The 72089-nt window shown below is 37.7% G+C and overlaps 1 long non-coding RNA gene and 1 pseudogene across 1 annotated transcript; both read right to left on the bottom strand.

The window, feature by feature from the left end:
• Positions 1–8234: 8234 nt before the first annotated feature.
• On the bottom strand, positions 8235–8862 carry LOC145521352 (large ribosomal subunit protein eL19 pseudogene; annotated as a pseudogene).
• Positions 8863–39292: 30430 nt separating this feature from the next.
• Positions 39293–71719, bottom strand: LOC145521345 (uncharacterized). The gene is made up of 7 exons (XR_014065330.1): positions 69412–71719; positions 68030–68122; positions 58360–58429; positions 55756–55888; positions 52594–52708; positions 51808–51959; positions 39293–39591 (listed from the first exon to the last, which is right to left on the bottom strand). It is a non-coding gene; the product is annotated as an uncharacterized LOC145521345 (long non-coding RNA).
• Between the last annotated feature and the right edge of the window lie 370 nt (positions 71720–72089).

Here is a 72089-nt window from a genome sequence, read left to right as displayed (position 1 = left end):
TACAATTCCAAAACAACTCAAATATTTGCACTAAAGAATTATGTTGTTATAATATTACAAACAAATAGAATATTAAAATATTTGTTGATATTAGAAAAAATCCATATTTTGTGGAAAACTTGTGACTTTGAAAATGTATGCTTTCCACACATTTAATGTGACTCTCATGCACTCTTTCTCATTATGGCCATCATTATGTTGAAATGATGGTTATTGGTAACAGAGAAAAAAAGGAATTGCTAAGATAGAATGAACAGTTCTCATACGCCCTGCAGGAAGCTTCCCTTAATGCTGACATCCTATATAACCATAGTAAATCCAGCAAAATAGCATTAATAAAGTATTATTAATAACAGACTTAAAAAAAAGAAAGAATATTTGTGCTTTTCTATTTCTTCCAATATTACATTTTTGGCTGATTTTTTTTTTCATTCTCCTTGCCTTCCAAAACCTGTTAAAATGTGGTATTAAAATTACTGTGTCCCTCAGTTTTCTCAGTTCCTTCTTAGACTGCAATACTTTTTGTAGTTGTTAATAATTTGCTTTTCAGGTTTTTGCAGAGTTAGTGAGGAAAAGGGAATAAAGAAAGCTATCAATTAAAATATTTCACAAAATTAAATTCTATATTTGTAAGTTACATTTCTATTATGCAGCATTTAGGGAGTGTCTACAAATTAACTTACTCCTGATAAGTTTTTTATTTCTTCTCTTTGAATTAAAGCCTGATTCTGAACTCTAGTTCTTTTTTTTTATTAAAATGATCAAGAAAATAATGTGCATTATTTGGAGAAGTATTGTCATACTGTCTACTCCTTATATAAAGTTATATATATCCTATTAACATTTTCACAAATATATGAGGGCTTTCTTTGAGAATGGAATTATTCCTTTATTGTTTTCTTTATGATAGAGTTTTTAAAACATTAGAATTAAATTTCTCAGGCTTTTTTTGAAACCAAATGAAGAAAATTCTTAAAAACATTTCTATCTCAGCATTCTTCTTTAAAGGAAAAAAATAATAAATATTTGAAAGTCCTATGTAACAATCAACTTGAAATATGTAAGTTGTAGCCAATAATACAAGGAAGGCATTTTTCCACAACATTTCCCGAATACATTAAACACAGTCAGGCACAGATGTGTACAGTTTCTCAGAAGAATCTACAATACCAAGACATTATTTAACTAGAGTGAAAAAATACTTCTCACATTCCACACTGTTGAAAGAGTCACCAGTGTTTAAAATTTTTAAAAAAATTATCAAAGATGAATGGAAAGCCTTATCAAGTTAATGTCATGCTATTCCACCATAAATTCCTTTTAGTGCTCTGGGTTTTATACATTATGGTATGCTGTAAAGAACATATTAGAAAATGGTTACACTATTGAACAGTTACTGATGGCCACATTAAACTTAATAAATGGTAGTTGAGAGATTTGCCAGTGTAAATGCAGCTTACTAAACTGTAAGGGAAGTATGATTTAGCTAGTTATATTTGAGATGTTTTTAACCTAACAGAGGAATTAATATAAGATATAACTGATAACTTTGAAAGAATCACAATAAAAAATATATATGCAATGCTTTAATTGATTTTGGAATTGGATTTGGAATTGGAAAAGAGTAACTAGAGAACATCAGTATTAATAGCTAAAACAAATACTGCCAGTTACTTTTCATTTTCTATAAGTAGTGAAACATGCATACTCAAGGAAAAGGTATCTCTGAATATGTACCTTCTTAATTACAAACTCACTTATTGCTCTCTCCTTTCACTTGTGGAGACAAATTGGAGCTAACGATTTTAAAATAAAAGTTTATTGCACTGATAAGTTCAATTTCACACTTTTCTTACAAAATCAAATATTTTATATTAAGTTAAGTTGCAACTTATATTTTGTATAGGCACACCTTCCTTGTCATTCTTTTACTGACATACAGTATAGGTAGACCATATTTAAACCAAATGGCATCATATAAGTATTATATGGATTTTACCTGGTCTATCAGCAAAATCATGTTTTTTTCAGAATGAAAAACAATTGTTTTATTCCAATTCCCATGCTTTTCTTTACATGACAATAACTAATAACTTTTTACAAATACAGAAATTACCCCACTTAAATGCTATAAACTTGAAATTCTCCAGGAGTATGACTGTGTAATGAGAGTCTAGAGCTATGTAGAAGCATACACTGCCTATCCCAGTATACAGCAAATGAACCATTTGCTTTACCATTTCCTAAAATTTTTCTGAAATCAGTTCTTTTTTGACAGAGTGAGAAATACTAAACTTGGACTTCGAGACTTTATTGTGATTTCTTTTGCTCTGAGTTTCTAGTCAAGACCTTAGAAAATACATCTTTCTAGAACATTCTCAGTGTGGCAGTTCTATTGTTGAGGAGGATGGGTGAATCGAGCTTTCAGACAAAGATTCCACTCACTTCAGTGCCAAGCCCAAAAAGCAACCGGGTTCTACATACAAGGAGAGATTATGCTCTTCCACAGACAGTGCTATCTGCTTAGTTTTTCTTGAATATGAAATAATTGATCTTGGAAACTTCTTTATTGTCTTTGTTTATGAAATGAGGCAGAAAATGGAAACCTCTTTTTAACAAAAAGGCCTCATTAAGATTGTTCTTTAAGGAATGCCATTAACCTAGATTTTCCTCACTCTTGGCAGCAGAATTGCTTCCCTATTAGTTAGGGAGGATCCTCCCTGTTCATTTCGCCACCTAAAAACAAAAATGCTTTAATTTTCACTGAACCTACACTCTGAATAAGAATTATATATAATTTACTATCTATGGTTATATATAAAGTTACTATAAAGAATGAACAAAATATAATTCTAATATTAGGATTTATCCACTTCTCACATAGGACCCAGTGCATTTTTAAGCTTTGACCATTCTGCTCTGGTTCCTTTTCTGCTTATCTCTTAATATGGCTATCCCATTCAGCTGGTACTGACAAGTATGTTTCTTATTCTAGATTCCTTAGTCAGACAATTTAATCTGAGCCCTGTGTCTATGGTCTGACTGTGCTCGATATTTTTATTAACACTGGTTCAGCATTCGACAGCCAAACATCTTGGGAAATAGGTGTTAAAATACTTACTGCAAAAGAGAATTTACCCCCAATAGGAATGGAAACTGAAAATAGATGAAATATTAGATTAAAAGTGAACACAAGTGTATTTCTTTTGCTATAGTAAATATCAATAATAGTCCTCACCCAACACCCAGGATAGCATCCAAAAGTTTTAGATTACGAAAGTGAATTACTTCATGTCCAGTTCCATTTGGTTTATGCTGCACTTAGACTCACTAGAAATTACACCTGAGAGCCTTTGTAACTAGAAAATAGGTTCACTTTCTATATTTGTCTCTAGTCTACCTATCTCTTCCACTCTTTCAGGAGCATGGATCTTAGTAATAACCAGTGGATCTCTGTTTACTGGTTTTTCACATATTTAAAGATAGTTTTATGGAATGCATGTAAAAATATTGGACAATGACAAAAGCCCATATAAAACAGAATTATAATGTATATATTACATTGTCATTGTAGTTTAGTCACTAAGTCATGTTCGATTCTTTGGGACCCCATGAATTGCAGCACACCAGGCTTCCCTGTCCTTCACTGTCTCCCAAAGTTTGCTCAAACTCATGTTCATTGAGTCAGTGATGCCATCCAACCATCTCATCCTCTGTCGCCCCTTCTCCTCCTGCCCTCAATCTTTCCCAGCATCAGGTTCTTATTCAATGAGTTAGCTCTTCACATCAGGTGACCAAAGTATTGGAGCTTCAGCTTCAGCCTCAGTCCTTCCAATGAATATTCAAGGTTAATTCCCTTTAGGATCAAATGGTTTGATCTTGAAGTCCAAGGGACTCTCAAGAATCTCCTCCCATACCACAATTTGAAAGCATCAATCCTTCGATGCTCAACCTTCTTTATGGTCCAATTCTCACATCCGTACATGACTACTAGAAAAACCATTGCTTTGACCATATAAATCTTTGTTAGCAAAATTATGTTTTTGCTTTTTAATATGCTGTCTAGGATTGTCATAGTTTTCCTTCCAAGGAGAAAATGTCTTTTAATTTCATGGCTACAGTCACTGTCCACAGTGATTTTGGAGCCCAAGAAAATAAATTCTGGCAGTGTTTCCTCTTTTCCCCATTTATTTGCCATGAAGTGATGGGACCAGATGCCATGATCTTAGTTTTCTGAATGCTTGAGTTTTAAGCCAGCTTTTTCACTGTCCTCTTTCACTCTCATTAAGAGGCTCTTTAGTTTTTCTTCACTTTCTGCCATTAGAGGTATCATCTGCATATCTGAGGTTGTTGATATTTCTCCCTGCAATCTTGCTTCCAGCTTGTGAGTCATCCAGCCCAGCACTTTACACGATGTACTCTGCATAGAAGTTAAATAAGCAGGGTAACGATATACTGCTTTGATGTACTCCTTTTCCAATTTGGAATCAATCCATCACTCCATGTCCAGTTCTAACTGTTGCCTCCTGGCCTGCATACAGGTTTCTCAGGAGACAGGTAAGGTGATCTGGTATTCCCATCTCTTGAAGAATTTTCCAGTTTGCTGTGATCCACACAGTCGAAGGCTTAAGTGTAGTCAATGAAGCAGAAGAAGATGTTTGTCTGGAACTCCCTAGCTTTCTCTGTGATCCAACAAATGTTGGCAATATGATCTCTGTTTCCTCTGTCTTTTCTAAATCCAGCTTGTATATCTGGAATTTCTTGGTTCACGTACTGCTGAAGCCTAGCTTGAGGGAAATGAGCACAATTGTATGATAGTTTGAGCATTGTTTGGCATTGCCATTCTTTGGGATTGGGATGAAAACTGACCGTTTCCAGTCCTGTGGCCACTGCTGAGTTTTCCAAATTTGCTGATATATTGAGTGCAGTACTTTAACGGCATCATATTTTAGAATTTGAAATAGCTTAGCTTGAATTCCATCAGCTCCCCTACCTTTGTTCATAGTAATGTTTCCCAAGGCCCACTCAGCTTCACACTCCAGGACGCCTGGCTCTAGGTGAGTATACATGTGTATTGTTGTTGTTTAGTCAATAAGTGGCATCTGACTCTTTGCAATCCCACAGACTGTAGCCTGCCAGGCTCCTCTGTTCAAGGGATTTCCCAGGCAAGAAAATTAGAGTGGGTTGCTATTTTCTTCTCCTGGGGAATCTTCCCAGACCAGGAATCAAAACCACTTCTCCCTTTTCCCCTGCACTGGCAGGCAGATTCTTTGCTGCTGAGCCACGAGGGCTGTACCACATATATGTAAATATATACATATTTTTTGTCTACTTGACCTGAAAAAGACTCAGAGAAAAAAAACCTCCTACTTTATTTGCCTGTAATTTCTTCCCTTTTACCTTTTTGTACTTTTAATAGTTTTTGCTTCACACATTTTGGAACTATGTTATTTGAAACATGAATGTCTGTGATCACTATATCTTTATTGTAGATTGGACATTTTCAAATATATATAATTCTCTTGAAGTTTTTAATCCCTTTCCTCTGAATTATTATATGTTCTGTTATTATTATTGCTGCCCTTAATTTCTTTCTGCTTTCAATGACTGGGTAATATTTTCAATATTCATTTTAATTTTCTTTTAGGGTGACATTTCATTTTTGTTTCATGACAGCATATCATTGAATTATTGTATAACATTTATCTTAATAAGAATCTATACTCAATCATATTTATTGTAAAACTGTATAAGTTAGCTTACTTGTGATTTTATTTTATATTCCCTCAGCAATTTTTATGCTTCTTTTTATTTTTATCTTCATGTATTATACATGGTTGTTGAACTCATGCTGTTTTTTAATGAGTTAGGTGTTGTAGTTCTTCTTTTTAATTCTATTAATAATAATCTTCATATTTTAAAATGTGAACATGCATTTTTCTAATATTATCAAGAAAGAAGCAATAACTACTCACTCCCTAATTTTGAAATAAAACTTTATTTTATCCCTAGTCACCTCCTTAATATTTCTTTTTTGTTGTTGTTTTCTTGGAGTAATTCAAGAACTTAGCTCAGATTTTATTACTACTTTACACTATTTATCTTTACTTTTATGAACTATTTGACATCTGCACTATTTTAAATATTAAAAACTTTTATACAACAGCTTTAGGTTTCACTGCTCTCATCCCTCATTTCTTTCTACTAAGCACACCCATCCCAATCTTGAGAGCTTTGTTCCCTCAGTTAGCAAATTTTTTCAGGGATTCTCTTTTCGTTTTCCCCAGGGTGACTATGGGAGTGGTGTTCTTTCTCATTTCACAAATTTCTGCAAATATCTTTCAGTTGTCCTCATAAATTAAATATAGGTAATCTTCTTCAAAGATTTTTCCCCTCAAAACTTGAGAGATATTTTTTCCAAGTAATTATATTAGCCTGATACTAATTAACTTTCTTTCTTGCAGAGACAATCACTGTATTGTTTGAGTGATATAAGATTTTTCTCTGTATTCTTTACCATCCATCTCTCGTTTGTTCATATACATGTATTTCCCACACATTTTCTCCCTTTGGTGGCCACATTATTCCACACATCTGAAATGTATTCTTGCCATCGAATCATGACTAGTTTATAAAACAGTTTAAAAGATGCTTCCTCTGATAAGCCTTCTTCTATTGCTTTACCCTGTATTAAAGCTTACCTGTGTTTGAATCACAGCTCTGTTAATTGTTAGTTGTGTGACTTTGGCCACAAGCTTAACCTCTCTGTGCTGCAATTTCCTTATATGTAAAATAGCATTTTGGAAATGTTTGAAAGATTAAATGAGATAAAAGAAGCAAAGTGCCTTATTTAATACCATACGATGAACACAGTGATTATCTTCCTATAAGGGTCAATTGTATGATAATTGTTATTACTAATGCTAGCCATTGTAATGGTAATGTCTAACTATTAAGTGGCAGAGAATTAAGCAAGTCTTGCAAATGCTTGCTTTTTTTAAATAAAATTTATCTTAGTAACATTACCAAGGTAAGATTAATATAGAAGTTCAGTAGGTTGAAGTAATAGTTAACAGACTTAGTGCTTTGTGATGTAATGGTATTTTGTTTTGTTTTGTTTCAAATAGGAGTCTAATGATTGTATATAATAATATACAGTGACAACACATTTAAACCAATGTGAACATGTATACAATGATGTGAACAGCATGGTATTTCAGCTTAAGAGAGGAGGTAATAGCTGTAAGGATGCCTCATCTTCTTGTTCATGAATCATTAGCAGAGACGGATGCTTCATGTTTCCACAATAAAGCATAACATGTCTACATTACTTCTTTTCTGGCAAAATTCCACCAGACAAATCTGTTTGCTATTCCAAAATGATATGGATATTTTCCCAGGACTAATTTCAGAGAAGTGAATTGAGCATATTTTCAGGTTTTAAAGGATCATTTTCTCCAGTTTGTCATGACCAGATTTTAAGAATACTGTTATAAAAGTCTTCAGGGAAAAAAATTCTTCTCTGAGAATCTCAGTTTTAAATTACTTCATCTAAAAGAAATCCCACCAACATATGTTTGCTTGGCCTAGATTTCACTCAATAAGGCTTTGCTCCTCATACACTCTTTAGAGAGAAACAAAATTAACAGTAGTGTAAGTGCCAGCCATTAAACATCTATGGCCTGTGTCAATTTTTAATCAGGTCTTGTCAGCAACATTTAACAGACTCTTGCACTAAACTTAAAAATTGTAGTGAGAGAAATGTGACTAGAATTTACGAGTGCAAGGGATTCTTAGTCCCTGCTTTTCTTTCTGTGAAAATATTGTCTTCTCTCCTTGTATAAATTCAAAGTTCATTTCATGTTCACAGTCAAACTAAGCTTATTTAAAATGCATATGGTGTCCTCATCTTTCTTGTTTTAAAGTTACCTTTGATAATTTGTTTCCTTCTTACATTCTTGAGGAGATTAGACACCGTTGTGAAACTTGAAACTATTTAATAAAATAATATGTGTAACATCATAATTTTCAACTCATAATATGTATTCAACATTGAATAAATGTGAAAAAGAGGGGGCAGAGGGAACATATATAAAACTATGGCAGTGAATGAATGAATTGATGCAAAATGATTACTTCTACTCAAAAACTAAATGATCATGGGGAATTTTTTTTTTTAGGCAGATAAAGCCTTGTTTTTTTATTGAATGAGTGATCTATGCAATTGTTGAGGCCACTATGTACAGAGAAGAGGGGGAGAACTTTATTTCTTGGTCTCTTCCTCGTTGGACAGAATCTTGATGATTTCCTCCTTCTTGGTCTGGAGCCACTCTTCACGGCGCTTGCGGGCTTCCTTGGTCTTAGACCTGCGGGCCTCAGCCTGGTCCTCCAGAAGCTTCTTGCGAGCCTTGTCTGCCTTCAGCATGTGGATATGTTCCATGAGAATCCGCTTGTTTTTGAACAGGTTACCCTTCACCTTCAGGTACAGGCTGTGATACATGTGGCGGTCAGTCTTCTTAGATTCATGGTATCCCCTGAGCAGCCAGCGCAGAATTCTCATCCTCCTCATCCAGGTTACCTTCTTGGGCATTCGAGCACTGGCAGTACCCTTTCGCTTACCTATAACCATACGCCTGCCCTTCCGGCGAGCCAAGGTATTTTTCCGGCATCGAGCCCGGGAGTGGACAGTCACAGGCTTCCGGATGATCAGCCCATCTTTGATCAGCTTCCGGATCTGCTGGCAGGAGCTGGCATTGGCGATTTCATTAGTCTCATTGGGGTCCAACCAGACCTTCTTTTGGCCACAGCGAAGGACACTGGAGGCAAGCCTCTTCTGAAGCCTGAGCATACTCATGGCCATGGCTACAGGAGCGAAAAGTGATGGGGAATTTTTAAGTGTAAAGATTTTTAACAGTAGAGTTGCCATACATAAACTGCTGCTAAGTCGCTTCAGTCGTGTCCGACTCTGTGCGACCCCATAGACGGCAGCCCACCAGGCTCCACCATCCCTGGGATTCTCCAAGCAAGAACACTGGAGTGGGTTGCCATTTCCTTCTCCAGTGCATGAAAGGGAAAAGTGAAAGTGAAGTTGCTCAGTCGTGCCCGACTCTTAGCGACCCCATGGACTGTAGCCTACCAGTCTCCTTTGTCCATGGGATTTTCCAGGCAAGAGGACTGGAGTGGGGTGCCATTGCCTTCTCCGATACATAAACTAATGTAATGTAATTGTTTCAGGTGATTACTATTAAAATGTTTTTAAAAGAACTTTGAAAACTTAAACACTATCAGCATTAAAAATTTTATTTATGGATGAAGGCGGTCAAGACGGCAGAGCAGGACACAGAGCTCATATGCTTCCATGAACATATCAAAAACACATCTACCTGTGGAGCAATTCTCACTGAAAACTGACTGGAGACTGGATGAAAGAGCCTTCTACAACAAAGACTGTATGAAAAATCCAAGGTGAATTGGGTAGGAAGGGAAGAGAAACAAACAGGTCAGGACCCGTGCCTCTGGGAGAGGACACAGAAGAGGGGAGGGATTACAGGACTCAAAGAGTCTACCTAGGGAGTGAATGGTTCCATCCACATGTTGGGTGCCCCAGCTCTAGAGTCCAATACCAGGAGGACATGTCCCCTTAGCTGGTTTGAAAACCAATGGGGCCTATAGAAGGGCTGTAATAAAAACCTAGACTCTGTGTGTGAAGAGCATGCACACACTTGTTTATTCTCAAAACATGGCAGAGAAAACAGACTGAAACTGTCCAGGCTTCTGGCTGGTTTCCTGAAACTTACTGAATGAGAGATTATTTGCAAATAATATGCCCAATATCCAAAATATATCAATTGCTCATACAATCCAATATCAAGAAAACAACAGCTTGATTAGAAAATGGGCAGAGATTGGAGTAGATTTTTTCTAGAGAAAACATATAGATGGTCAATAAGCACATGAAAAATTGCTCTACCTCACTAATCATCAGAGAAATGCAAAGCAAAACCACAATGAGTGTACTAATGTACTAGGGAATCCTAGTACACTGTTAGTAGGAATATAAATTGGTGTAGCCACTGTGGAAGAGAGTATTTGAGAACTACCATATGATCCAGAAATTCCTCTCTTGGATGTAAATCAAAAGAAAATAACACAAATTCAAAAAGATACATGTACCCCAATGTTCACAGCAGCATAATTTACAATAGTCAAAATGTGAAAGCAAGGTGATATGTATCAACATATTAGTGGATAAAGATGTCATATATACATAGAATGGACTGTTAGTCATAAAAAAAAAGAATAAAATTCTATCATTCACAACTACATGGATGCACCTAGAGGGTATTATGCTTAGACAAATAAGTTAGAGAAAGACAAATACTGTATGTTATCATTCATATGTGGAATCGAAAAAAGAAAAGCTAATGACAAGGATATACTGTACAGCATGGGGAATACAACCAATATTTTATAACTATAATTGGAGTATCAGTTCAGTTCAGTTCAGTTGCTCAGTCGTGTCTGACTCTTTGCGACCCCATGAACCGCAGCATGCCAGACCTCCCTGTCCATCACCAACTCCCGGAGTTTACTCAAACTCATGTCCATTGAGTTGGTGATGCCATCCAACCATCTCATCCTCTGTCGTCCCCTTCTCTTCCTGCCCGCAATCTTTCCCAGCATCAGGATCTTTTCAAATGAGTCAGCTCTTCGCGTCAGGTGGCCAAAGTATTGGAGTTTCAGTTTCAACATCAGTCCTTCCAATGAACACCCAGGACTAACTTCCTTTAGGATGGACTGGTTGGATCTCCTTGCAGTCCAAGGGACTCGCAGGAGTCTTCTCCAACACCACAGTTCAAAAGCATCAATTCTTTGGCGCTCAGCTTTCTTTATAGTCCAACTCTCACCTTTAAAAATTACAGATCACTATATTGTACCTGTAACTTATATAATGGATTTCCCAGGTGGCTCAGTGCTAGAGAATCTGCCTGCAATGCAGGAGACCTGGGTTTAATCCCTGGGTCAGGAAGATCCCCTGAAGAAGGAAATGGCAACCCACTCCAGGATTCTTGCCTGGGAAATCCCATGGACAGACAAGCCTGGTGGGCTGCCATCCATGGGAGGGCAAAAGAATTAGACACTACTTAGTAACTAAACAACAACAACTTATATAATATTGTTCAGTAACTATACTCCAACAAAAGAAAAATAAAAATGGAGCTTAGATTTTTTAAGTAAAACAAATGAATGAATATGGCAAAACAGAAACAAACTTACAGGTATTGAGAACAGACTGGTGATTACTATCTGTGGAAGGGGTGGAGAGAGAAGAACAGGGGTAGGGAGTTGAGAGATACAAACTACTCTGTATAAAATGGATAAGCAGGGAGGTGAGGGAGGCTCAAGAGGGAGGAGACATACATAAAATTATGACTGACTTTCACTGATGTATAGCAGAAACCACCACAGAATTGTAAAGCAATTATGCTCTAAAAGAACATTAAAAAATAAAATAAAATTTTAAAAATGGATATGCTACAGCACAGGAAATATAGCCAATATTTTACAATAATTTTAAATGGAGTATAATCTAGAAAAATGTTTAAGTACTGCTATATAACAGTATTAAAAGGCAAAATCATAGGCTAATGAAAGAGGAACTCCCCAGGTCAGTAGGTGCCCAATATGCTACTGGAGATCAGTGGAGAAATAACTCCAGAAAGAATGAAGGGATGGAGCCAAAGCAAAAACAATACCCAGTTGTGGATGTGACTGGTGATAGAAGCAAGGTCCGATGCTGTAAAGAACAATATTGCATAGGAACCTGGAATGTTAGGTCCATGAATCAAGGCAAATTGGAAGTGGTCAAACAGGAGATGGAAAGAGTGAATGTTGACATTGTAGGAATCAGTGATCTAAGATGGACTGGAATGGGTGAATTTAACTCAGATGACCATTATATCTACTACTGTGGGCAGGAATCCCTTAGAAGAAATGGAATAGCCATCATGGTCAACAAAAGAGTCCAAAATGCAGTCTCAAAAACGACAGAATGATCTTTGTTCATTTCCAAGGCAAACCATTGAATAATGGTAATACAAGTCTATGCCCCAACAAATAATGCTGAAGAAGCTGAAGTTGAAAAGTTCTTTGAAGACCTACAAGATCTTCTAGAACTAACACCCAAAAAGATGTCTTTTTCATTACAGGGGACTGGAATGCAAAAGCAGGAAGTCAAGAAACATCTGGAGTAACAGGCAAATTTGGCCTTGGCGTACAGAATGAAGCATGACAAAGGCTAATAGAGTTCTGCCAAAAGAATGCACTGGTCATAGCAAACACCCTCTTCCAACAACACAAGAGAAGACTCTACACGTGGACATCACCAGATGGCCAACACCAAAATCAGATTGATTATACTCTTTGCAGCCAAAGATGGAGAAGCTCTACACAGTTAGCAAAAACCAGACCAAGAGCTAACTGTGGCTCACATCGTGAATTCCTTATTGCCAAATTCAGACTTAAATTGAAGAAAGTAGGGAAAAGCACTAGATCCCTCAGGTATGACCTAAATCAAATCCCTTATGATTATACAGTAGAAGTGAGAAATAGATTTAAGGGACTAGATCTGATAGAGTGCATGATGAACTATGGACGGAGGTTCATGACATCGTACAGGAGACAGGGATCAAGACCATCCCCATAGAAAAGAAATGCAAAAAAGCAAAATGGCTATCTGAGAAGGCCTTACAAATAGCTGTGAAAGGAAGAGAAGTGAAAAACAAAGGAGAAAAGGAAAGATATTCCCATCTGAATGCAGAGTTCCAAAGAATAGCAAGGAGAGATAAGAAAGCCTTCCTCAGTGATCAATGCAAAGAAATAGAGGAAAACAACAGATTGGGAAAGACTAGAGATTTCTTCAAGAAAATTAGAGATACCAAGGGAACATTTCATGCAATGATGGGCTCAATAAAGGACAGAAATGGTATGGACCTAACAGAAGCAGAAGATATTAAGAAGAGGTGGCAAGAATACACAGAAGAACTGTACAAAAAAGATCTTCATGACCCAGACAATCACGATGGTGTGATCACTCACCTAGAGCCAGACATCCTGGAATGGGAAGTCAAGTGGGCCTTAGGAAGCATCACTACGAACAAAGCTAGTGGAGGTGATGGAATTCGAAAGCTATTTCAAATCCTGAAAAATGATGCTGTGAAAGTCCTGCACTCAATATGCCAGCAAATTTGGAAAACTCAACAGTGGACACAGGACTGGAAAAAGTCAGTTTTCATTCAAATCCCAAAGAAAGGGAATGCCAAAGAATGCTCAAACTACTGCACAGTTTGCACTCATCTCACATGCTAGTAAAGTAATGCTCAAAATTCTTCAAACCAGGCTTCAGCAATACGTGAACCGTGAGCTTCCAGATGTTCAAGCAGGTTTTAGAAAAGGCAGAGGAACCAGAGATCAAATTGCCAACATACACTGGATCATCAAAAAAGCAAGAGAGTTCCAGACAAACATCTATTTCTGCTTTATTGACTATGCCAAAGCCTTTGACTGTATGGGTCACAATAAACTGTGGAAAATTCTTCAAGAGATGGGAATACCAGACCACCTAACCTGCCTCTTAAGAAACCTGTATGCAGGTCAGGAAACAACAGTTAGAACTGGTAATGGAACAGCAGACTGGTTCCAAATAGGAAAAGGAGTATGTCAAGACTGTATATTGCCACCCTGCTTATTTAACTAACATGCAGAGTACATCATGAGAAATGCTGGGCTGGAAGAAGCAAAAGCTGGAATCAAGACTGCTGGGGAAAATATCAATAACCTCAGATATGCAGATGACACCACCCTTATGGCAGAAACTGAAGAAGAACTGAAAAGCCTCTTGATGAAAGTGAGAGAGGAAAGTGGAAAAGTTGGCTTAAAGCTCAACATTCAGAAAATGAAGATCATGGCATCTGGTCCCATCACTTCATGGCAAATAGATGGGGAAACAGTGGAAACAGTGTCAGACTTTATTTTTGGGGGCTCCAAAATCACTGCTGATGGTGATTGCAGCCATGAAATTAAAAGACACTTACTCCTTGGAAGGAAAGTTATGACCAACTTAGACAGCATATTAAAAAGCAGAGACATTACTTTGTCAACAAAGGTCCATCTAGTCAAGGCTGTGGTTTTTCCAGTGGTCATGTATGGATATGAGAGTTGGACGGTGAAGAAAGCTGAGCACCGAAGAATTGATGCTTTTGAGCTGTGGTGTTGGAGAAGACTCTTCAGAGCCCACTGGACTGCAAGGAGATCCAACTAGTCCATCCTAAAGGAGGTCAGCCCTGGGTGTTCATTGGAAGGACTGATGTTGAAGCTGAACCTCCAATACTTTGGCCACCTCATGAGAAGAGTTGACTCATTGGAAAAGACCCTGATGCTGCGAAGGACTGGGGGCAGGAGGAGAAGGGGATGACAGAGGATGAGATGGCTGGATGGCATCACCGAATTGATGGACATGAGTTTGGGTAAACTCAGGGAGTTGGTGATGGACAGGGAGGCCTGGTGTGCTGCGATTCATGGGGTTGCAAAGAGTCAACCATGATTGAGCGATTGAACTGACTGATATAACTGAAACTATAATATTGTAATTCAAGTATACTTAAAACTAAAATAAAATTTGAAAAAATATAATAATTAAATATACTTTTTGGAGAAGATGCATACTCATAAAAGAAAAAAAAAGAAAATTATATTTACAATAGTCTAATACAGTTACTACTGGACTGAGGTATATAAATTCTTCTATGTGTTTGCACAGAAGTTTTAGAATAAGAGGCTATATAGCTTGTCGTGGCCATAATGATTGTCACATTAAATTTTATTATTTATCCTAAGTCAAATACTCACTGACAGATTTAGAACTAGAACTCAGGTCTTTTCTCTACTGATCCAAAGCCCTCCTCTATGACCCTGTCAGATCCTACCAACAAAAGATCCTATCAGTGTCTCCAGGGAATATTAAGTTCCCTGCATAATTCTACGGCATGTTCTGCCCTCACTCCTCTGATGTTGAAATTCAAGCATATAAGGTTTCAAGTCAAACACTAATTGTTCCCAATCAACACAGAAAAATGTTCAAGAAGAAATAAATTGAAACTGCAGTAATGAGTCATATTTTAGAACTTTATATTTCAGTGTAATAGTTAAACTAAAAATTATTCAGTACCTTTGCACCAGACTACTTTAAGTGCTTTGCATCAGTGCATGCTTTACCATTCAGGTTGTTGTTGTTCACTCTTTGTGACCCCATGGACTGCAGCACACCAAGTCTCCCTGTGCCTCACTATCTCTCAACGTCGCCCAAGTTCATATCCATTACTGTTCATAGCTAACTATGAAACAGACGCTCTTATGACCCCATTTTACAGATATGAAAACTGGAACAAAGATGATACACTAAGTAGCAGAGTTAGTGTTTTAATGCAAGCAAGTCTACACCAGAGTACACACTCAGTCACTCTTACAAATCTTTAATATGGAGTCCATAATGGTGAATCAATGTATCAAATCAATTTTGGAGTTGGGATCATCATCATATGAAATAATCTCTGAATCTTTCTTCCTCTCTGGAGTACAAGTATGCTCCCTGGCACCTGTTAATGGCTAGGACTCTCTTGGACTTAATTTTCCTTACATGTTCCCAGGCCATTAGTATGGAGAACATTTGCTTCCCCGGTGGCTCAGTGTTGGAGAGTCTGACTGCCAATGCAGGAGACAGGTGCCCGATCCCTGATCTGGGAGGATCCCACATGCCATGGAGCAACTAAGCCTGTGCACCACGACTATTGTGACTGTCCTCTAGAGCCCATAAACCACAACTACTAAATCCATGAGCAGCAACTACTGAAGCCTGTGTGCCCTAGAACCTGGGCTCCATGACAAGAGAAGCCCGTGCACCACAAGAGAGTAGCTGACACAGCAGCGAAGACCCAGCACAGCAAAAATAAATAAATAAAATAAAACAAAACTCTTAAAAAAATATGGAGAACTTTTCAACACAAAATCATCAACTAGAAAATTTTGGCTAACAATGACTAGGTACCATCTTGACAAAACAACAAATCAGCTGCTAAGAGTCAAGATCCTTCTGATTATAAGCTTCCCTTTTATTATTAATAAGGTCAACAGCAGCTTCACTAGGATATTTTTTACATGCTTATAAAGACCTCCATGCTTTTAAATTTTTCTACTTCATTTTTCACCAGAATACTTTTCCCTTATAAAATCAAAAAGTCAGTAATTAGAAGCTGCTATACCTTGATACATTGGCATATCCTACAGACATTCTGAAGTTGTGCAAACAACCCTAGTGCATTTTGGAGTATTTTAAGAAAGTCTCCTGGACAATTTTACAAAACATTCCTAGATTCTTTGAACTCTCTTAACTCAAGAGTCATGTTTCATGTACACTATTTAAAGCTGAGGATTAAACACAGAGTAAAATAACCTGATATTTTGTTAAAGAGAATCTGAAACATACTGTGCTATTTTTACTTTTAAAGAACCCAGGGATCAAAAGCTTACCATTCAACTGGGTTAATTACTGCTAAATCCACCTAAAAGACAAATGTAGGGGGCAAGATTTATTTAACAGTACATACACATACTATACTAATGCCAAAATAGCAATAATTTGCTAGAGATTTTTTTTTTTTTGGCCTCTGTTCTAAACATTCTTAGTTGAAAAGAATCTTCCCATGCTCTTTAACAAGAATTGAGCGGAAAGAAGCCAATTTTTGCCTGCTATCCTCAAAGGAATTCTTTCTAATTGCATTTTTAAATTAACTACTAATGAAATGTGAAAATGAATGCAGAGCCTTGGAAACAGAAGAAAAATAAAAACTGGGAGGATTTGCCTAAAGGAATAGAGAAAATGTGAAAAGTAAATGCACTCTTGAGAATTATATGAATAAAATATTACATAGTACAATATGAAACAAGTTTATGACAAAACTGAGTAATATCCAGTGGAATTTGGACCACCACAAAGAAAAAAATGTATTTTTTACAAAGAATTTTTTTTACACTTTCATTTTTCCTTCATTTATAAAGCAACAAAAAGAAATCATCATAAGCATTGCATAGTGATTCAAGATGACCTGGGGAGCTGTTGAGCTTGTGCGAGATCTGGGACAACAGACAGTTGTTAAGGAAGAGCCACTGAGAGAGTTACAGGGAAAGACAGCAAATAAGATGTATGAAAATGGCTCAAAGACAGCAGGGCAATTTACAGCAAATTACAACTCCCAAAAGTCAAGTATGGAAAAATTAGATGACTTCTGAGGGACTTTTCAAAACATTTCTCCAAAACCTTTTAAGTTTAAAGAAGTTATTTAATAAGGAAGCTGTCAGTGTCTACATTCGGTCTAAATAACTCTTTTATGATATCAACTCTAAAATGCTATTGTACACTGAAAAACTCCCTCTTCCATTATTTAATTGATTATGCTTTTTGTTCAGTATGCTTTACAATAGAACCCTAACAATTACAATTCTTTTCAGACTCTTGGAAAAAAATTTAGTAGTAATATATTAAAGAAAAATATCACATCTAGTTTAAAACAATTCTTATACAAAGATTGGTTTTCTCTATATTTCTGAAAGACTAAAGTAGTGTACATCACCATGAGTAAAGACTGGCGTTTGAGAACAAATTAAAAAAAAATTTATAACACCCTCTCTAAATAAAAGAAAAAATATTTATTGATTCAAGTATAAAAAAACAGAGTTTGTCTTTTCTACCTATATGACACTGTCAGTTTTTTCAGTCAAGGGCTCAGTTGCGTCTGATTCGTTGCAATCCCATGGACTGCAGCATACCAGACTTCGCTGTCCATCACCAACTCCTGGGGCATGCTCAAATTCATGTCCATTGAGTCGGTGATGCCACCCAACAATCTCGTCCTCTGTCATCCCCTTCTCCTCCTGCCTTCAATCTTTCCCAGCATTGAGGTCTTTACCAATGAGTCAGTTCTTCATATCAGATGGCCAAGTATTGGAGCTTCTGCTCCAGCGGCCCCTCCAATGAATATCAGGACTGATCTCCTTTAAGATTGACTGGTTTGATCTCCTTGCAGTCCAAGGGACTCTAAAGAGTCTTCTCCAACACCACAATTCAAAAACATCAATTCTTCAGCATTCAGCTTTCTTCATGGTTCAACTGTCACATCCACACATGACTACTGGAAAAACCATAGCTTTGACTAGATGGACGTTTGTCAGCAAAATAATATCTCTGCTTTTAATATGTTGAGGTTTGACAGAAAACAGTAAAATTCTGTAAAGCAATTATCCTTCAATAAAAAATAAATTAATTTAAAAAAATTACCTCAAAAAAATGTTGGAAAAAAAAACAATGCTGTCTAGGTTGGTCATAGCTTTTCTTCCAAGGGGCAAGCATCTTTTAATTTCATGGCTGCAGTCACCATCTGCAGTGATTTTGGAGCCCAAGAAATTAAAGTTTGTCACTGTTTTCATTGCTTCCCTGTCTATTTGCCATGAAGTGATGGGACCAGCTGACATGATCTTAGTGTTCTGAATGTTGAGTTTTAAGCCAACTTTTTCACTCTCCTCTTTCACTTTCATCAAGAGGCTCTTTAGTTCTTTTTTGATTTCTGTCGTTAAGGGATTGGATACCGTGATCTTAGTCTTTTGAATGTTTAGTTTTAAACCAGCTTTTTCATTCTCCTCTTTCACTTTCATCAAGAGGCTCTTTAGTTCTTCTTCACTTTCTGCCATAAGGGAGGTATCACCTGCATATCAGAGTTATTGATATTTCTCCTGGCATTCTTGATTCTAGCTTGTGCTTCATCCAGCCCAGCATTTCACATAATGTGCTCTGCATATAAGTTAAATAAGCAGGGTGACAGTATACAGCCTTGACGTATTCTTTTCCCAATTTGGAACCAATTCATTGTTCCATATCCGATTTTAACGGTTGCTTCTTGACCTGCACGCAGATTTCTCAGGAGGCAGGTAAGGTGGTCTGGTATTCCCATCTCTTGAAGAATTTTCCATAGTTTGTTGTGATCCACACAGTCAAAGACTTTAGTGTAGCCAATGAAGCAGAAGTAGATGTTTTTCTGGAATTCTCTTGCTTTTTCAATGATCCAACAGATGTTGGCAATTTGATCTCTGGCTCCTCTGCCCTTTCTTAATCCAGCTTGAACATCTAAAGTTTTTGGTTCATGTACTGTTGAAGCCTAATTTGGAGAACTTTGAGCATTACTTTGCTAGCATGTGAGATGACTGCATTTGTGTGGTAGTATGAACATTCTTTGGCATTGGAATGAAAACTTACCTTTTCCAATCTTGTGGCCACTGCTGAGTTTTCCAAATTTGCTGGCATATTGAGTGCAGCACTTTCACAGCATCATCTTTTAAGATTTGAAATAGCTCATCTGGAATTCCATCATCTCCACTAGCTTTGTTTATAGTGATACTTCTTAAGGCCCACTTGACTTCGCATTGCTAGATGGCTGGCTCTAGATGAGTGATCACACCATTGTGGTTATCTGGATCATGAAGATCTTTTTTGTATAGTTCTTCTGTGTATTCTTGCCAGTTCTTCTTATTATCTTCTGCTTCTGTTAGGTCCATACTGTTTCTTTTATTGCGCCCATCTTTGCGTGAAATATTCTCTTGGTATCTCTAATTTTCTTTAAGAGATCTCTAGTCTTTCCCATTCTATTATTTTCCTCTATTTATTTTCACTGATCATTTAGGAAGGCTTTCTTATCTCTCCTTGTTATTCTTTGGAATTCTGCTTTCAGGCGGATATATCTTTCCTTTTCTCCTTTGCCTTTTGCTTCTCTTCTTTTCTCAGCTATTTGTAAGACCTCCTTGGACAATCATTTTGCCTTTTTGCATTTCTTTTTCTTGTGGATGGTTTTGATCATAGCCCCCTCTACAACGTCACAAACTTCCATCTATAGTTCTTCAGGCACTCTATCAGATTTAATGCCTTGTGTTAGGGAATATTTAACTTTAAGGAATCCAGCATGTTGCACTTTTCTTCCTCTGTGTGCCACTTCTCAAGGATTCTCTGTTTCTTATCAGTTCCTCTTCTGGAACGAGTAGAGCTGAACGCAGTTCTCAGGACTAAGATCATGAGAAAGGGTATCTACTTGGAACTCCCTTCTGCGAGGACTGAGATCATGGGAGAGGATATCTACTTGGATTCCTTTCAGTTATTCCCTTCCGTGATTTTCAGCATCAGCGACCTTGTATGTATTAGACTATCCATTTTGTTGCAATTAACAGGACTTCATCCTGTGTAATCATTTCACCAAAGATATATAAGCCTGCATTTCTGTTAATAAAACACCTTTGCTCCACTAGAGACCTGGGTCCCCCGTGTCCTTCTTTCTGTCTCTTTCTTTTCGTCAACTCCGATCCACCAGGTCCCGGTATGACAAGAAGACCACACCTTGAATCTATTTATCACTTCCACTGTACAATCATAAGGGATTTGATTTAGGTCATACCTGAATGGTCTAGTAGTTCTCCCTACTTTCTTCAATTTAAGTCTGAATTTTGCAATAAGGATTTCTTCTTGATCTGAGCCACTGTTAGCTCCTGGTCTTGTTTTTGTTGACTATATAGAGCATCTCCATCTTTGGCTGCAAAGCATATAATCAATCTGATTTCGGTATTCACCATCTAGTGATGTCCATGTGTAGAGTCATCTTATGTCGTTGGAAGAGGGTGTTTGCTATAACCAGTGCATGATACTGTATGACTCATTTAACCCAATTTCTTATCTGTAAACAGGAAGTGGTCATATCTATTTTACTTGCTCATGAGAACTAAGTGTGGGAGCCTGTGTAAAATACTTTACACACATTAAGATTCAGTAAGATTTTGTCTCCTCCCTTGTCCTGAGTAAAGAATGCATTCTTCCTAAATACTCTTTATCAACCATGGAGATTATAGGAAGAGGTTTTAAATTAAAGATAATAAAAAGGGTAAAAATTCAATAAATAATAAATAAGTGATCTCAGTGCTATATTAAAGACATTCATGCTGAATATGGTATAAAAGAAAATGTTTCAAATTTAGGAATTAATAATTCTAATTTATGTGACTGTGTAGTTAAAGAAAACATACAGTCTGAGTTTTACATTGCTACATACTGGTCTTTAATACTAACTTTGAACTACAGCCAATATTAATAACCAGAAAATGGTTTAGTAGCTTCCTCAGATGAAGTATTTAAAAAGAAATGGTTAAATAATTTAAACTGATTAACCATCTACTCCAATAAGTTTCCTCTCATAAACATCTATTTTTCTAGAAGACTTTAGACCAAGATGGCCAAGAGACCAAGAGACCAAAAGATCCCCCCACCTCCATCTTCACATGAAGATCAACAAAAAACTTCACCAACACACTAGAACAAAAACCTGAAAAAAACCACACAGAAAGAGAAGATAGCTTCATTTCTAGCTGCATCATCCCATCTTCCAAACTGCTCAGAGCCACGAGGGATATCCCCAGCTAAAAAGATTTATTCTTCCTTGAAAAGAGAGAACAAGTCAGGTAATTCATCAGCTTCCCCAGTCTTCCAGGGCAGGAAGGTCCCACTTGGATATTACCTCATCCAGACCAGCAAAGCCAAGACATACAGGAATCATAGAAACAAAGAAGAAAAGCAGAGACTACCTGTAAACGTCACATAGCCGAACAGTCACACTATCCATTAACAGTGAACTGCCTGAACAGATAAACCCAGCAGTTTTCACCACTGAAGCAGCAACCAAAGGCTAGCAAAGCTGCCAAGGACCTTCTGCAGATACACTAGCTTTCACCCCACAGGTAGTCAAGTTTGATTACACCCGCTGCTGGAGCCCCTCTCTGCTACCCTCTACCACTTAGGAGCCCAAGGCACTTTGCATGAGATAAATGTCAGATAAGACACTAAAGAAATGATTAGCAAACTTTAAGACATAGCAATAGAAACTATCCAAGATGAAATGGAGAGAGAAAAAGACTGAAGAAAAGAAAATAGTGATCTGCTAGACAACTTCAAGTGACCTATCAGTATCAGTTCAGTCGCTCAGTCGAGTCTGACTCTTTGCAACCCCATGGACTGCAGTACACCAGGCTTCCCTGTCCATCACCAAGTCCCAGAGTTTGCTCAAACTCATGTCCATTGAGTCAGTGATGCCATCCAACCATCTCATCCTCTGCTGTCCCCTTCACCTCCCTCCTTCAATCTTTCCCAGCATCAGGGTCTTTTTCCAATGAGTCAGTTCTTCACATCAGGTAGCCAAAGTGACTTAGTTCAGTTCAGTTCAGTCACTCAGTCGTGTCCGACTCTTTGCGACCCCATGAACTGCAGCACGCCAAGCCTCTCTGTCCATCACCAACTCCCGGAGTCTACCCAAACCCATGTCCATCGAGTCGGTGATGCCATCCAACCATCTCATCCTCTGTCGTCCCCTTCTCCTCCTGCCCTCAATCCTACCCAACATTAGGGTCTTTTCCAATGAGTCAACCCTTCGCATGAGGTGCCCAAAGTATTGGAGTTTCAGCTTCAACATAAGACCTTCCAATGAACACCCAGGATTGATCTCTTTTAGGATGGATTGATTGGATCTCCTTGCAGTCCAAGGGACTCTCAAGAGTCTTCTCTAACACCACAGTTCAAAAGCATCAATTCTTCAGCTTAAGGTACATGTAATTCAAGTCCCCAAAAGAAAGGGATAGGGTGGAAATAGGACAAAAAGTAATGGCCAAATTACTTTTTGAAATTACATGAAAGCATAAGCCACAGCTCTTAAGAAGCCCAATAAATCTCAAGTACCAAATGTGAAGAAAATTATACCAAGGCATATCAAAATCAAATTGCTTGATAATATACGCAAAAATAAATCTTAAAAGCAGCCAGAGGGGGAAAAAAACCACATCATTTACAGAGAAACAAATAATTGAAGATTTCATGTCAGAATACAGCAAAGCAGAAATAGGAAAGCAACGTCTTCCACATACTGAAACAAAAAGAAAATGTCAACCAAAATTCTATATTTGGTAAAAATAATTTTCAAAAAATATAAAATAAAAACTTTCCCAGATGTACAAAAGCTTAATGGTAGACTTGAACTATAAAATGACATCTGATTTACACAATAAATAATGTATATTTTTTATAACTTAATTTTAATATATATTAAAATTTATATCTATATAAAGTCCTTCAGGCATCGAGAAAATGATAGGTAGATGGAGGTTTGATTGCTGAGAAATGTATAACAGAAGAAATGGTAAAAATGTGAGTAAACGAAAAGGCTTTTAAATTTATTTTTATTGCCTTTTTAAAAATAATTAAAAATTTTAAAGAAAAGTAATAACATATTTAGTGGTTTAGAACCATATGGAGAAGGAAAATATACAGTATTAAAAAATGGCAAAAAGTTGGGTTGTGATTTTCTAGTCTCCTGAATAACCTGATTTACCTTCTGAATTTTTGAAGATATCTTCTGAATTTACCTTCTCTGCCATATTTATCCCATTCTTCAGTTCAAAAATATATGTATATATATATATTTATACAAAATTATTTTTACATATATTTTACTTCATTGAAAATCTAGATGTGAGTGGGTTTTGAGATGTGTAATCCAACAGGGTAGTCACAAACAACAACAACAACAACAAACTTTGCTTTTCTTTTACAGTTTTATTGAGGTGTAACTGCCACACAAAAACTGCACATATATAAAGTGTACAGTTTCATGAGTTTTGATATTTGTATATGCCCACAAAAGCATCCTAACTATTAATAAAGATAAGTAACACGTTCAGAGAATGAATCAAGTTTATGTAGGAGTCCAGAAGGCATCCATTGCAACTGATCTAGAAATGAGCAGAAAATGGAAGGGAGAATTAAAAACCCTTAAATTTTCCCAGATATTAAGGGGACTTTGGCCCCCAACTGACCAATAGATTATTCGAACTAGACTTCAATTGTTTCCTGTGTTTCTTCCTTTCAATAACAAGCAGAATTTTCCTCCAGCTGTCAAATATTGTGAAGAGTCTGAGAGTTTACACTGTTTAGAAGCTAAACGTTTCATGAATGCTCAGCCAAAGACACAAGCCTCCTGGGACAGTAACAAAGATGTGGTTACTCAAGACACTGCAAGCAGCGAGAACATTAGCATATTTTATAGCAGTTTCTAGAGTCCCAGTTTGCAGAGGGCCACACAAACGCTGAATAACAACTGCACACATGGCGGGTTACAATACAGGAAAGAAACCTGAGCTAAGGGAATTCGAATCTTTTGTTATGAACAGTAAGTAAGCCCGCCTTCTGTGTCAGAGGGAGACATTATCTGTCTTTCAAAGCTATTTCTATACAAACAACCATGTAAAGATGGTGAGCAAAAATGGCAGTCAGTGCCTCTGCTCACAAGATCTTCAGAAACATGAAACAACCACATTATTTCCCAACAATAACCACTCCTCATTTCTAGATCATCTTGACATCTGGTGAAATTTTTCATGAGTGAGCCATTCCATCACCCACTCTGATTAATCTGACCACAGGGACTGGAACCAGATCCATTTAATTTGTTCCATACAACATCTCATTAGAGCTCCTGTTGCAGGATGAGAGAAACTGGTGGTATTGACCTCAAGCAGGCTCCTTGGGTCCTGAAACCAAACAGCTTAACAAATACCACAGATTTTTAGGGTCTATCTTAGAAAGTATATGAGTCAGTTGGGCTGCCAAAACAAAGTACAGGCATAACTCTGAGATATTGTAGGTTCAGTTCCAGACCACCACAATAAAGCAAATTTTGCAATAAAGTGAGTCAAAGGAATCTTTTGGTTTCCCAGTGCTTATAAAAGTTGTGTTCTATGCTGTAGTCTTTTCAGTGTGTGATAGCAGTATGTCTAAAAGAAAGTTACATACGTTAATTTAAAAATGCTCTATTGGTAAAAATAGACTTAGGACTTCCCTGGTAGCTCAACTGGTAAAGAATCTGCCTGTAATGCAGGAGACCCCAGTTCGATTCCTGGGTTGGGAGGATCCACTTGAGAAGGGATAGGCTACCCACTCCAGTATTCTTGGGCTTCCCTGGTGGCTCAGCTGATAAAGAATCCGCCTGCAATGCAGGAGACCTGGGTTCTATCCCTGGGTTGAGAAGATCCCCTGGAGAAGGGAACAGTTACCCACTCCAGTAGTCTGGCCTGGAGAATTCCATAGACTATTCCATGGAGTCGCAGAGTCAGACATGACTGAGCGACTTTCACTTGATTGGTAAAAAATGCTAAAGCAAGTATAACAGTAACATCAAAGATCACTGATCAATCACAGATCACCATAACAAATATACTAATAATGAAAAATTTGAACTATTGTGAGAATTATCAAAATGTTACACAGAGACATGAAGTGAGCAAATGCTATTGGGAAAATGATGTTGACAAATTTGGTCAATATGAGTTGCCACAAACTTTCCATCTGTAAAAAACATGTCTGTAAAGTGCAATACAATGAAGGATGTCTTTTTTACCACAGACCTCATGGCTTAAGCAACAGAAATTTATTTTCTCACACTTCCGGAGGCTAGATGTCCAAGATCCAGGTATCAGTAAATTTGGTTTCTTCTGAGGCTTCTCTGCTAGGCTGGCAGATGGCTAACTTTTCACATGGCCTTTCCTCTGTGTATTTTCATCCCTGGTGTCTCTCCCTCTTCTTAAAAAGATACCAGTAATATCGTATTAGAGCTCCATCTCATTTTAACTCAAATTAGCTCTTTAAAATTTTATTTCCAAATACAGTCACATCTTGCAGCACTGAGGGTTAGGACTTCCACCTATGAACTAGGTTGGGGGAGGTGGTAGGAACACAACTCAGCCCGTGACAGAAAATAAGGTAGATTTCCCCTTAATTTTAGGTATCGATCTTCCCACTTGTCCAGAGGCCTTAATCCAGATACAGCAGGATGATTAGTGAGTGACCTACTAGTGGTCATTAGTATTAGTGACCACAGAGTCTGTGCTGGTGCATAAGGATAAATCTATCATCTATAGCAATTCTGGTCAATGAGGTGATAATAATATAAATGCCTTCCAGGGCTTCAGCTAAAGTCAGGGACAAATTTCTCCACATTTTTTTTTCTTTTTTCCCCCAGCATTATTGGAATATAATTGACATATCACAGCCGGTTGATTTGATACACTTAGAAATTATAAAATGATTGCCACCATAGTGTTAGCTAATGTCTCCATCATGTCACATAATTACCATTTCTGTGAGGAGAACTTTAAAGATTTACTGTCTAACAACTTTTATATATATAATACATTATTGCTAACTATAATCACCATGCCATACATGAGCTCCCCAGAAATTATTCATCTTGTAATTGGAAGTTTTTACTCTTTGACCAAAATCTCCCCATTTCCCCCACACCTCAGGCTCTGGTAACCACCATTCTACTCTCTGCTCTAAAGACAAGAAATAACAAGTGTTGGCAAGGATGTGGAGGAACGGGAATCCTTAAGTACTATTGGTCAGAATGGAAAATGGTACAGTCACTATGGACAACAGTATGGAAGTTCTTTGAAAAGTTAAAACTAAAACTACCACGGGATCCAGCAATTCCATCCATGGGTGTATATACAAAGAAAATGAATTTGAAGAGATATCTGTACTCCTATGTTTACTGCAGCATTATTCACAATAGGCAAGATATGGAACAATGTAAATGTTCATCAATGGATGAATGGATAAAAGAAAATTTAGAGATGAGAAAGAAGGAAATCCTGCCATTTGTGGCAACATGGATGGACCTGGATCTTGAGGGCATTATGCTAAGTGAAATAAGACAGAAAGAGAAAGGCAGATACTATATGGTATCAGTGATGTGTGGAATCTCAGTACTTTTTCTAACTGGATGACTCACATCACAAGGATAACTGCCAACAGGGTGCATGTAGATAATGAGTCAGTTCTCTCTCCAGGAAGCTCCACAGAGAAAGTGACAGGAGAGACCATCACAGCCATCTGAGGACCACCTGATCTACTGATGTTTCTTTAAACACTAGAAGGTCTCAGATGATAACCTCAAAGGTAAGGGTAGCTGTATTTGCAGGAAGGAGGCAAATTAATGCCTGACTTCCACACCAGGAGGTCAGAAAGGAAATGCTATTTACAGTTGTTGGTCCTATATTAGTTTGAGGAGCACAGATTGACAGTGCCACCAAGGTGGCCTCGTATCTAGCTGATGGACCTTAGGGTTCCCAGTTCAGTTCCATAACCAAGTCCAGACCTTTATTTTGTAGCTATTGTGTAAAGGCAGCCAGTCCAATCAGTCATTTTACCCTTTACCACCAAGGTGAGGAAATTCGTGTGCCTCATAGAACTGACTGAGCAACAGGTACAGGAATGGGGTTTGGGCAGACACTCATGGGCAGTGATAGATGTTTTGCATGGAAGGTACAAAAACTTGACCATTCCCTGCTATTTCTAACAAGCTTCTTAGGAAGATTAAGAGGAGTTAACCTCAAGGTCAAATTATACTGAGAGCTATATGGCAGAGGATGGCAGAGCCACAAATAAGTTAAATATTATTTCAACCATTTAGGAGAACAATACCAGGTCATTTCTCCTTTGTGAGAAAGGCTCCAGGGTTGATTCTAAAAGAAATATGATTATTAGTGTCTATCCTCTCCTGCATTATGTAGAGTCTGAGAAATTCCATTTCCAGATGCCAAAATTACTGTTCTCCCTCTACTACCACAAAATCAATGTGTTTCATTCCAGTAGTTCTAAGTTCACCTTCTCCCAATCGTGCCTAGACTTTTCATCTGTAAGAGTTAGGTCAAAGACGGACAAGAGCATTCCTAAAGAATTCACAGAGACACATAATGTCCCTGCTTTGGCCCTCATGAGACTGTGGAGGAGAGCTCGGCCAGCAGGTATACTAACCCAAGTGGTCATTCCAATTATGACCAAGGACCATGTCAGTTGCACAGGAGAATGTAGATGGCTGAACCAGCATTAAGTTTGAATATACTAGCCCCCCTTTTGGCTAAGCTATACCTGGAGAATGTACAAATCAGACCAACCTGGGGGTGCAATTAAGGTAAAGAAAGGAGCATTGTGTCCAGAAAAGGCCAGGAAGGAATTCCAAGTTTTCAAAATTGGCTTTAGAACCACCACCCTGTCCTGGATCATATCTCAGCCTTAATTTCCTAAGGTTGCCATAACTAATGATCACAAACTTGGTGGTTGAAAACAGCAGAAATTTATTCTCTCACAGTTCTGGAGATTAAATGTCTAAAATCAAGGTATCAGCAGAGTCATGCTCCCTCTGAAAAATCTAGGAAAGAATCCTTCCTTGCCTCTTCTAACTTTTGTTGGCTCCTGGTATTACTTGGCTTATGACAGCACAACTTCAATTCTGCATCCAACTTCACATGGCCCTCCTCAGTGTGAAGCTCTCTATGTTCTCTGTGTCCAAATTTTCTAATAAAAACACCAGTCACTGAATTTAGTACCCACTCTAAATATAGGATGATTTTAAGATTCAAAATTATATGTGCAAGGTCCCATTGTTTTCTAATAACTTCACATCCTAAGGTTCCAGATATACATGACTGTTTAGGAAACACAATTCAACTGAGTATCCCCTAGAGGAGGGCATGGCAACCCAGTCCAGTATACTTGCCTGGAGAACCCCACCCCACAGAGGAGCCTAGTGGGCTGCAGTCCATGGGGTCACAAAGAGTCAGACATGACTGAAGCAACTCAGCATGCCCAGGAAACATGCAAGAAAAAATAACACCTTTCTAGGGACAGCCACATTCAGTGACAAAACAGAGTTACAGATGGACCAGTGTGGACAAGGAGGAGGTAAGAGGTAAAAAATCTGAATAGTTTTTCAGCCAGTGTTTCGAGAATGTAAGAGGTACAAGGCATCACAGGCAGCTCAGTGGTAAAGAATTCGCCTGCCAATGCAAGAGATGAGGGTTCAATCCCTGGGTCAGGAAGATCCCCTGGAGAAGGAAATGGCAACCCACTCCAGTATTCTTGCTTGGGAAATTCCATGGACAGGGGAGCCTGGCTAGCTACCTTTCATGGGGTTGCAGAGAGTTGGACACAACTTAGGGACTAAAACACACATACAAAACGGTAAAAATCAGAATAGGTTTTGAACCAGTATTTGAAGAAGTAAATTAAATAATACCATTCTAGCTAGGCTCATACATTTAGGGGAATCTCTATTAATTGAGGGCCATATTGAGTCATCAACTTTATTTCAAGAGTCTTTGTAAGGATAAGGTTTCTCCTATGGGGGTAATTATCACTTTATAATATAAAAGCTTCAATGCCACTGGGGCCAGGTTGGTTATGTTCTTGGCTACTCCATTTTCCCTTGACAAAGGGGTATATTGGGCCCTTCCCACATTGTAAGTTGAGTCTAATTTCTTCAACCCAAAATGAGACTATCAGACCACAAAGTGACAAGGACTCCTGGGATCAGGTATTCAATTTCTATAAGACCACGGGAGCAAGCTAACTGTTGCATTTTGAAAAGTTGCCTGGTAGCTGTGTCATGAAGATGACAAATACAAAACCCAAAGGATGCCTCTGAATGAAGGCTGGCTCCCATCACCAGAGGCAAACCATCAAAATAATCAGTCACAGAAACATTTAGCTCAAAAGGATCACTAGGTTATACAGCCCGAAAGTTATTATTAGCATTTCTCCACACACAGCTGTTGCTGATTGGCAGACTCCTCTCTGGCACTCATGACACAGAGATACACAAGCATATGGTACATTAATTGCTACTGTACATTCAGATCAGAATCTGCAACAGTAGAACACTGAGTTGGCTAATAAAAAAAGTCCCATGAGATTACGTTAGCTTTCTATCACTACCATGGAACAAGTCCCATGAGGGTACATTATCTTCCTATCACTACTGTGGAACTTGACCAGCTCCCATCAATTTAAGTTGGATGCCCCTACCAACATGAGGGCTTCACTGGTGGCTCAGATGGTAAAGAATCTGCCTGCAATGCGGGAGACTTAGGTTCAATCCCTGCGTCAGGGAAGTTCCCTGGGAGAAGGGAATGGCAATCCACTCCAGTATTCTTGCCTGGAGAATTCCGTGGACAGAGGAGCCTGGTGGGCTACAGTCCATGGGGTCACAAAGAGTCGGACATGACTGAGAAGCTACACTTTCACTTTCACCAACATGAGAGGCTTCCCAGGTGGCACAGTGGTAAAGTATCCACTTGCCAAGGCAAGAGATGCAGAAGACACGGTTTCGCTCTCTGAGCTGGGAAGATCCTCTGGAGGAGGAAATGGCAGCCCACTCCAATATTCTTGTGGGGAAAATCCCAAGGACAGAGGAGCCTAGTGGGCTACAATCCATAAGGTCACAAAAAGTCAGACACAATTGAGCAAATGGGCACACACACATACACACCCCAATGTGGGACAGAGTAGAATATGATTTGATTGCCTGTCTCCAACAAATCTATAAAAGTTTGAGTCCCTCCCATTTCTGAAGCTCCCCATCATACTCAGAGAAGGGCTCCAGAGGCGGGTGTCAGCCTGGTGGGGACTCACTTCCTATTTCATAGGTGGCCATCTCTCTGTGTCCTCACATGCAAGGAGGAACAAGGGAGCACTTTTTCCTTCTGTACAAAAGGGTTTCTTTTATAAGTACACTAATCCCCACCTCCAAATATCATCATTGGGGATTAAATTTCAACATATGTATTTTAGGGGGACACAAACATACAATCTATGGCACGCAATAAGTGCCCTGCATATATGTAGCTTCCTCAAGCCCCAGTTGCCACAGGATGATGAAAGTAGGGCTAGGTGACACCTGTATATGTATTGCATTATAGGAAAGAAACTTTTAGGTCAGGGAATCTGAACCTTTTATAATGAGCAAGAGGGAGACTTTTGCTGCCTTTTATTCAAGAGGGAGACACAATGTTTATCTTCCAAGGCTCACAAGACCTGCAGAGAATACAGGAGACCCATAGAGAGTTGGGCTGACACCAACACCCACCTATGATTTATTTCTTCCTTATCTGTCTTTTTTATTACTTCTATTTATGAAATATATGTTTTCATAAGTCTTCTTGGGAAAGGACACTCATCAAGGGCCAAAAGGATAAATTCTCTCCAGTGTGTCTAGAGTGTGCTAAGGATATGTGTATATGAATCAAGAAGGATTGGAGCTCAAGAATAGGTGAAAAACGAATGTGTGAAAAAGATTAGCATACAAACAATAGGCATTCTGACCAGGTGAGGGAGTGAAGATCTGGCCCCAAAAGTGGCAGAAATGACATAATTTAAGACATGACATATAGAGTGGGAAAAGAAATCCAGCAAACATATGAGGAAAAATAACATGGGCTTATTAGTATTATGAAAGAGCAATGGATTTTTTTTTTTTAATAGACAAAGCTTGTTTTCTAAAGCTAAGTGACACTTGATCTCTGATTTGGGTTGTAATAAGATACTTTATAAAATATTTCAGCAATTCAATTCTAGCTTGAGTTTCATATTACTATTTTAAAATATAATACATCTGCTGAAACAAATAAAAACGAGATACCAAAATATCCTTTCTTGTTCCACTGATATTTCTTTTTTAAACACATATACATATACATTCACATTGTAATATGCACATTTTTAGCACAATTTACAATACTGAGAAATAATAGAAATTAATTTATATTTTATTAATGTAAATTAGAATTAAAATATTAAGAAATATTAATGACACATTGAAAGAGGCTGTATTTTTTTTTCTTTGATTCTTCCTTCCAACCTTAAAAAGTAGACAAGATAAATACAATTTTTCTGAGATAATGAAACTGAGGTCCAGAGTTGTTAACCAGGTCTAATTTTCCTGACAGTTAATCCAACGTTCCAATCACTATACCATGATTTTGGAAAATCAGTTTATAATATCATTAGTTTCTGGGCATAAGTTACTAAACATTAACATGTACATCAAATGATTATATCACTGATCATATATGGATACACAATTATGCATTAGTCCCATGACAGTGGTGTCAAATGTACAAGGTCTGTTAAAAACCTGCTTTACATTAGTGATTCATAGACCATGAAAATACAAACACAAATATAGTTTAAGAAATGAACACTTCACAGCAATTTCACCAGACCACATATGAAACACTTTTTTGTAGTTAAACATTTCAGTCAGTTCAGTTCATTCGCTCAGTTGTGTCCAACTCTTTGCAACCCCATGGACTGCAGCACGCCAGGCCTCGCTGTCCATCACCAACTCCCAGAGTTTACTCAAACTCATGTCCATTGAGTCAGTGATGCCATCCAACCATCTCATCCTCTGTCGTCCCCTTCTCCTCCTGCCTTCAATCTTTCCCAGCATCAGGGTCTTTTCCAATGAGTCAGTTCTTTGCATCAGGTGGCCAAAGTATTGGAGTTTCAGCTTCAACACCAGTCCTTCCAATGAATATTCAAGATTTCCTTTAGGATTGACTGGTTGGATCTCCTCACAGTCCAAGGAACTCTCAAGAGTCTTCTCCAACAATTCAAAAGCATCAATTCTTCAGCACTTAGCCTTCTTTATGGTCCAACTCTCACATCCATACATGACTACTGGAAAAACCATACCTTTGACTGGATGGACCTTTGTTGGCAAAGTAATGTCTCTGCTTTTTAATATGCTGTCTAGGTTGGTCATAACTTTTCTTCCAAGGAGTAAGCATCTTTTAATGTCATGGCTGCAGTCACCATCTGCAGTGATTTTGGAGCTCAAAAAAATAAAGTCTGTCACTTTTTCCACTGTTTCCCCATCTATTTGCCATGAAGTGATGGGACGAGATGCCACGATCTTCATTTTCTGAATTTTGAACTTTAAGCCAACTTTTTCACTCTCCTCTTTCACTTTCATTAAGAGGCTCCTTAGTTCTTAGTTTCTGCCATAAGGGTGGTGTCATCTGCATATCTGAGCTTATTGATTTTTCTCCTGGCAATCTTGATTCCAGCTTGTGCTTCATCCAGCCCAGCGTTTCTCACGATGTACTCTGCATATAAGTTAAAGAAGCAGGGTGACAATATACAGCCTTGATGTACTCCTTTTCCTATTTGGAAACAGTCTATTGTTCCATGTCCAGTTCTAACTGTTGCTTCCTGAACTGCATACAGATTTCTCAAGAGGCAGGTCAGGTGGCCTGGTATGCCTATCTCTTTCAGAATTTTCCACAGTTTGTGGTGATCCACACAGTCAAAGGCTTTGGTATACTAATAAGCAGAAATAGAAATAGTTAAACATTTACTTTTATATTATGTGAACTAGTAAACATCTTTGCCACAAATTATGAAGTACAATTTTCTCAAGAATTTCAAAATGAATGTTTTCTATATATTTTTCAGATTTTATAAAACACCCAAACATTAAATCTAAGTCTGCAACCTGATTTTCCTTAATTTCATGCTTAAAATATGTACTTTCAATTATTTCACTACCCATGTTTCTCAAGACTGTTTTCTGTCAACTCTGCTTGTTTGAATAAAAATCTAAAGAAACATGAGAAATGTTAAGCTGAATTCAGCTTTAGTTTTTAAAATTCAGTTCACTATTACCTTAGAGAGATCATTATGTCTTCTAAATTCATTGCTGATACTGATACTATCATAATTTTTTAAAGCATAACTTTGGACATGTTACTGTCCTACTCTTAAACTTTGGTCTATGTTCATACACACACACACATAAATATATGCATACTTATACGCACCCCACATGTATCCAGGTAATGAGTTTTCAGTGGCCAGGAACTGCTCATTAATTCTTATTTAGAATGGGAAGTACTTGCCATCTGCAAAATCTGTCTCACACTCTCATCCTCTGTGTACGTATTCTCTTTTCTCAGGTTACATCCTGTCAGATCCTTTGAACACCAGATTTTGTCACCTCCACCAAAACTATTCTTTTAAAGACTGGAAAAGACCTCTGTTTTTCTCAATCCAAACCTTATATGATTCATCATCAACAAACAGTTAATGCTGGAAAGGGTGTGAAGAGAAGGGAAAACTCCTACACTCTTGGTGGAAATGTAAACTGATACAACCACTATGGAGAATAGCATTCAGTTCAGTTCAGTTCAGTCGCTCAGTCGTGTCTGACTCTTTGTTACCCCATGGACTGCAGCACACCAGGCTTCCCTGTCCATCACCAACCCCTAGAGCTTACTCAAACTCATGTCCATCGAGTCAGTGATGCCATCCAACAATCTCATCCTCTGTCGTCCCCTTCTCCTCCTGCCTTCAATCTTTCCCAGCATCAAGGTCTTTTCCAATGAGTCAGTTCTTTGCATCAAGTGGCCAAAGTATTGGAGTTTCAGCTTCAGCATCAGTACTTCCAATGAATATTCAGGACTGATTTCCTTTAGGATTACTGGTTGGATCTCCTTGCAGTCCAAGGGACTCTCAAGAGTCTTTCCCAACACCACAGTTCAAAAGTATCAATTCTTTGGTGCTCAGCTTTCTTTATAGTCCAACTCTCACATCCATAAATGACTACTGGAAAAACCATAGCTTTGACTAGACAGACCTTTGTTGGAGGAGAGAATGGGGGTTACTTAAAAAACTATGCAGCTATCATGTGATCCTGCAATCCTACTCCTGGGCATATAATGTATGTGGAGAAAAACATGGTCTGAAAGGATGCATGCACCCCAATGTTCATCGCAGCACTGTTTACAATAGCCAAGACATGGAGGTAACCTAGATGTCCATCAACAGAGGAATGGATAAAGATGTGGCACATTTATACAATGGAATATTACTCAACCATAAAAAAGAATGAAATAATGCCATTTGCAGCAACATGGATGGACTTAGAGATTGCAAAACAAAGTGAAGGAAGTCAGACAGAGAAGGTGAAATATTGTAGGACATCCCTTACATGCAGAATCTAATCAAAAATTATACACATGAACATATTTACAAAATAGAAACAGACTCACAGACCTAGACAATGAACTATGATTGCCAGAGGAAGGATGGAGGGAACAGATAGTTAGGGATTTGGGGTAGACCAGTACACACTGCTATATTTAAAACAGATAACCCACAAGGACCTACTGTATAGCACAGGGAACTCAATGTTATGTGGCAACCCAGATGGGAAGGAAGTTAGGGGAGAACAGATACATGTACATGTATAGCTGAGGCCCTTTGTTGTCCACACAAAACGATCAACAACATTGCTAATCGACTATACTCCAATACAAAATAAAAACATAAAAAATAAGATTAAAACTAAAGCATTTTGTAAAATGTACTGTGTACTGGCCCGGTTGATCTCCCCTTTCTCCTCAAAACACTTTCTCTTGTCTTCTGAGACAGCTCACTGCACTCCTTGTCTTCCCATCATATCGATTGCTTTCTCCTAGTCTCCTTTGCTGGTTTCTTCTCATCTAAGTGCTGAGGTGTCCTTGGGCTCAGTCTGAAGCTCTTCTCTATTTGACCTCACTCCTCAGTGATCTCTCCCAGCCTCATGGCTTTGCACACCACACACCCATTGACAACTTCTATATTCATGTCCCAAGTCTGGATTTATTCCCTAAATGTCAGAATTTCACATGTAACTGTCTACTTCATCCCTCTATTTTGTTATTTGTCACCTTCATCTTAAATATCAAATAGATTTCTCAAACTTAACATGTCCTAAATTGAAATCTTTATCATCCCATTAACAACTCTTCCCATAAAGTTTTTCTCAACCTAGTAAATAAAAAATCCACCTTTCAAATTTCTCAAGCCATAGTCCTTAAGGTCATTCTAGACTCCTCTCTTTCTCTCACACCCTACATCTATTTCACTGACATATTTTATCTGTATCTTCCCCTGTTAACACCTAGTTCTAAGACACCATTCTCTCTCTCTCTCTCTCTCTCTCTCTCACCTAGAGTAGCAAATATCCTTCTAACTGATCTCCCTGCTCATTTCTCTACTTCAATAGCTCCTTCTCCCATTCACAGCAAAAGTTATAATTCTCAAAACTGTCTCTCAGGTGTTGTACGATGCACTGCATGCACTTTCATCCCACTAATATCGGGCTGAGAGATCCCTAAGTAATTAAGCTGAACTTTTAAACAGAGGAATGGAAATTTCAATAACCAGATAAGGAGTCGTGGGTGGAGAGGGGCTGCTGTTTTAAATAGGCATTCTCACTGATAGGAGGACATTTGATCAGAGATCCAAGAGAGATGTGGCAGTAAGAAATGTGGCCCTCTGGAAGAAGACTGTTTCTTCCAAGTGAACAGTTAAGTGCAAAGGCCATGGGGCAGCAACGTGCTTGGTAGGTTGGAGGAACAGAAAGAAGCTGAAGACTGAAATCTCAACCAAGGTAAAGTGACTGTATTTAACAGCCCAGGTAAAATGTTTTGAAGGCTCTATCTGCTTTGGTATTCAAAAGAGGAAATATGAAGAAAAAAAAAAATCATCGCACTAACAAATGTTTATTACGTAACTCTTGTAGCCAAAGCACTTGCCTAGACACAAGACATATCATTAGACCAAAGTGGTGTTTCCTTCACAAGACACAAAATCTGCTTTGTAGAGAAGACGAGTATTAAACAACAGGATTCAGCAAATGTTTTGAAGTTGTGCAGCAACAAAGAAGATTTCAAAAGGAGTCTTGAATCTGCAAAATGGTGTAAATAAACTCAGATATGTTTATGACAACACCTTAATGGCAGAAAGTGAAGAGGAACCAAAGAGCTTCTTGATGAAAGTGAAAGAGGAGAATGAAAAATCTTGTTTAAAACTCAACATTCAGAAAACTAAGATCATGGCATCTGGTCCCATCCCTTCATGGCAAACAGATGGGGAAACAATGGAAAAGATGACAGACTTTATTTTCTTGGGCTCCAAATTCACTGTGGACGGTGATTGCACCCTTGAAATTAAAAGACTCCTTGGGAGAAAAGTATGACCAACCTAGAAAGCATATTAAAAATCAGTGACATTACCTTGCCAACAAAGGTCTGTCTAGTCAAGGCTATGGTTTTTCCAGTGGTCATGTATGGATGTGAGAGTTGGACTATAAAGAAGGCTAAGTGCTGAAGAATTGATGCTTTTGAACTGTGGTGTTGGAGAAGACTCTTGAGAGTCCCTTGGACTGCAAGGAGATAAAACCAGTCAATGCTAAAGGAAATCAATCCTGAATATTCATTAGAAGGACTGACGCTGAAGCTGAAACTCCAATTTTGGCCACCTGATGCGAAGAACTGACTCACTGGAAAAGACCCTGATGCTGGGCAAAATTGAAGGCAGGAGGAGATGGGGACGACAGAGGATGAGATAGTTGGATGGCATCACCGACTTGATGGAAATGAGTTTGAGCAAGCTCCGGGAGCTGGTGACGGACAGAGAAGCCTGGCATGCTATATTCCACGGGGTTGCAAAGGGTGGAACACAACCAAGCGGCTGAACAACAAGTGGTGCAAAAAAATAATAAACAGAAATCTCAGTGAAATGGGGTTGGGAGAACTTTCATGCCCTATAAGGATAACAGAGTCAACAGGCAAGAAAAAAGACCCTGCTTCTTTCCTGGAAAGAACGCAATGAAACGCCATATTCTGTTTACTAGATAGACCTCCCAACTTCCTTCTCCTCTCTATCAAAGTGCTCTCCTCCTGCCATGCGGGCACTTGCATGTGGCTAACCATGGCCAGGATGATAGACAGTGGTGTGTACGTGCACGTCCGTTCAGTCTCGTCCCACTCTTTGCGACCCCGTGGACTCTAGTCCACCAGGCTCCTTTGTCCATGGGATTTCCCCCACAAGAATACTGGAGTGGGTTGCCATTTCCTTCTCCAAGGGATCTTCCCAACCCAGGGATCGAAACTGAGTCTCTTGTGTTGGCAGGTGGATTCTTCAACACTAGAGTCACCTGGGAAGCCCCATAGACAGTTAGGCTTGGTTCAGTACCCTATCTCTGCTCCTTAATCTCTGAAGCTTCAATTTCCTCCTCTGAAAGAAGTGGATAATGACTGAACATTCTTATAGGGTTCTTGCGAGGCTTCTGGTGAAGAAGTTCACATGATACTGTTATAGAAAGCATTTAATAGTTATGTATTAATAGTAGCCAATATGTGAAGAGAGACTTTAAACATCTTAAAGACTCCTAAGAATATACCTATCTCAGAGGAGGGAGCTCCCATTATGCAACTTACTGTCAAAAAATTATATAATAACCTAGTGAAGCAATGTTTGCCTAAAGTTTTGTTTCGTTGCTAATGTAACAGAATAAAAACTAAGTAATAATGGATCTTCTTATGTATTCGCTTGCAAAATCCTTATTGCAGTATTTTCCTTTCATCTCATACAAAAAATGGACAGGAAAGGTTTTATTATATGTTCTGGAATTTCTTCGGACAATTTCAGTGGGATAAATTTCAGTGCTGCGAAGCAGATTTGTGACAGCCAGCCTTATCCATCATCATGTACCACAAACTTCACACTCAAAAGTATCAATAGAACTATAGTATGTTTCATTTTATAGAATTATGTGCAATAATAGCCTTTAATTTTTTATATTTTAAAATTTTATTGAGTCAGAGAAGAGCACTATTATCATATTAAGAAATATTTACCAAGATAAAAACATCAACATCATGAGCACAGAAAGCTGACCCATTCAGAAAGATAATCATCTGCTTCTGAAGTAAAATACTGAAATTAGGCAGCTGAGTGACATAGAAATACAAAAAGCAGGTGATAATAAGTCCTGGCCAGATAGAAACCGCAAATCTACTTCAAACATTTTGATAAAGGAACCTAAAGATCCTAAATATTAGGTCAAGATAATGGACTTCTTCCCTCTTGAGAGACTATTATATGGCAGAAAACTAATTTTCAAAGAGTAAACAACCCCTAATGGTGAAGAGAATAGGTGAGTACAGGACTTATCAACAAATACAATATAGTAACCAATCTCTGAAATTCAAAAAACAGATATAAACATGGGGAAGAAGCCATAATCCAGAGAAATATGTTTGAAGCTCCTGCTACAGTTGTTGATTTGTCAAATTCACGGATTTCTTACAGTATATAAAATTTGACATTATATTAAAGGCATTAAGATAAATGTCTTTCATATTCTCTTGTTATTTGCTATCTTTTTCAGTGTAGAAAATTTTTCCTTTCCTTTCAAGGTTTTGCCTTGGTATAGAAATATTTTTTATTTTTGCAATCATAGTTTAATTTTTTGGCAAACTATAGAATTCTCAGTAAAAACTTTTGAAGGCATATTATACTAATCTGACTTTCACTGAGTGAGCTTTACTGTAGTACACCATGAATGTAATGGGTCATATTAATTTATCAGACTGAGAAGGCAATGGCACCCCGACTCCAGTACTCTTGCCTGGAAAATCCCATGGACGGAGGAGCCTGGTGGGCTGCCTTATATGGGGTTGCTCAGAGTCGGACACAACTGAAGCGACTATGCAGCAGCAGCAGCAGGTAATATCTGGCTAAATGAAAGACCAAATGTTACACAATTTAATTGCATGAAAACATCTATGTCATATTTAATCTGTTACAAATTACCTGTAAAAATCACTCCAACAAAAATTGTCTGTTTTTTGCAGTAATGTTTTGTTTCTCTTATGGTGTCACCATTGAGACCAATTTTGACCAACTGTAGTCAAAGGGACTTTTTCTCACAATGTATTACTAAATATTATACACAATAGTTTAAGTATTTTTCTTAAAATCAACATACAGTAGATGTTTGGAGTGGCACTGAGTTTACAATTCATTTTAATAACAAAAGAAACTACTTGAAATGTAGCTTTAAGCCATAAAATATGTGCTGTGCTCAAAATATGCAATATATTTTAAATGTTAGAGTGTTTCTATCATTAAAGAAGAAACCATTCTATTGATTTTAGATACCATGGGTATTTTAATACCTAAAATACTAGTTATTGTCTTCTCCAAATGCAATTTCCATAGAAACAGTACATTTTTTAAATTTATTTTTAAATTGAAGGATAATTGCTTTACAGAATTTTGTTGCTTTCTGTCAAATCTCAACATGAATCAGCCATACATATACATATACCTCCTCCCTTTTGAACCTCCCTCCCCATCTCACCCCTCTAGGTTGTTACAGAGCCAGAGCACTTGTTTGAGCTCCCTGAACCACACAGCAAATTCCCGTTGGCTATCTATTTGACATATGGTAATGGAAGCTCCCATGTTACTCTCTCCATACGTCTCACCCTCTCCTCCCCTCTCCACATGTCCATAAGTCTATTCTCTATGTCTGTTTCTGCACTGCTGCCCTGTAAATAAATTCTTCAGTACCATTTTTCCAGATTCTGTATATATGCAATAGAATATGATATTTATCTTTCTCTTTTGATTTACTTCACTCTGTATAATAGGTTCTAGGTTCATCCACCTCAGTAGAACTGACTTGAATGCATTCCTTTTTTTATGGCTGAGTAATATTCCATTTTGTATATGTACCACAACTACTTTATCCATTTATGTGTTGATGGACATCTAGGTTGCCTCCATGTTCTAGCTATTGTAAATAGTGCTGAAATGAATAATAGGATATGTGTGTTTCTTTCAATTTTGGTTTCCTCAGGTATATGCCTAGGAGTGGGATTGCTGGGTCATATGGTGCTTTTATTCCTAGTTTTTTAAGGAATCTCCATACCATCTTACATAGTGGCTGTATCAATTTACATTCCCACCAACAGTGCAAGAGTGCTCCCTTTTCTCCACACCCTCTCCAGCATTTATTGTTTGTAGGCTCTTTGTTAATGGCCATTCTGACTGGTGTGAGCTGATATCTCGTTGTAGATTTGACTTGCATTTCTCTAATAATGAGCGATGTTGAGCATCTTTTTGTGTGTTTCTTAGCCATCTGTATGTCTTCTTTGGAGAAATATCTGTTTAGGTCTTTTTCCCGCTTTTTGATTGGGTTGTTTGTTTTTCTGGTATTGAGTTGTATGAGCTACTTGTATATTTTCGAAATTAATCCTTTGTCAGTTGTTTCATTTGCTATTATTTTCTCCCATTTTGAAGGTTGTCTTTTCACCTTGCTTACAGTTTCCTTGGCTGTGCAAAAGCTTTAAGTTTAATCAGGTCCCACTTGCTTATTTTTGTTTTTATCTTTGTTACTCTAGGAGGTGGGTCATAGAGGATCTTACTTTGATTTATGTCATTGAGTGTTCTGCCTATGTTTTCCTCTAATAGTTTTACAGTTTCTGGTCTTACATTTAAGTCTTTAATCCATTTTGAGTTTATCTTTGCACACGGTGTTAGCAAGTGTTCTAATTTCATTCTTTTACATCTAGCTGTCCAGTTTTACCAAGACCATATATTGAAAAGGGTGTCTTTGCCCCATTGTATATTCTTGCCTCCTTTGTCAAAAATAAGGTACCCATAGGTGCACGGGCTTATTTCTGGGCTTTCTGTCTTGTTCCATTGGTCTGTATTTCTGTTTTTGTGTCAGTACCATACTGCCTTGATGACTGTAGCATAATCTGAAGTCAGGAAGGTTGATTCCTTCAGCTCCATTCTTTCTCAAGACTGCTTTAGCTATTCAGGGTCTTTTATGTTTCCATATGAATTGTGAAATTTTTTGTTCTATTACTATGAAAAATGCCATTGGTAATTTGACAGGGATCACATTGAACCTATAGATTGCATTTGGTAGTATAGTCATTTTCACAATATTGATTCTTCCTACCCAGGAACATGGACTATCTCCCAATCTGTTTATGTAATCTTTGATTTCTTTCATTAGTGTCTTATAATTTTCTGTGTACAGTTCTTTTGTCTTCTTAGGTAAGTTTCTTTCTAGATATTTAATTCTTTTTGTTGTGATGGTGAATAGGACTGATTCCTTAATTTCTCTTTCTGATTTTTCATTGTTAGTATATAGTAATGCAAGTGATTTCTGTGTGTTGATTTTGTATCCTGCAACTTTGCTAAATTCACTAATTAGCTCTAGTAATTTTCTGATATTATCTTTAGGGTTTTCTACGTACAGTATCATGTCATCCGCAAACAGTGAGAGCTTTACTTCTTCTTTTCCAATCTGGATTCCTTTTATTTCTTTTTCTACTCTGATTGCTGTAGCTAGGACTCCCAGAACTATGTTGAATAACAGTGGGGAAAGTGGACACCCTTGTCTTGTTCCTGATCTTAGGGGGAATGTTTTCAAGTTTTCAGCATTGAGAATAATGTTTGCTGTAGGCTTATATATGGCCTTTACTATGTTGAGGTAGGTTCCTCCTATGCCCATTTTTTGAAGAGTTTTAATCATAAATGGGTGCTGAATTTTGTCAAAGGCTTTTTCTGCATCTATGGAGATGATCATATGGTTTTTACCTTTTAATTTGTTAATACAGTGTATCACATTGACTGATTTGCATATATTGAAGAATCCTTGCATCCCTGGAATAAACCCAACTTGGTCATGGTGTATGAGCTGTTTGATGTGTTGCTGAACTCTGCTAAAGTTTTGTTGAGGATTTTTGCATTTCTGTTCATCAGTGATACTGGCTTGTAGTTTTCTTTTTTTGCATTGTCTTTGTCTGGTTTTGGTATCAGAGTGATGGTGATCTCATAGAATGAGTTTGGAAGTGTTCCTTACTCTGAAACAGTACATTTTATTTATTAGACAAAGAAAGACCAGAACTGACTCTACTACACTAAGAAGTCCTTTTCACCTCTGTGTTCAATGAATTCACATATATGTTAAAACACACTTCAAATATTTGCTACATTTTGTTTTTAGATCATAAACTAATCTTTACATTTTCTTGATATATTTATAATATCAAAACATACTTAGTATATATTATAGACATTCTTATACATATTTACACAAATACAAATAGAGGAAGCAGGTTAGAGGCAGAGAGACATAGATACTAATGATATACTTTTTAAGACTATTCAGTTCAGTTCAGTTCAGTTCAGTCACTCAGTCGTGTCTGACTCTTTGCGACCCCATGAATTGCAGCAGCCAGGCCTCCCTGTCCATCATTAACTCCCGGAGTCCACCCAAACCCTTGTCCATCGAGTTGGTGATGCCATCCAACCATCTCATCCTCTGTCGTCCACTTCTCCTCCCGCCTCTAATCCTACCCAGCATTAGGGTCTTTTCCAATGAGTCAATTCTTCACATGAGGTGGCCAAAGTATTGGAGTTTCAGCTTCAACATCAGTCCTTCCAATGAACACCCAGGATTGATCTCTTTTAGGATGGATTGATTGGATCTCCTTGCAGTCCAAGGGACTCTCAAGAGTCTTCTCCAACACCACAGTTCAAATGCATCAATTCTGCGGAGCTCAGCTTTCTTCATCGTCCAACTCTCACATCCATACATGACCGCTGGAAAAACCATAGCCTTGACTAGATGGACTTTTGCTGGTAAAGTAATGTCTCTGCTTTTAAATATGCTATCTAGGTTGGCCATAACCTTCCTTCCAAGGAGTAAGCGTCTTTTAATTTCATGGCTGCAATCACCATCAGCAGTGATTCTGGAGCCCAAAAAAATAAAGTCTGACACTGTTTCTACTGTTTCCCCATCTATTTCCCATGAAGTGATGGGACCAGATGCCATGATCTTAGTTTTCTGAACGTTGAGCTTTAAGCCAACTTTTTCACTCTCCTCTTTCACTTTCATCAAGAGGCTCTTTAGTTCTTCTTCACTTTCTGCCATAAGAGTGGTGTCATCCGCATATCTGAGGTTATTGATATTTCTCCCGGCAATCTAAGACTATTAGTTACTTTCTAATATGACACATTTAAAAATTTATCAATGTAAAAATACAGCAGTTTTGTTCTTCATATTTGAAGAGTTGAGTTTTTAAGTAATCAAGATATTTTTAAATGATATTCAGTCTAACATTATAGCATTTTAGTGTACTGTTCTTTAATCAATGGCATGCAATTCATCAGTGTTTAATTTGATAAAAGTAGAAATGACTGATGAATATTTTTAACCTGGGTGGGGGATAAAGTAGAGAAAAACATATGAAGGTGGCATACACTGTGATTTTTTAGAACAAGTACTCTGGGTCTCTTCCTACTCCCCTTTTCTTTAAAAGTTCTCATACATCAAGTGGTTACTCAGTCACTTGGAAAGAGTTAAGAGTTAAGAAATCAAACTATCTGTCAAAATCTAGAATAAATAGTGTTCATAAGTATTCAGATACATTTATATTAATTCACTCATCAGTCTCTAGTCCAAGAAAAGCTCAGATTATCTGTTTTTCACAGCTGGAACTACCCTTCCCTTTTTTGTCTACTATATCTGAATGAATAACCATCCTGCATTGGAAACAGAGAGGCAAAATAAACAGAAATAGTGATGTAATTTGCTTTCTGTCCTCAACACCAAAGCTTACTAAGGAAAGCTTCATTAGCAGAAGGAAACCTTTTAAAAAAAATTTAATTCCATCTTGGTATGAGGTTGAGTAGGAAAAGTGGATATATTGTATCAAAAGAATACAAAGTCAAGTTTTTAAGTGTGATTGTGTAGTTTGTCAGTTCCCCCTAAGCTTAGGAAAAATAGTAAAGTACTTAAACTTAGAGAATAGGTTTATACAAGGCATTAGAATCAATGTCTGGATTATAAGAGTTGTTGAATAGCAGATCAAGGAACAGAGGAAATCACAGAAATGTTCTATCCTAACAAAATCAGCCAAAGGCTCAAGTGCAAATTAATTGAAGTCTGTGTACCATACATGCACTTCGTATCTTTGACCTTCTCTTACTGTCTCCAAACCCACTTGTATTTCTCCATGACTTCCCCATCAGATGTCACTGAGCAATGTACAGCTAAACCACACTGATGGAATCCATGTAGCTTGATCCATGTGTTGTCTTCTTCAACTAAATGTGACACCTTGTGAGCCATTCCCTAAGGTTACTCTCCAATTAGAGTGGACTAATTACAAAAATTGTGCCAGAAAACTATGCAAATGTTTGCTGATTGCTTTACATATTCTTTGATCTGTTGAACTATAAAAAGAAACAAAGATAAACTTTTGTTTTCTGGTAAGTGTTCAAGTTTCATTTTAGATACTTTGACTCTCATAAAAATTCTGTTGTCTGATTCAAACTACTCCTAAACTGTCTCCTGAGAAACCTGTATGTATATCAAGGAGCAACAGTTAGAACCCTGTATGGAACAAATGATTGGTTCAGGACTGAGAAAGGAGTATGACAAGGCTGTCTGCTGCCACCCGGTTTGCTTAATCTATACACTGAGCACATCATGAGAAATACCAGGCTGGATGAGTTACAAGCTGGAATCAAAATAGGCGGGAGAAACCTACAACCTCAGATATGCGGATGATACCACTCTAACAGCAGAAAGCAAAGAGGAACTAAAGAGCCTCTTGATAAGGGTGAAGGAGAGTGAAAGAGCCAGCCTAAAACCAAATATTAACAAGACTAAGATCATGGCATCCGGCCCTATTACTTCATGGCATATAGAAGGGGAAAAGGTGGAAGTAGTAACAAATTTGCTCTCCTTGAGCTCCAAAATCTCTGTGGATGGTGAGTGCAGCCATGCAATCAGAAGACAACTGCTTCTTGGTAGCAAAGCTATGACAAACCTAGACAGTATGTTGAAAAGCAGAGACATTACCCTGCTGACAGGTCCGTATAGTCAAGGCTATGGTCTTCCCAGTGGTCATGTGTGGTTGAGATAGCTAGTCTATAAAGAAGGTGGAGTACCAAAGAATGATGCCTTCTAACTGTGGTGTTGGAGAAGACTCCTGAGAGTCTCTTGGACAGCAAGGAGATCAAACCAGTCAATCTCAAGGGAAATCAACCCTGAAAACTCGTTGGAAGGACTGATGCTGAAGCTGAAGCTCCAGTATTTTGGTCATCTAATGCGAACAGCCAACTCATTGGAAAAGTCCCTGATGCTGGGAAAAATTGAGGGCAGAAGGAGAAGAAGGCGTCAGAGGATAAGATGGCTGGATGGGATCACCGATGCAATGGACATGAACTTGGCAAACTTCAGGAGATGGTGAAGGACAGGGAGGCCTGGAGTGCTGCAGTCCATAGGCTAGCAGAGACAGGACTGGGCAACTGAACAAAAACAACAAACTGCAGAAGACTCAGTTTTGAATTATATGTTGCTAATATGCTGGTGTGAGTTTCTAAAACAACAAACTGTATTAATAATAAGATGTTTCCTACCAATTGACTAAATAGTAGCCTAAATTAAACATTCTTTATGAATACGCAGGGACTACAACAGGATTTGAGATTTTATAAAACACATGTTTAAATAGAAGAAATGGGCAAAATATTTGGCCAGATTTTAAGTATTTTGTTTTATAGGGTGATATTATTTTTAGAATATTATGTTTTCATTTGTGAAATTAGAAAATGGCCAAAAATGATTCAGTTTTTGTAATCTGAAAAAGGAAATCTGAAGACATGCTTAAGAGATTATTACCTAATGAGCACTTTTAGAGAAAAAAAAATTAGAGAGAAAAGTAATATTTTAAAGCCTGGAGGTCACTATAAAAGACACATGAGACTTCTCTCATTTTATCTTCAAAGGAAGTTGGTCCATAAACAATCCTAGTACCTTGGATTCAAAGTAGACTGACACATGCATGTCAGAGTTTTGGGCCAGCTCTATTTACTGGAACTTTAGGCCCTGCCCTAGATTAAAAATCCCAGTGAAGATTCTACACAAGCATGGGTATTGGCTTCCAAATGTTTCTAACTTACAAGAAGTTGCATACCACCTGACATTTACATAAAAAATTCATGCATAAACAAAGAGGTAATCATCGAAGTCCGAGATTCTTTTAGATAGCATTTTTAAAAAAACATGTAGGAGAGAAATCAAAACTGATCTCTGATTCTGATCTCAGCTTCTGCCTCTCTTTTCTTTCCCCTTGGTATTTGTCTCTCAGCATATCAGCTCTTCTCTACCCATAATTCCAGCACAGAGGAGCTGGCTCCTAGAACAAACCGGAGCAGTGCCCAGTCCTGAGTGTCAGCCTGTTGGCGACGTCCAGCTTATAGAACTATTGGACCTGGGATTTTGGTTGCACAATGGTCATTTCAGATCGCCCCTCTCTGAGAGCTGGTGGTTCCAACTGTTGATGTTTCCACCTTCCTTTGGAGGTTTAGACATCTGTGCTTCTCATCTATTTCCCTAAGTTCTTCTACTTCTGACAGAGATTTTTCACCAAAGCTGAAATTTCCCTACTACCAATAGCAGTGGTGACCTACCACTTTCCAGAAATGGATCTAAGCCCTTTACGTGGCTGTCACTCAAATCCTTTAGCTCTCAACAGCCACATCTGCAAAATACTGTCATACTGTTGGGCTGATACCTTGTAGACCTCATAGTTTTCAAATTTTCTGAAATTATGTTAGGAAAATATTAATTCTATGCTCAAGATTGTTAAAGCTTAATGATTAGTAATGGGATTTCATTATACTGTTCTATTTTTTATGCAATTAAAATTTGCCATAATAAAAAATTCTTTTAAAATGCTTCATTATGTAAGGAATAATATACCAGCTGATTTTCACTAAAACACAGAAATAAACAGTAATTTGGAGATTATCTTCATCTTTATATTTATCTTTCAAATGAAATAGATATGTAAAAACAACTATGATGGTAATTGAATTTTTCCATCTGTTCCACATTTTGTAAAAGCAAAATCTGTATGTAATAAAATCAAACAAGATTATTCTTCTTTGCTTAAAAACAGCCCTAAATTTTGTCTATAGTAGTTGCAGTTTCCCCTGGGGGACAAGCATTCATTTAATTCTTGTGGGAGCCCATCCTGATGTAACTAAACGCTGTGTTTTATTTACAGTTCTGCCAGACTTTGCCCAGATTCCTTTCTTTAAGGGATGCACTTATTGGACAAGAAGTTCTATGTTCCAACAGACACTGTCACCCTGGGTTTGGCTGAGTAGAGTTTGAATCACTGAGAAGTAGAATATCAACTTTCTAAACCACATCATTTCTGCTAGGGTATGCAATGTTCACCAAAAAGTTTGAGCAAGTAAACTGAATTGAGAAAAACAATTTCCCACATTATTAAGGTCCCACAAACAATGCAAAGCTCTCTTTTGAAAGATCAGCATTATCAACGATAACAATTATCCCACATAAACATTATTCATTCAAATAAGGAAAGCTGAAATGTTTAAAATATAAAGAACTAGCAAAATTCAACCAGATGTTTTATCATGGGTGATTTCATTATTTTTTTTCTTTTTTCTTTTGTAGTCCAAAGTCCCTTAACCAATGCAAGAGAAAATATATGTTCTAAGTTTTAATATGTTTTCTTTAAACTTTCATTTAGCTATTAAACTCTAGCCTATATAAATTTAGAAAAGAATGAGGATTCTTGCTAGTCTTCCAAGTATCTTTCTTCTGGAATGTCAATTCCCCTGCACTATTTAGAGTTCAATGTGAGGCAAACAACATTTGATTGGTGAGGGGCTTTCTCTGAAATAGACAATTAAAGAGGTATTGCTTTATTGTGTCTTAAAGTATTTGGAATCTCAGTTTACTACTTACAGCTTATTTATGACTCAGAAATAGTTGTTCATTAGATTTCACATATATGATTTTGATATTTCAAAATCTATTAGCTCAAAAACCCACCTTGAAACACAAAACTGAACAAAACAGAACAAAAGCTTCTCCACTGCATTTCACTTGGTTGGCACCAGCTCCCTCCAACATGTAACTGTAAAACACACATCTTTGGACATTAAAAAAAAAGAACTGGTCAGGACAGCTTTATTGTAGAAGCAAATAAATGGTTTTAAGAACAGCTATTGCTGCTGTGGAGGAGGTAAATATTTGATTACATGACACAGAAAATAGTAACAAGCAAATACAGTTATTTTAAAAATGGCTAATGGAGTTATAATGTACTTCCAAGTGTCATCCTCAAATAATTTCATCCAACCAAACAAGAAAACAAAAATAATCCCTAGTCAAACCTTGAGGTAAAAAGACAGATATGAGCAGATTTTCAATGGAGAAGAGCTTCAGCAGAATGGTGTTTACCCAGATTCTAGAAACCAAAGCATTTCATTTTATTTTACTTTATTTATTTATTTAGCATCCTCAGATCTAGACACTTTAAAACATGGCCATTCTGAAGGAATGGGTCAAATGACCAGCTTTAAACAAAGGGAAGGATGGAAGAGGTGATCCTAAGTACAGAATTCAACACTGGACACAGAAGTTCAACTGAGCTTCTAGTGACATTTAAGAACAGAGTCAGTAAAATGTAGACCAAGATTCATGCTTGAGAGAAATCTGCAAGATGCTGTAAACGTTATAATTTTACAGCCTTGTTCATTTCCCGCTTAATAGCTAGCATCAATGTACTTACCACTGTGACTGGCCTGTGTTTTGGTTATTTTCAATAATCAGCATTCCCATCCATCATGCTCTCCATTTTTATTTATTCTGCTTGCTCTCTCAGAGGCTGATCACTATGCATTGATAGCTGTAACCTCCTCTGCCTTCTGGCTGGTTTGGCCAATAGGAGGCACCAGCACTTTGGGAGGGTCTTAGAGAAAGATGTTCAGTTCAGTTCAGTTCCGTTCAGTCACTCAGTTGTGTCTGACTCTTTGCGACCCCATGAATCGCAGCACGCCAGGCCTCCTTGTCCATCATTAACTCCCTAAGTCCACCCAAACCCATGTCCATTGAGTCGGTGATGCCACCCAGTCATCTCATCCTCTGTTGTCCCCTTCTCCTCTTGCCTTCAATCTTTCCCAGCATCAGGGTCTTTTCCAATGAGTCAGTTCTTCACATGAGGTGGCCAAAGTATTGGAGTTTCAGCTTCAACATCAGTCCTTCCAATGAACATCCAGGACTGATCTCCTTTAGGATGGACTGGTTGGATCTCCTTGCAGTCCAAGGGACTCTCAAGAGTCTTCTCCAACACCACAGTTCAAAAGCATCAATTCTTCAGTGCTCAGCTTTCTTTATAGTCCAACTCTCACATCCGTACATGACCACTGGAAAAACCATAGCCTTGACTAGACAGACCTTTGTTGGCAAAGTAATGCCTCTGCTTTTTAATATGCTGTCAAGGTTGGTCATAACTTTCCTTCCAAGGAGTAAGCGTCTTTTGATTTCACGGCTGCAGTCACCATCTGCAGTGATTTTGGAGCCCAGAAAAATAAAGTCAGCCACTGTTTCCAGTTTCCCCATCTATCTGCCATGAAGTGATGGGACCAGATGCCATGATCTTAGTTTTCTGAATGTTGAGCTTTAAGCCAACTTTTTCACTCTCCTCCTTCACTTTCATCAAGAGGCTCTTTAGTTCTTCTTCAGTTTCTGCCATAAGGGTGGTGTCATCCGCATATCTGAGGTTATTGATATTTCTCCCAGCAATCTTGATTCCAGCTTGTGTTTCTTCCAGCCCAGCGTTTCTCATGATGTACTCTGCATATAAGTTAAATAAGCAGGGTGACAATATACAGCCTTGACATACTCCTTTTCCTATTTGGAACCAGTCTGTTGTTCCATGTCCAGTTCTAACTCTTGCCTCCTGACCTGCATACAGGTTTCTCAAGAGACCGGTCAGGTGGTATGGTATTCCCATCTCTTTCAGAATTTTTCCACAGTTTATTGTGATCCACACAGTCAAAGGCTTTGGCACAGTCAATAAAGCAGAAATAGATGTTTTTCTGGTACTCTCTTGGTTTTTCAATGATCCAGCAGATGTTGGCAATTTGATCTCTGGTTCCTCTGCCTTTTCTAAAACCAGCTTGAACATCTGGAAGTTGACATTTCACATATTGCTGAAGCCTGGCTTGGAGAATTTTAAGCATTACTTTTACTAGCGTGTGACATGAGTGCAATTGTGCGGTAGTTTGAGCATTCTTTGGCATTGTCTTTCTTTGTGATTAGAATGAAAACTGACCTTTTCCAGTCCTGTGGCCACTGCTGAGTTTTCCAAATTTGCTGGCATATTGTGAGAAAGATGAGTTCAGGTCATTGCATATTTTCCCAGCTCCTTGCTGGAGGTTGGGAGTTGGTGCCATCGCTTCTGAATGTCACAGCTTCGGTCAGGCTGTCCTCTCCATACTGCTATTCTCTCCGCGTTCACTAAAGTTTCCCCTCCCCTCACCCCTTCTTTCTCACCTTCCTCGAAATACAGTAATCTAAAAGTGCTACCACTGCCTCATTGAACTGAACATTAAATCCATAATAAAAGATTTTTTAAATGCAGAGAAGTTGATTCATACCATATGTCCATTTCAATAGCCTAGTTGGCTGGTGCAAAGGTTGATAAGTCTTAGAGAATGACTGAGCCTTATCACAAACTTAATTTGCAGTTCTGTATAAGGAAAAACCACTGTGGTCCCCAGTCGCTAGTATAAAGCTATTGACTTAACCTATTATTTTGAAAATCTAACAAAGTGTATCTCTACCACTTTTTTTTTCAGCCCTCTCTCATCACATAGTCCTTACACTGGATTGTTTATTATATTGACAATCCACATGTTTTAAATGCATTTTGGATTAGAAATAAAGAATCCTAGATGCCTTAATAAGATCCATGCACACCAGAGGATAGAAGATAAACTAGAGAAGTTTCAGGGGTCTATGACTAGGCCCCTGAAGTAATGTCAGGATATTAATTAGAAAGTGACAGAAACTAGCTATATCTTCTATCACTTACCACAAAGAGAGAGGCACACTGCTTGCTGGGTCTTTTCTGGATTCTGGAACAAAGTACACCGGGTGTGAGTTGTTAATTCAGAATGGGTTCCACATCGTAAAAGGCTTCATAGCAGCTCCAGTTGGCCTTCACTCACAGGGTAGTTCTGAAAACTAAATACAATAATATGTGTAAATCACCTAGTATGATAACCTGGCACATAGTAACTCTTCATTAAATGACTGCTTGAAAAGAAGTCCCCTGAGAGATGCATTAGAAGCAGGAAGAGAGTTGAGGGCAGGGAAAGACATCATGGTATTTACAAACATAGATTTTCTCATAACTCTATTTACCCAATGCCCTCAGTTTACTGAATTCTAAGTAGGTTTATCTGTAAGTTGCATTTTAAAGAATTATTTCAAATGCCAGATGTTTAGCTTCAAATAAAAAAAAAAGAGTTAGAATAGCCAATAAATTAGTTGCCTTTCACCATTCACGCAAAAATCAAACTCTTCTAGTACAAATATTTTCATTTAATATACAAGCTTCCAACTAAGTGCCTTTCTTCTAGAGTTTTCAACCCAGATGGTTTATTCCACTCTTCTTGTTGTTACATATTATCTATAGGAGCCACGCTTAGATGAAATACAAAATCTATTTATCAAATTGCTATCACTGCTTGTTTTATAAGTTTCTGTACATCTTCACCTTTCTTTTCAACAATATTAGGTAGAAAAACTTGATTACAGAAATCTCGACTATTTTAAAAGTTCAAGTTTACACAATTTTTAACAGTAAAACAATTACCACTCTTTATTTCTTGGTGGAGTCACTGTCACATAAGTGGAGAATCAGTTCAAGATTGATGTCATCTGCCCCTGCCATGCCCCGTGCAATTCTTTAGAACTTCACACCAAAACCACTGTGTGAAAAAAAAAAACAAAAACACTTGGGGTGTGTAGATATTATGCTTCTGCCAATATTGTCATTGAATATATTCATGACCTCAGGTAAGTCACTTCATCTCATTTTACATCTGCAGCATGAGGATGGAAGGGACTCATGCATATCTCTGTCTAAAACTCTGCATCACGTACAGACGTTTATCCTGTGTGCAGCACAGGAGGTATACACCATACCTACACTCAGGCCACAGAACACTGACTTGATTTTTGTTGACCAAAGAAGATATAAGACAATGTCAAACATGAGAGGAAATAGATAAATAATTCTGTTCTTTACAATGCACTAGATGGCTTATTAAGAACATTCTTTTCATTTTAGCAACAATAATGAAATAAGAGACTCTAAGTGGAAAGCAAAGTCTTAGTCCATTCGGGTTGCTATAACAAATGTACTATATGCGGAGTGACTTATGAACAACACAAGTTTATTTCTTGCAGTCCTGGAGGCTGGAAGTCTGGGATCAGGGAGCCAGCATGGTCAGGTTGTGGTGGGAGCCATCTTCTGGGCTGTACACAGCCATCTCCTCCTGGTATCCTCATATGGTAGAGCAGAGAAAGCGAGCAAACTCTCATACAAGGGTGTTAATCCCGTTCCTGAGGGCTCTTTCCTTGTGACCTCATCTAATCCTAATTGCCTCCATAAGGCCCTACCTCCTACTACCATGACATTAGGAGAGAGGGTAGGGTTTCAACATGAGTTTGGGGTACACAAATAGCTTGTAATAGAAAGCACTATTTTCCAAAAGGCTATCTTGCAAATAATTTTAGGACTACCTGTTGGATATTTGCATACAACTTGGAACTTATCTTTTCTTTGGCCAGATTGCAAATGTAGACAACCCTAGAAAAGTAATGGTGATAAAGCAAGAAACCTCCATAATGAAGTTTAGCAAAAGGAAATATAGTTATTCTTTGAAAAACAACCTTCTCACAATGGTTGTTTTGAACCAACTGCAATTAATGTTCCTACACAGTGTAGGCATCGACCTTTAATAAAACTGGCAGTGTTTAAAATTCCAGAAAACTCATCAAGCAGGATAAAAGCATCTCTGCTCCATGTATAAAATGCTTTCTCCCTGTTGAGACTGAGCTAATGACACTGTCAATAGCACAGAGGTGGCAAAGAGACACTTACATGGGCATTAATATCCAAAGAGGGAAATAAGAGACAGCTTTGCACTTCAATTACTGCTTGTCTAAAGCCAAGAAAATGTAAATTCACCTGAGAATAAAGCTTAGATTTATTACATGTCCACGTCCATCTAAAGCCCTTATTAGGGGAAGTGGCTCAGACATAAGTGTTGTTATAAAGTGTTCTAGGATGATAAATAATGTCAATCAGTGACTGATGGGATGTGATGCATTCAAGGTTAAAGGGAAAAAAACTGCAAGTTTTGGGGTTTGCATTTATTTTTAGAGAAGTGAAGTGAAATGAAGTCACTCAGTCGTGTCTGACTCTTTGCGACCCCATGGACTGTAGCCTACCAGGCCCCTCCGTCCATGGGATTTTCCAGGCAAGAGTACTGGAGTGGGTTGCCATTTCCTTCTCCAGAGGACCCAAGGATCGAACCCGTGTCTCCGGTATTGTAGGCAGACGCTTTACTGTCTGAGCCACAAGGGATGCCCTGTAACATGTTAGGAACATTTTTAGAGAAGAGCATTAAACAGTAGCCTTTCTGCAATATTATGAGAATTGGTTCCCTCTTCCTGCCCCCCTCATTTTCCACACAAACAAATCTGAATCTTCAAGAAGATACTTCAGAATTCTCAGCTCTAAATAAAAAGATAGCTTTCAAAAATTCTTGTAAAAAAATCAAAAATAAAAAATCCCTGTGGATGCAGGGAATAATCTGAGAAGAAATCTCTAGGAATTACCAAGTGAATGAAATCAAGGTTCACAGTGCTGTGTGCTGTGAGCCGTACACATAAAAGATTTCTCATTAAAGCAAAAAGGAGTTCAAATATAAAAATATTAGATAAATTGGTTGTTTTTTAAATACATGCAGTGAAGTATGTTTTTCAGTTTCTTCTTTGAGTTACTTATATGCATATATATTTTTAAGTGATTTTAATAGAATTAGAAAACACAAATATTTAGCTAGATATAGAGAATTATCCAACAATTACTGTTGACTAAAACTGGAATAGAGCCTGCGTAGCTCAGTTGGTAGAGCATCAGACTTTTAATCTGAGGGTTCAGGCTTTAAGACCCTGTCCATACACTATGGTTCTGTGTTTTAGGACTTCCCTGATGGCTCAGTGGTAAAGAACCCACCTGCCAATTCAGGAGACTTGGGTTTGACCCCTGGATCTGGAAGAACCCCTGGAGAAGGAAATGACAGGCTACAGTCAACGGGGTCACAAAAGAGTCAGACACAACTTAGTGACTAAAAAACAATCCTGGAATAGCTTCTTTTATGAGGTACCCTCATGAGACTTAACAACTAAAGAACAAGAAAAAGAACCCATTGGACTCATATTGAGTATATTTGACCAATGTTGGTAATAGTGCAGTGGGTGGGAGATTAAAAAAATAAGTAACCTTTAAAGAGCAGTCTTTTCATAACAGCACTTCACAGTAGCCAAATGGTGGAAACAATCCACATGTCCATCAACTGATGAATGAGCAAACAAACGTGGTATAGCCATAGAGTGAAACAAGCATTGACACATGCTACAATAGGGATGAACCTTAAAAACAGTTTCATTTAAACAGTTAAATGAAAAGAAGCCAGACACAAAAGGTCACCTATTATATGATTCCATATACATGAAATATACAGAATAGGTAAATCCACAGAGGCAGAAAGCAAATTGATGGTTCCAGGGTCTAGAGAGACAGGGGCTAGGACTGAACTGTTAAATGCATATGGGATTTTCTTTTGGAATGATGAAAATGTTTTGGAGCTAGGTAGAGGTAGTGACTACACAACATTGCGAATAGACTAAATATGAGTAACTTGTATGTCCTAAAATTATTAATTTCATGTTATGTTAATTTTACCTGAATTATTATTTTTCTTTGGTGGGGGGAGTAAGGTCACACTGCATAGCATGCAGAACGACCTCCCAGACCAGAAATCAAACCCATGCCCCTAGCAGTGAAACCACTGGACCACCAGGGAAGTCCTCAATTCCTAAAAATGCAAAAAGTTATAATGATTAGGGTAGTCTGGTATCACTGAGGCAGAAATAAACAGCCCTGGGAAACAGAATAGAAAACTTAGAAAAATTCAGTTACACATGAAAAATAATCCATTTCTATGATTCTATAACAATTTGTAAATTAATTAAAATTCTGAATTAAATTTACAATTATTGTTGTCATATTATATGGAACTAACAGAAGAGATTAAGTAAATTATGTCTAAAGTTATTGCTGTTGTTTAGTTGCTAAGCCCTGTCTGACTCTTTTGTGACACCATGGACTGTAGCCACCAGGCTCCTCTGTCCAGGGGATTTTCCGGGTAAGAATACTGGAGTGGGTTACCATCTCCTTCTCCAGGGGACCTTCCCAACCCAGGGATCAAACCCGCATCTCCTATGTTGGTAGTTGGGTTCTTTATCACTGAGCCACCAGGGAAGACTTATATCTAATATTACTCCATTGATTTGAAACAGAGTAACTCACATACCCAAGGTTTTGACAAAGTACTAGTGGATGAGTACTAGGATACAGTCCTATATTCCTTTCAAATTAAATTACATATTTTTATAAGTTTCTCAAATTTATTGAGGGTCAGATGAGTTTATAAGCCAGCTAATCATATATTACAAAGGAGTTACAGCAAATGACTTGAATAAACTGATATCTAAAAATGATTCACTTTTTGCTTTCAACATTGTTATGATTACTTTCAGCATCTTTAAGTCTGAGCTAAAATGTTCTTTCAACTGCTTTATTGTGGGATGACTCAGACCCTAGCTTGGAAGCTGGAGAAAAACAACTTAGAAAAGCAAACTTGCCATTAAAGATCAAAGAGATGTCTGTAATTATTTCATTTGTGCAGGCCATTTTCTTGCCATGTCATTAACTATGAATGTGCTCTCATGGAGTTTCCATTCCAGAAGAATGCAAGTTGATCTCAACATTGATCTCTATTTATAAGAATGTTTCCCCTTGGAACCCTGTACCTTATAAGTTGGTGGACTTCAGTGCCAGGGAAAGTTTATGATACAGGGAGATGAGCTCCTCCTTCAGAGTCCGGGACCTGAGTTTGAGTACCAGCCCCATAATTATAAACTGTGGGACCTGTATGAGTTCCTATTCCTACCACAATAATTAACAAGACTAAATTCACAAGATTATCAAAGGGACTCAATTAGATGATACACATGAAAAAAGAATTTATAAATTTTAAAATTATATATAAATATATTTATATATGTATATTATAAATATATTTATAAAATATGTATATAATGTATACATATATGTATATATGCATATGATTTGTACATATTATATAATATGCAATATGTATGTGTGTACATGTATATAATATGTTATATGATATACAATATGTGTATATTATATATATACCCATGTGTATATGTAGAGAGAGAATATATGTATATATAGTTCTGTATACTTGCCTCTTTTATAGCATTATTACATTGTATTTGGACCATTTCATGTCCCTTATGAATCTCATGGAATCTGCTAAGTGGTAGGCATTCATTAAAGTTTGAATGAATGAATGACTGATTCACAAGTAACATCAAAAACTATGTGAATTTTACCTTTAAAATATTCAGTATTACCTTTATTCTACATTGTCTGTTGCCTACCATTATGTTTTCAAAAAAGGGATTTTTTTAACATAATTTAAAAAATATATGTAAACCTGGAGAAGGAAATGGCAACCCACTCCGGTATCCCTGCCTGGGAAATCTGATGGACAGAGGAGCCTGGTGGGCTACAGTCCATGAGGTCACAGAGAGTCAGACAGGACTGGGCGGCAGAACACCAACAAAAGAACAGAAGAGTCTGTGGCGGGTCTGGGTCTTGGTGCCGCTGCTTCTGCCAGGCCTGAGGCGTCCCCACTCCCCCCGTGGCTGCTCCAGACCTCCTCCCCAGCACCTGGCATGGAGATCCAGGAGAAGGCCTCAGGCTGGCTCAGCATGTCCACCTTGACATGCCCGAACGCCTTGCACACAGGGCTCTGTAGGTGCCCGCAACCCAGGGGGACGCCCGTGAGCTCCTGGGGGTTGGAGCGGGGTCTGAGTCTGACCCTGGGCTGGGGGCTCTGACAGCAGTCAGCCGAGCTCAGGGGCCAGAGCCTTCATGGAAAGGTAAGGAGGCCCGAGGTGACTGCTGGGGCCCCGAGGGGAAAACAGCCTGGTTCTCGCCTCCCCGTGAGCAGACTTAAGAGAACTTTCTTTCTGGATTTTTATCCTTGGGCAGCAGTTTCTAAACAGGAGCACCCTTGGCCTCAGCTCCCCGGGCTGGTGAGGAACCTGAATTCAGAGCCCAGATGAAGGGGTGGAGGACCAGCCTCCTGAGTGGTGGATGACGCTGGGACCCCAACTCCTCACCCACTCCACATCCCACGCCCCAACCCACCCCCGCGGGCTGGAAGCCAGAAGGCGTGTGTGCCGGGCCTACCTCTTCAACTCCTCCTCCGTCTCCCAGAACTCATAGACCACGAAGGTCCGCCAGCCTCACGGCAGCGATGCTGCAAGAGGAAAGGCCGGAGTCAGTGGCCACACCAGGCCGCTCCTTCCAGGATGCAGAGAGGGCCCCACAGGCCCATCCCCACCACTGCCCTGCCCACAAACGAGCCCAGACCGGGCGCCCAGAGCCAGGCTATGTGCTGCCCTAAGAGCCTGGAAACAGGTTCACAAAAGCTGTGGTCCAGGAAGGGGCCTCTTGGTAACAGGCTTCCTTTCTGATCAGAACCCCCAGGATGGCCAGGCCCGCCCCCTGGTCTGCAAGCTGCAGGCACAGCTCTGCTGTCTGGAGCGAGGCCTGGCCCGTACAGTGCCCAGTGCATGGCTGTTGAATGAATTCTAATGAAATGCCGTTTTCCAAAATGCCTTTTTATTCATTAAAAAAAAAAAAAAACCTACCTGTTTTTCTTTTCCAGTCTGTAACATCCATCTTTATTAGAAACAGACTTTTTAATACATGACATATAGAGGCTCTCTATAGATTAAAAAAACCCTAACAACTTAAAGTGAAAAGTAGTATCAATTGAAAAAAGATCTTGAAAACATACCAGTTTAAAGAATAACTTTTCTTCTATCTAGTAAACCATTCTGTGATAAAAATCTGATATAAAGAGAATTTCTACTATGTTAATAAAAGTTATGTGAGGCACTATAAATTTACTGATTTTGTTTTCTTTCCAGATTATCCCCAAGATCAGATGAAGAAGTTATGATTAAAAAAATCTAATAGCAAGGTTATTGACTATTAAGTCATTATGCATAACATCAACAATTTTATACAAATATTGGGTAAATATTCTTTTTGTACAACTGGGAAAATAAACCACATTTTCTATTTCTTTTCCAGAAAAAAAAAACAAAGAAAAAATAAAATATATGTAAAGATGCTATTTACATAGCACAGAATATCAATACTCAAAATAAATGTACAAAACATGTGTAACATTTCCACATAAAAAATTATAAATCTTGCATATAAATTTTAAAAGACCTACAAAAATGAAATGCTGGGATAGTATATTGGAGGAGTCAATATGATAAAGAAGTTAACTTCCCCAAATTGATTCATAAAATCAGTGCAGTCCCAATCGGAATCTCAACAGGTTCTTTGTTTTCTTTCGTGGAGCTAGACAAGCTGATTCAAAAATTTATATGAAAACACAAAAGGTTAAGAACAATCAAAGCTCAAACAACTCGAGTAAAAAAAATGAGCCAAAGATCTCAACAGAAACCTTACCAAAGAAGATATACAGATGACAAATAAGCATGAGAAAGATACTCCACATCACATGTCATTACAGTAAAGCAAATTAAAACAAGATACCACTACACAAAAATTAGAATGACCAAAATCCAGAAAACAGACAACACCAAATGATGGTGAGAATGTGGACAACAGGAACTCTATGTATTCCTAGTGGGATTGCAAAATGATATAGCCACTTTGGAAGAGTTTGATGATTTCTTACAAAACACATTCTTTCCATACAATTCAGTGATCATTCTCCTCAGTATTTACTGAAAGGAGGGAAAAACTTCGTGTCCACACCTAAACCTGTACATGGTTGTTTATAGCAGCTTTATTCACAATTGCAAAACCTAAAAGCAACCTCCTTCAACAGGTGAATGAATAAATAAACTTTGGTATATCCAGACAATAGAATATTATTCAGTGTTAAAAAGAAATAATCTGTCACAAGCCATAAAAAGACACGGAAAAATGTTAAATGCTTACTACCAAGCTAAAGAAGCCAATCTGAGAAGGCTATATACTATACGATTTCAACTATATCATATTCTTGAAAAGCAAAACTGTGGAGACAATAAAAAGATCAGTGTTGCCAGGGGGAAAAGGGAAGGAAGAGGTGAATAGGCAGAACACAGAGAATTTTTGAGGCAATGAAAATGCTTTGAATGATATAATAATGATGATTATATGTCATTATACATTTGCCTAAATCCCATGGAATGTACAACACCAAAAGTGAACCCTAAGGTAAATAATGGACTTGGGATGATTATGGTGAGTCACTTTGAGCTCATCCTTAGTAAAATAAAAATGAAAAAGAATTACCTTTCTGCTGAGTGATGTTGATAATAGGAGAGGCTATGCATGTGTAGGGGTAAGGAATATATGAAGAATCTCAAATTTTCCTCTCCATTTCTTTGTAAACCTAAAACTTTTCTAAAAAAACAAGTCTCAAAAAAAAAAAAAAAGGACAAGAAAAGAAATAAGGAGAAGAAAAAGAGCCAAAGCACTCTTGAAGGAAAATAAGGTGGGACTTGTTTTACCAAAATCAAAACATTATACAGTTGAAATAATTAAGGCAGTGTTTTGTTGGCATAAGGATAGAAAAATAGACCAACGTAATGGCACAGAGAGACTATAAATACACTCACCTGATTTATGCCAAATTAGCTCTAAAACACAGTGAGCAAAGGATGGACTTTTCCATAAATGGTGCTAGTTTAATTGGATACCCACCATCCATGAGGTATGGGTAAAAAATGAATATGGATGTGTGAGGCATGGATAAAAAAATGAATTTTACCCCTATCTCTCACATAAACAACAATTTTAGATAGAAAATAGATCTAGATAAGATAAGTTATACAGTTTGATAAGGTAATACAAAGTGATATATCACAACCTTGAGCCAGGTAGCTCATTTCTTACACAAGAAGCAAAAAGCTCTAAGAATAAGGGGGAGGTATGATCATTAAACCATTTTAATATGTAAAAATCGTGTTCATCAAAAGATAGCATTAGGAAAGTTAAAAAACAAGTCCAAAAAATGAACAAAATATTGCTACACATATGACTGAGAAGGAGCATATAAGCAGGATAAATAAATCATACTTAGAAAAATCATAACAGAAAAATACACACCCCAAAAGAAAAATGGGCAAGAGACATATCCAAATGACCAATAAATCGATGAAAAAGTGTGGTACAGAACTAGTCATCAGGAAAATGAAAGCATAATTACATACTACTGCATACCCACTAGAATGGCTAAAATTAAAAGGACTTTCTGTAACAAGATATGCAAGAACATGAAACAACTGAAATTCTCATATTGTGTTGGCTAGTGTTCAACTCTTGTCAAGAATTTGGAAATCTATTAAATAATATTCTCTAAAACTGAATATATACATACCCTATAAGACAGCAATCCTAATACCAGGATATTCCCTAGAGAAATGCTTACACATGTATCTCAAGAGACATGTATAAGCATTCTCAGCATTATCTGTAAAAGCCAAAAACTGGAAACAAACCCAATTGCCATCAATAACGAAATGGATAGATACATTGTGATAATGTGTCCAATGTAACAAAAAACAGCAATAACAAAGAAGAAAATACTGCTACTCTAACAGCATGAATGAATCTTTGAGGCATAATGTTGCATGAAATAAACCAGGCACAAAAATACATATTTTATAATTCTATTTATATGAATTATGAATTTTAAATCAAACTATAGTGGAAGAGGGAAATGATAGAAATTGGGAGTGCATTAAGAAGTAGGTCTTTTGTGGTGCTGGCAACTTTTTATTTCTTGATCTGGAAAGTGAAGCTCTACATTCACATTTTGTGCACTTTTTGAAGAATGGATATTTTAAATTAAAAACTCAAAACCACAGTAGACAATATTTTTTGTAGAAAAGTTTGACAACCATAATACAGCATTGGGACAGCTATGAGTTAAGTTCAGGCATGTACAAAAGGTAGGATTACTAAACATCCAGATAAAATCCCATCTGAGAAGGAATATGTTACTGGTTTAGCAAAGAAAAGAAAACTATGTCTGACTAACCTATTTAAATTTCCAAAACCACTGAAAAATTTCCACATCAAAGGCTGGAAAAAAATATTTCCACCATGACTAGAGGTTGAGAGAACATTTGTCATGGGTAAAAAATTGGCTCAGAAAAAGGAGGAAAATAAAGGGGAAGAACAAATTGTACTCTCTGGATGAGTTAATAAAAGAACTTGTGCAATTTGGCATTTTTATAAGTAATCTTAATGGGAGTAAACAACAGTCTTTACATTTACTTTCATTTAACTTGTTTAACATAGTCTGTGTTCATTTTCTTTCATCTTTTCCTCAGAAATCTTTCTGCATTGCTCTTTTGTTTCTTTGTGTATTCATCAGTTTGTTTCATAATATTTACTGGGGGGCATTTGTACAAATTTATTGTGTGCAGATATCACGCTGGGCACTGAAAGTGTTAGTTGCTCAGTCATGTCCAACTCTGCGACCCCATAGACTGAAGCCCACCAGGCTCCTCTGTCCATGGGATTCTCCAGGCAGGAATACTGGAGATCCCTTCTCCAGGGGATCTTCCTGACCCAGGGATTGAACATGGATCTCTCACATTGCAGGCAGATTCAATATCATATGAGGGAATGCCCCTCTTATTCATTAGTTTGTTTCATAGTATTTACTGGGGATTTCTGTACAGATTTATTGTGTGCAGATATCATGCTGGGCACTAAAGTTTCAGTGATAAGTAAGCCAGAAAATGCCCTTATTGATCTTATATTCTACTAAAGGACACAGATAATAATCAAGCAAGTAAATAAATAAGCAAGATAATTGCAGATTAACACTGCTTTGAATAAAATTAAAATGCTATGGAATACTATTAAAGTGATAAGGGACAAATTAAATGTAATTTAATCTGGGGTAAGAGCTACCTCAGAAACAGTATTTAGCAAAGGCCCATCTGAGGAGGGGAATTTCTAGCTAAACCTTTAGGGATGAATCTATTCATGTGTTTAACTTAGTAAATGCATACTGAATACCTACTGTGTGACAGGCAACATTCTAGGTGCTGGGAAATCAACAAGGAATGAGAAAGACAAAGATGCAACCTTTATGGTATTAAAATTGAAGCCTGCAAAGAGTTTCATAGTGATGCAGCAAGGACTACAAATAAATATGGATGGGAAAAACCTCGATGGGCTAATCAAATTTTTAAAAGACTATAGTATCAATAACATTGTGAATTATCCGGAGAGTGGCTTGCAATGGATTTGAAGAGTAGGCAGAGACCAGAGCATGTGTGATTCTCTAGGTCATGGAAAGGAGTCTGCTTTATGTTCTTAGAATAATTAGAAATCATTGATGGATTTTAAGAAGACAAATGGCATGATTAGACTCCAAGTCATACTATACTGCTTTGTAGAGAATGATCTGAAGGGAACAATAGTATACATTAAAAAAAAAAAAGGAAAAAAAAGCAAGTTAGTATCTATATTTAAGGCAAAAAAAGTATAGTGATCTGAACTGACATAGGAAAGTGGAGATGAACAGAAGTAAACAAATTTGGAGAATAATTTGGGGACACAATCAATAGCATTTACTGGCAGATTGGTATAGAAAGAAAAAGAAAGAAATAACAAATTACACTTTTGCTTCTAGAAGAGACAACTAGATGGATTTTGACGTTGTTTGCTACGGTGGCAAAGAAAAAGAGAAGTTTAAACAAGAGATTTAGAATGGAAAAACCACGTATTTCTGCTTCCTAAAATAGGTTACGTTTGAGAGGTGTAGGAAGCATCCAATTTTGATTTAAATAACTAGTTTGAAATATAAGTCAAGAGCTCAGGGATAAATGTAAACATTTCAAGGTCATCAGAATAAAATATGAATTTGTTTCTATAACAAATGATTACTTAGAAAAAGCATGTTTAAGATGCAAAGAAAATCTAGGTGGGTCTGTCTGGGCATTTCAAGGTCTAATAGAGGAGGAGTAGCCAGTAGAGGAAACAATGATGATACCATTAAGTTAAAATATCAATACCAGGCATGAAGCAGAAGCCAAAGGAAAAGGGTGAGTGAAAAGAAGAAAAGGGAATTACCTATCAATGGCAAATTGAGCAAGATGCAGACGGTGGTATGTTACTGTTGATCCAGCTAAGATTTCAGTGGAATGCTGGGCACAGAGTGGTGGGTATGGAAATCTAGTAACAGTAGGTTTCAGTGAAAATGGAAGGGGAAGAAATGAAACAGCACAATGATCCATTGAGAGTGACAGTGAAGGAGACATTACAGGTGGCTTGAAGTGGGAAGATTGCCAAGTCTTATCTCAAAGTGAAAACATGATCCCACTAGAAGAAAAAGGCATAGTCAATGAGCAATATTGAGTGGAAGTTTGAGAATTTAGATCACAGAGCCATGTGATCTTCCCCTGGCAAAGTTTTCCAACTGAAGTTCAGTTACAAAAGCAAATGGCAGAATTCTGCAAGGTAAATGAAATGGAAGAACACGGGGCCAAGGGGTTGAAGAAAAATTGCAACAAAATTGTTAGAATGAAGAGAGAAAGTAGGCCGAATAGGAGGGGGAAAAAAGTGGACCACTGAAACAGGTGAGTAGGGGTTAGAATCTTGATGTTCTTGAAGAATTTTGGCAGTAGAGATACTTGAATAAATGTCCCAGAAAAATAGTGATTCAGGTGATTCGGTTATTGAGAACCAAGATTTCAGAAGTGGTATATTTTCTGAAAAGATCCAGTGTAAAAGAGGCTGCCCAAGAGAAATAAAAAGAAATTAAAGATGAGAAGACCAAAGAACCAAAAAGCTATATCATTTTGGATGATTTATTTATGTGGTTCTGAAGTCACAAAGAAATACACAGGATTAAGGAATCTAGATTCTTGAATGAAAGGGCTTTAATAAGCAGATAAATATACAACTATGACAAAAAATACGGAAGAGGGATATTATGGAAGTGGCAAGAGCCTCAAAAGTAGTAGTGGGCATTTGCAGGAAAGAAAAGAATGAAGAGCTAGTAGAGGAAATAAAAACCAAAGAAAACAACAACCCAATCTCTTTGTCAATGAAAAATTAATCAACAGTCAATCTGAGAAAGAAATGGAAATTTTTATTCAAGTCAACCTGAGGATTATAACCTGGGAGACAGTTCTCAGAGAGCTCTGAGAACTGTTTTGATGAGGCAAGTGGAGAAGCTAGTATGCTTGTGATTTTGGCAAAGGAGGCAGGTGCATTCAAGCACACATGTCAGCAGACGGTTGCTGCTAATGGTTTTGGTGCTTTTGTAATTATGGAAAGAGCAAGAAACTGGGTTCATAAAATTTTCTCCTGAATATTTCAACGTATCTGAGGGCCAGTTCTGCAAGTTTTCCCAGGGCACAAAGTGGCTCATATTGACCTTCATTGTGAATTCCTTTCAGGGTGTATCTATCATACATTAGTGCCTGTAGTAGCTAATGGCTTGATTTTTATAGAGATAGATGATGGGCAATATTCTTCATTTTATAATCCTTTGCCTTTTCAGTCTTAGTTTCAAAAAAGGTTTGGGAGGCATTGTGACTGATTGATCTTATATGACTATATGTTTAGTTAATCATTTCAAATCATCATTATTTTTTTAAAAATTTTAATTGGTGGAAAATCGCCTTACAATGTTATTTCCTGCCATACAACAATGCGAATCAGTCAAATTATACATATAGCCCCTCCTTCATGAGCCTCCCCTCCCCCTCCCCCGATCCCACCCTTCTAGGTCAGCGTGGAGTGCCAGGCTAGGCTCCCTGTGTTATACAGCAACTTATCACTACCTACCTATTTTACACATTGGAGTACATATAGGTCAATGTTACTTTCTCAGTTCATCCCACCCTCACCTTCCCCGCTGTGTCTAGGAATCCATTCTCTACTAGGTTCATCAATACCATTTTTCTAGATTCAATATACATGCGTTAATATACAATTCTTGTTTTTCTCTTTTAGTCAAGTCATCATTAATTTTATCTGAGGCTCAATCACACATTTAGTAATGCAAGAAACAATAATCTTGTAAAATAGTCAGACTACAAGTAATGCAGCTAGTAACACTAATAAGATCATAAGTGTTTAATCTAAGAACTTCCATCAGGTACAGTGCAGTATCTTCCTAGGTCTTCTGACCAGTCTTTTCTGCACCAATCGCTATCTTTAAGGGAAGAGCTATATTGGCACTGCACGTAAAGTTCACAAAAGATGTATGCACCTACAAGGTGAGTGTTGTGTCATCACAGCCCCTTACAGGATTTAAGGAATGTTATCATCTCAGGAGTTATATGGCTGGTACCAGAAAGAAAAGATTTGATCTTTATGGTTGAGCATGTATTTTTGCCATTGGGGAGGTCTGCTGCTGCTAAGTCGCTTCAGCCGTGTCCGACTCTGTGCGACCCCATAGACGGCAGCCCACCAGGCTCTGCCGTCCCTGGGATTTTCCAGGCAAGAATACTGGAGTGGGTTGCCATTTCCTTCTCCAATGCATGAAAGGGAAAAGTGAAAGTGAAGTTGCTCAGTCATGTCCGACTCTTAGCGACCCCATGGACCATAGCCTACCAGGCTCCTCCATCCATGGGATTTTCCAGGCAAGAGTACTGGAGTGGGGTGCCATTGCCTTCTCCGTGGGGAGGTCTAGTTAACACATAATGCGGACGCATAATCACATTGGCGGGGAGGGAGGAGGCCCAAATGGCAAAGAAAAATTTTATGTTCAAGTTCTTATCTTGCCTTAAAATTTGAATTTTTATTTTATCATCTTATACCTCGTTTAGTCAGTGTGAGAAAGAACAAGCAGCTTTAACTTGAGACAGCCACATTAAAGCTAACAGTTATTAAGGGACAGGCAGTTTTCACCAACACAAGAATCTAAGAGAATGTTCCTGGAAGAATTGGAACATATAGGGTAGTATTCTAACCAAGAACAAGGGCTCTAAAGGGAAATAGGATGGGAGTGGGAGGATCAAATTAAGTGCTGGACAGAATGGTACAAAGGTGAGAGTTTTTGTGAAGATGAGTATTCTTGTAATCAAATTTTTAGTTATGATAGAGCTAAACAGGGATATGACATATGACAGCATTGATTCACCTCTTGGAGGAAGAAGGGCAATCAGAACTATTAATCTGGTACAAAAGCACTACCCTTGATGGTATGGAAGCTTATTAGATAGGTATCCCACAAGACTTGGACTAATAAGACCATGCATAGTCAATGGCTCCCCAAGTCTAGGGACAGTGTGATGCCAGCACAGGATGGGAGCAGCTTCCCAGGACCTTGAACCATATAGTGTTGCACCAGCTTCCAACTTTTCTCAGGTCCCACTTCCTTCAGTGAAACTTTTCTCCCACCCCTCCAGACCATAGTGTTTGAACTCTTATGGCACTTACTATTAATACCTATACCATTTATCAGATTATTTAACTATATATCAACTAAGTCTAAGAATAGTTTCATACCCATGTAATTTATTGTTTCATGGTATTTAGTAAGTATTTAGTAAGCATTTAGTAAGCTCATAGAATGCAGATACCACATTTTACCCTTCTAAGGGTGCACCTCTCTCAAACTGCAACTTCCAGTCTATACACAGCAATTCTATTTTTCTGCATTCCACTCAGTCTTTGCCCATTTCTCTTAGCAGAGAAAATTTAATCTTGATTCCAAGTATGAGTTTATAAATTTGCTAAAAACATATAAATGGTATCTATAATGTAATGTTCACCTGTCTTGGAACACTGGGTGAAAAGATTATGTTTTAAAACTTGAAATCATAATTTAAAACAAATTAGGCATTACCTCATTCAGCTAATAAAGGAGCACTTCTTGGAAGGACATTCAGGCCAATCATTCATTCAACAGATATTCAATATCTGCTATTGAATTCAAAACCTATAATGGATATAAGTAGGAGAAAAAACTTGATGAGACACAATTGCTTGGATCAGAAACGTTTCAATGTATTAATATGAATATAAAGTATTTACTATAAATAGACATTTTTGTGTATATATTTATAACAATGATGGATCTATAAAATGATATTCATATACACTATCAAGAAAGGAAAGAAAGACAGAGTAAAGAGGACAGGGAGGGAAGAAGAAATTGAAAGCAAGCCCTCAACTTTTGAGGATGGTGTGGAAGAGAAACCACACTTTCCATATGACCACCATAGCCACTGTCATTAGCCAGTGGCCAGACTCAGAAGAAACATATCGAAAATAACATATCTGGTATTCTTTTTTTTTTTAACAAGTTCATCATTTAATAAGTCTGAATTAATTTTCACCACATGTCCTAAAGGCAGATACTTTCAGTAACAGTGACAGTAATCAGTTTTCACATGGAATGTGGGTACAAGTCACAGTATGGGAGGCAACTACTATCAATGGATTATTGAAACTTATTCTCAATAAAACACGACCTTCACACTACAAATGAAACAGTGTTTGATAAAAGAATCTGCCAGCTAAAACATGCATAAAAGTGGTAGGCCTCGTGTATGATTCTTTAAAAAATACAAACTAAAAATTCAGGCTTTGTCTAAATTATGATAGTCACATTTAAAATTATTACTGTTCATTCATTCATACAACAAAAACTATTAGAATTCTACTATGCATTAAGCACCCAGAAAATCTTAAAATATTTTATACTGATTACATTTCCAAGTAAGTTATTCCAATGCAAAAACAAAAATATTTAAAAGTTCCACCTGCTCTTTAATATTCCAAAATTATTCTCTTACCGAAGTACATAAGCAATACTAATTGACTTCAAAATAACAAATATGCAGTTTTAGAGAAAAATAAATATAAGGGCTTGTCAAAACTTATTTTAAAATACATGGCAAAGAAAACACAAAATTATCACAGTTTTAGTAGTACTAGGATAGTCTGTGAAAGACGTCTGTTCCTTGGTTTATATGATGTCATTTTGAGATTAAACATGTGTTTTAACAAACATAGAAAAACTAATTGACCATGGAATAAAAACTTGGAAGAGCCATGAATAAACTAACAGTAACCAAAACAAGCAGGTTACAAAGTATGCCTTATTCAGTTAAATTTCAGACAAACTAGTATACACATACTGCAAATTTAAGATGCCCCAAGGAATTAGTAACTTGTATAACTAACCCATACATAGTTGATTTTTGTTGGGAACTCTAGCATTACCATAGTTTGTAGTCAATATGCCTTTGAATGAATCTTCTCAATTTTGCTTTCTCTCTCAGGTAAATGAACCAAGATATTGTCAAGTAACTGTCTTAAAAATAATTTACAGATGGTAATCACATCTGGTCTTTAAAAGAAAATATCAACACAGAAAACAACATGTGGATTAGTATCTATTAACCTTAGATATGTTTAATCTCATAGAAAGAACTATTTTAATTAATTTTCTAAGGTTTAATTATCACCTAATCTGTATATAGAGCTTCCCTGGTGGCTCAGACAGTAAAGAATCTGCCTGCAATGCAGGAGACCTGGGTTCAGTCCCCCTGGGTTGGGAAGATCCCTTGGAGAAGGGAATGGCTACCCACTCCAGTATTCCTGCCTAGAGAACTGCATGGACTGTATATATGCCCTAAACTAAAATGAATTTGATAGAAAATAATACACAGATAGGTAGGTTGATAAACATACAGTAAAGGTTATCTTTAATATATAACTGATAATACACATATATATGCATATACAATATACACACATACAGAAATCTTAACCAAGAGAAATTGTAATGACATTTTAATGCATCATAATACTTTTTAAAAAATAATTTGAATTAATTTATTTTTGGCTATGCTGGGACTTTGCTGCTGTGTGGGGCTAGTCTCGAGTTGAGGTGCATATGGGCTTCTCACTATGGTGGCCTCTCTTGTTGCAGAGCATGCGCTCTAGAGCACACAGGCTTCAGAAGCTTCAACCCGTGGGCTCAAAACTGTGGCTCCCATGCTCTAGAGCACAGGCTCAATAGTTGTGGCGCACAGGTTTAGTTTCTCCATGCATGAATGATCTTTCTAGATCAGGGATCGAACCCGTGTCTCCTGCACTGGCAGGTGGATTTTTTACCACTAAGCCACTGGGAAGCCCAAAGCATCATAATACTTTGGCACATTTATTTAGTGGTTCCCCCAATTTTGAACTTAGACTAAATTTGCATTTTGATGTGGGGTTCAGACTTCTTCCTGTTTGCTAAGAAATAAAGAATAAACATACCCATATTCACCCGAATAAAGGAATTTATATTAAATGTGAGAAAGAAAACTGGCCATACTTAAAGAGAGAGGAAACAGCTGTAGGTCTTCCAAGTTGAGCCAATATGAAGGATGCCTTGCAAGAATATAGCAAACATTCTATGGAATGGATTTTCATTTCCATTAACTCCATGCTCAAATTTAAAAGAAAATTTGAAAGCAAGGGAAAATCTGAGCCACTATTGTGAATTTAAATTTCCATAGGAAGAATAATGAATAAAACTTCAATAAAATATGCAGATTTTATCTGATAATTAGGTAAATTCTATCTAGAACTAAGTAATACACCAAAGATAAACTGTGATAGACCCTGTCAGTTACTGTCAGAGATGGTTTCTCCCTGTTTTTTCAGTACTAAGATAAAATTAATTGCCTAAACTACACCTGGTCTGCTGGGATATTAAGGGCAAAGGTAGAGGAGTGCTCACTCCCTTTACAGCCTCACCTATTCTCTACATTGATTTAGCAACTGTCCCAAGAAATATTACTAATTGTAAATGCTTTTTACTATTAAACACTCTAAGTTTCCAGTTTCTGTTATTATATTAGTTTTCTAGGTCTGCAATAACAAAATACCACAGAATGAGTGGCTCAAACAACAGAAATGCACAGTACAGGAAGCTAGAAGTTCAAAATTGAGGAGTCAGCACGTTCTGTTTCTTCTGAGGCCTCTCTCCTTGGCTTGCAGGTGGCCACCTTCTCCCTCTGTTCTCACGTGGTCTCTCTTCTGTGCTGGAGCATGCTCACTGTCTTTCCATTATGTCCAAATTTATTCTTGTTATAAGGACATCAGTCCAATTGGATTGGGACCCACCCTGCTGACCTTATTTTAACCTAATGACCCTTTAAAAGACCCTATTTCCGAATAAATTCATGTTCTAAGATACTACAATTCAATCATAACAGTTGTTATTAGTTTTATTATCACAATTATTATACTAGTCTGTTCTAAAACATTTTACTTAATCTTCATAGCTATACTAAAAGGAAGGTATTTCATCTCCATTTAACAAAAGGTTTCAAGACCTTGATTATGATGTTCTAAACAAAAAGTGGAAAAACTAGAATGCCTTCTCTAAAATTAAGTTTCTTCTGGAAAGCAAGGGCCATGAAAAGTTCTAATGTGACCTGTTTTCCTATCATCGTTTTTCCAGCCTAATACTAGAAAATTCCAACTTGCAGGTAGAGATAATGCTCTTTAGCCAGGCAGAGCACCCACACACAAATAAACATAAATTGTTGGCCTAACAAAATTCTTTAACTCTTAGTTCCAAATTCTTTCCCCTTTGCTCAGAAGAATTCCAAGTTTTGATCCTGGATAGTTGGTGAGCCATTGTATTTTCATCACAGGACCTCCTACATCAGCATCTGGGCTTTAATGTTTGGGAAAGAAAAACCACCATGTTGAAAACGGCCAAAAGAGTATCACATCACTATGTATGTGATACCAAAACACTCATACTTGTTTAAAAGTGGAGTGTGGTTTCTATGGTAACAACTTTGGGGAAGGAGAGCAGCAGCTACAGATTTTTTTAACAGTGCTTTTTTTTTTAAAAAAAACATGAACCAGATATTCAAATACATCATAAGCTATAC

The sequence above is a fragment of the Giraffa tippelskirchi genome, chromosome 1, assembly GCF_054371585.1.
Source record: "Giraffa tippelskirchi isolate mGirTip1 chromosome 1, T2T-mGirTip1v1.2.pri, whole genome shotgun sequence".
NCBI classification, from domain to species: Eukaryota; Metazoa; Chordata; class Mammalia; order Artiodactyla; family Giraffidae; genus Giraffa; species Giraffa tippelskirchi.
Note: the sequence above shows the minus strand (reverse complement) of the source record. Positions and strands in the feature narration are given on the sequence as shown.